Consider the following 72,089-nt stretch of genomic DNA (forward strand, 5'->3'; position numbering starts at 1 on the left):
ACCGTAACACAATAGGAGTAGGGAAGCGGCAAAGCCTGCGCATCCTGCAGATTAACCTGCGGGATGCGCAGCCAATCCATGGAGATAGATTGGCCACACCTTAAGACAAATTTGCATAGCATAACCAGAATCCTTTGGCTAGTCTATGGAAGACTCCCTTCATCTCGTCTATGAAAGACTCCCTTCAGCTCGTCTATGAAAGACGTCCCTTCAGCTCGTCTATGAAAGACTCCCTTCAGCTCGTCTATGAAAGACTCCCTTCAGCTCGTCTATAAAAGACTCCCTTCAGCTCGTCTATGAAAGACTCCCTTCAGCTCGTCTATGAAAGACTCCCTTCAGCTCGTCTATGAAAGACTCCCTTCAGCACGTATATGAAAGACTCCCTTCAGCTCGTCTATGAAAGACTCCCTTCAGCTCGTCTATGAAAGACTCCCTTCAGCTCGTCTATGTAAGACTCCCTTTAACTCGTCTATAACGATTTCCTTCAGTTGTTAGTCTATAACTGTGCCTTCGCTTCGAGTGGAAAAGTTTTACCATTAAGAAATGTAAACGTTGCTGTATTATTTTAATCGCCCAGACGTTTGTATTGTGTTTCTGAAACCCTTCAACGACTTCACAAACGCTGGCGTACAACGCAACGCCACATTCCATTTGTCATACGTCGCACAATTTTGACATTACTCACAGAAAAAAATCAAGAAGAATTGACAGCTGGCAAACAAGTAGAAAAAAAACGCCACAAGCTTGAGTTTTTATCGTACTGCATTCCAACAAACAAAAAGTTACTCCGTTCCGGAAAATTCGATTGCACGCAAAAAATACGGGTGAAGGTTTTTGCAAACAAAAAAACATAACGAAAACAACAACTAATAAAATAAACAAACAAAAAATCGTGCACGACGCTTGGTGGTGAAGCTAATCAAAAGGAAAAAATCGTAAATCTGTGCAAAACACCAAATTAGGCAAAAGTCTTGAGCAAAGAACACACACAACACCGCGACATGGATGAATCACGCGAAGAAAACCAATTCATTGTAGATGATGTAAGCAAAATCATCAAGGAAGCTATCGAAAGTACCATCGGTGGCAACGCCTACCAGCACGACAAGGTAAACCACTGGACCGGCCAGGTGGTGGAGAATTGTCTCAGTATGCTGACCAAGGAGCAAAAGCCCTACAAATACATAGTCACCTCCATGATAATGCAGAAAAATGGTGCCGGCCTACATACAGCCAGTTCATGTTATTGGAACAATGACACCGATGGCAGCTGCACAGTGCGTTGGGAAAACAAGACCATGTACTGTATTGTGTCGGTGTTTGGTTTGGCTGTATAAGCTGAATGGATGGATAGTATGTTAAAATTTCCCTTTAAATTGTAAGCTATGTTTGTTTTTCTTTTCTATGAATAGAAAATGAAACATTTTGAAAAAAATTACGGTTCTGTTTTTTTATAGTTGAGAAGAAAATCAATTAATCGATAACAACAACAACTAGTATGCATTAATGTATGAAAATGGTATTCAATATCTTTTTGGCAGCTGCAAATGCAAGAGCACCTATTATTGATTTTCAACAACCATATGATGTTTCGTTAAATTTTTAAGGGGAGGGATGGAGAGACTCTTTGTAGAATTCCAAAATTTAATTTCCAACAACAAACCCTAACTTTTTTTTTAAAGGGTTATAAACGATCAAATTTTGTAATGTGAAAGAAAGAATACTAAATACCAAAACTATTTTGGCGAATTTACATTTAGCAACAAATTTTTAGCTAAAATTAGCACCACAGCAAAATCACCTAAAAATATCAACAAACTAAAAACCCAAGCCATCATCACTCAATGCTGTTACAGCAGCAATAAAACACAAAAAAAGAAAACACCACAAGACAACAACTTACAAAGTAGTGGCTTTGTTTTTTCTCTCTTATGCAAAAAATAAAAAAAAAATCCATAAATATTGGAAATTTAAATTATCTCTAATTATAGTAGTTTATAAATAATTAAAACAATAAACAAACAAAATCATAAAAAGGCGAATATGTGAGAAATGGAAAAAATGTATTTTTGTAACCTAACAAAATGAGAAAAAAAGAATATAAAACGAATAAAAAACTAAATCTATAAATATAAAATAGAGTTTTTAAAACATAATTGCGTATACAAATTATAAATCACCTATAATAACAATTACTCTTCTAAACTCACACACACTCACATTTTGTTAGCGTTTTCAAAATTTCTTATTCTTATTTTTTCATTTATTCGATTTTTATAAAACACAGTTGATATTTTATTTAATTTTTTTATTTTCTTATGTCTAGTAATCCTAATTCTTAACTAATCTTATACATATATAAATAATTATAAAAAAAAACAAAGAAAATAATAAAAATAAATTATCAATAAAAAATAAAAAACAACGCAATTCTAATTGTCTATTTTTTACATTATTATGCGGAATTGAATAATAATCATAGCAACGCATAAATATTGTGGGTTTTGGAATTCTCCTCCACCTCATTCATATTTTATGCACACTGTATCATGTCACGTAAGTTGTTATTTTTAACGTGGGTGATGTATTTGTTTATTATTTATATTGACACAGTACCTAACTACCATGTAGTAGGTACCATGATGGGCAAATGAAATAATTCATTCTACCGCACCACAACAAAATGTATTGTTGAACGAATTGAAAAATATTTGTGCCATAGTGGAAAGATTGTAAATTTTAAAATATGTAATTGTTTAATAGTCACTTCCGATTTTTTTACATTTACAAAAATTTGAACAGATTAAAATAAGCGACTCGACTTCTGTGCCGAATGCCCCGCTGACGACAGAACCCCGCAGCTTAGCGCTGAAATAGATGCTCTAGTCCTTGAACACAGGCGATCTAAATGGTTAGAACACCTTAACAATTAAGAGTCTATCTGATTCTAAATAAAAATCTACCTGCTTTTTCCTTCAATAACCTCCAACATTCTGATGCCCAAAAATGTGCACTGCAGTTCTGCCGCCAATACATTGATCATCCAAGACCAAGCGAGCAGTTATCCGCAGATCTAAGAATCTTAAAAGAGACTTGCATCCACTATCATTTACATCCATCGAAGTAGAGACAATTATCTCCAAATCCAAGTCGTTCAAAGCTCTTGGTCCAGACGGCATATCCATGTTCATGTTAAAGCAGTTTGGAGCAATAGGGCTGGGCTATCTGACCAATGTTCTCGAGTTATCGATGCAAAGTTGGTAATTCCTGACATTTGGAAAGTTGTCCGGATTATTCCAATCCTAAAACCAGATAAATCCGCTACTAATGGGGAATCCTACAGCCCGATTTTTCTTCTGTTAACAGTAGCCAAGGTTTTAGAGTCTCTATTGCCTATGTCCCTGAAAGAGCATTTCGTTCTTGCTTCCCACCAACACGCTTTCAAGGAATCATATAGCACAACGATGGCTTTGCAAGAAATTACTTCCAAGATTGCGAATGGCCTCAATCAGCGACGACCACCTGAACGGACCATTGTGGTCGATCATTCCGAGCTGATATCCGACATCACAAATTCCACCCTTACGAGTGATATCAAGCGTAATATCAAACCTTAATGTGTGGCAGGCCTTCGTTGAGTTCCGTAGCCAAAAATCCAAATATCGCAAGATTAAAATAGTGGTACCGCAAGGCGGTGTCCTATCTCCCATTTTGTTCAACATGTATCTTGCGAAACTCCCCGTTTCTCCGGAATAAAGTTCTGAAAGCTTTGGCTGGCATCTCCTGGTGCAAAGATAAAGAAACGTTAATTACGACTTATAAGGCCATAGGTCGTTCCAATTATTTGCTGGACTTCTTTCCTTAGTGACACACAATGGAGATCCTTGCAAACAACTCAAAATAATGCACTCCGAATTGCAACCAGCAGTGTACAGATGACGGCGTCGATCACCTCCATGAGGAGACCTGGATGCTGTCAGTCAAGCAACATAATGTGTTGCTTGACTAGACAGTTCCTGCTGGCATGCATATCCGCCTCCGCGACGCAACGGCCAGGATTTCAGGCGCTATCGTGATGGCATCCAAGACGTCATTCCATCGGACGTCAACAGATTATCGAAAGCGATGAAATCCGTGCATCTACTGGCGGTCTCCGAAGCCATAAATGGCAACAGATGCAAGTCCTACAACAAAAGAAGACCAGAAAGTCTTCCTGTCAAAGACAATTATATAGAATACCAGAAGGTGTTCCTATAGAAGAAGGTCTTATAGAAGACCAGAAGGTGTTCTAATAGCAGAATAGGTCTCCTTATAGAAGATCAAAAGGTCTTCTTAAAGAAGCGCAAAAGTCTTCTTAAAGAAATCCAAAAGGGATTCTTATAGATATAAGATAGACCTTATATACGGCATCTCAATGAGGTAGATCTGGAGTGTAAAAACTCCGGTCAGATAGGTTTTAAGGTTATAAACCCAAGTTCCTCAAACTATTATAGAGAAGACCACAAGGTGTCTTAATAGAAGACCAGAAAGCCTTCCTCTTGAATACCAGAAACTCTCGTATAGAAGATCTTCTTATAAAAAAACAGAAGGTCTTCTTATTATTGAAGACCACTGGACCAGAAGGTTTCCTTATAGAAGACCAGAAGGTATTTTTAGAGCACCAGAAAGTCTGCTTATAGAAAAAAGAAAGGTACATATTCTTATTGAAGACTAGAAGAGCAGAAGGTTTCCTTATAAAAGACCTTAAGGTTTCCTTACGGAAGACAGGAAGGTATTCCCATAGAAGACAAATAGTTCTTGCGAAGATTTTCTTATGGAAAATCATATACATATGTTATAGAATTTTAAGACCGGAAAACTTCTTTTAGCTGTTTTGTTGTGTCCGAAGAAAACATTGGTTTCCTGAAATTCTATAGAATATCTAAAGATTCTCCAGCAGACAAAAGACTTTGTTGAATTATCAATAAATAAAAATGAAGTAAATTCAAAAAATATTTTGTTTAAAATAAAACTTTTATTAGTAAAATTAAACAAATTAACTACACCATTTTTTATATACCCCCGTTATTCCTTCTTTCTTCGGGAAAATTTAGTTGGCAGCGGTGGAACATTCTTTGGTGCTTTTAAAGTTAATATTGATGAACGTGATTTGGGCAATGCATATACGATGTGAGCGTATTTCATTATTTTGGCACGTGGGGCATTAAGTTCCTGGGACAAAATAGCAGCATCTGTTTGATAGTTACCACTAACTAATAGTGCCATAACTATGAAATGACACAGGGCCTTTTCCGTAGAGAAAACAGTACGGGAACCACTAAAAAAGAACGAAATTATATAGAAATGAAATCTGTTTTAAAAATGTTTTTAAAAGTACATTTACCTAACACTAGAATTAGGATCAGCAAAACGATCGCGTACATTATTCTCGATTTTCTCGGATATTTTTGAAAGCTCTGCTTTCTTCAATGATCGTACACGTGATTTGATCAAATTCAGCAAACAATCCATATATAAAATAATTTTGATACGTTGCAAATTTTCAACACTGCTCGTACTTTGTTGTATATCAGCAATTAGTTGTTTCAAATATTCCGAAGTCATTCTAAAAATATAAGAAATATTAATTTGGAAGTTATTTAATTTTTCTGAAAAATTTCTTTATTTCTTAACTTACGGTATTTGATCTATACTGGTTTGATAAACCGTTTTCGCCTCCTCTTCCAAACGATCCATAAGTTCGCTGGGGATAACATCGGACATTTCATAAATATCACTAACTTTATCGGCATCCTTATTGCATGGTGGACGTATACTATCGAAATATTTAGTATTATCAACTTCATCTTCTTCGTTATCCAGCAGCATTGATTCATTCACTGTTTGATTCAAACTATCCTCAACGACAGCAATATCCATTCGCATTTGTTCTTGATCGTTAACGTAACGTGATGCTTTTCGACCACCGAATTTCTTTAATAGTGTCATTTTTGTAACCTGTTCCGACAGATCGCTCTTCTTGATTTGATCCAATTCTCCGTAGATGGTATTTTTGAAGTTAACCTGATCGATGGGTATGATAGTCATCTGGAAAAAATAAATCGAGGAAAAAACTAAAATTATCACAAGTTCTGCAGAAGAGAATACATGAATTTGTCTATGCAGTAGTTTAAATTGCCGGCAGGTTTCCGACTAAACACAAATCTATGGTTAAACAATATATACGAATCCTGTTGGATTTTCAAAACTTTTTATATCCTCCAGCATCAGGACTATGCCGTCATAAATTTTTTGTAGGAAGATTCGACAACCAATAAGAACCTAAAATATCAAATTAGTGTCAGTTCGGTTCAATGAGTCTGAATATGGGGGGATACCCATATATGGAACCTATCCCGAAACTTAAGGCAATATTGATATGTATTGGTAGGGAGATTTTCTAATTAATGAGGAACAAAAATACTGAACTATGGCCAATTTGATTGGAAAACGTGTCATATTATCGCAAATATCGAAATTTTGAGTTACAGTTATTTAAGGGGGACCCATGGTACAATAATACAAGGTAGGGCAGCGTGAGTTGAATAACAAAAAATCAACTATGTAGGTGGTGGCTTCTTCTTCTAAAATATAAAATAAATATACGACACGGCAGATAGCATGCCAGCAGGAACTGTCTAGTCAACAACACATTATGTTGCTTGACTTACAGCATCCTGGTCTCCTCATAGAGGTGATCGACGCTCGTCATCTGAACGCAACAGGTTGCAATTCGGAGTGCGTTGTTTTGGTTGTGTGTCACTAAGGAAAGAAGTCCAGACTGGGACAGCATAATTCAGGATGGACTGGGACAGCATAATTCAGGATGGAACGACCTATAGCCTTATAAGTCGTTACCAACGTTTCTTTATCCTTGCCCCAGGAGGTGCCAGCCAAAGCTTTCAGAACTTTACAGTGGATAATTTTAGATTGCGCTCCCGGAAGAAGTTGGTGATGGTGGCTAAATAGTTCGAAATTCTTGCACTTACGCCTTCAATGTTAAGGCCGGACAAAATAATCTTACAGTCATCGGCGTACGACACCACTGAAACATCTGGTGGAGAAATGGGGAGTTTCGCAAAATACATTTTGAACAAAATGGGAGATAGGACACAGCCTTGTGGTATTCCCTTTTTTATCTTGCGAGAATTGGATTTATGGCCACGGTAGGTGGCAAGCCAAGGCTTGATATCACTCGGAAGTATTTGTATCAAACGCCTTTACTGCCACAATGGTCCGTTGAGGTCGTCGTGGCTGATTGAGGCCATTCGCAATCTTGGAAGTAATTTCTTGCAAAGCCGTCATTGTGCTATATGATTCCCTGAAACCGTGTTGGTGGTAGCAAGAACGATATGCTGTTTCAGGGACGGAAGAAATAGAGACTCTAAAAACTTGGCTACTGGTGACAGAAGGGAAATCGGACGGTAGGATTCCCCATTAGTAGTGGATTTATCAGGTTTTAGAATTGGAATAATGCGGGCTCCATTCCAAATGGCAGGAATTACTAACTGTGACATCGATAACTTGAGAACTTTGGTCAGATAGCAAGGGCTATTGATCCAAGCTTCTTTAACATGAACATGAATATGACGTCTGGACCAAGGGCTTTGGATGGATTGGATTTGGAAATAATTGCCTATACCTCGCTGGATGTAAATTATAGTGGCTGAACATTAACATTGCTTGAATATAAATATTAAGGCGTCCTCAGTTTTTTCACATAGGATATCTAATTTGAGATCTAAATTTTTCCATGTTTGGATCCAATACGTTACTCCCTTCGAGGGATATCCAGCTCATCAACTAGACATTTCTAAATTAATGTTAAACTATTTTAAATGTATTTTGTCCAAAGACATTAACTCGACATTTCGATGATGGCTATAACCATTGAACCTCATAACGACTATCTGGCCTTCGGTTTTACATTAGCTTGTTCCTAAGGATCCCTCTGAAAATCATTATTTTTTAGAAGCAAGCATACCTTATTCGTTTTCTTATTCCGAACACAAATATACGTATCGGTCAGTTCATTAGCTTCGCTATTGTTAATTATTCCATGATATAGATTACCATTGGCCGCCAATAAAGCACCAAACTTGGCACTATCTTCATTACACCTTAAACGTGTAAAATTTGTATTTTCCTTTGTGAAGGCGGATAATTTTCCATTTTGGAATTTCACTAAAAACAAAAACAATAATAAAATATTAACACATTTTCAAATAACATGTCTCTATGAAGACTTACTCAATGTGGGTACAACTCCATTTTTCTTACGACTATATACCTTTTCGATTTCTACCTTTTCCTTCATTATTATATTTAATTAAAATATTAAAAATAATTGTTTTAGTTAAAAATAAAGTAAATAAATTGTGTGCCACCACGTGAAGTTGTATTGTCAACAAAATCAAAACATTACCATTCAAACGGTAATCGGTACAGATTTATTGTCACTAATCGATGTTCACATTGTACGATTTATTGTACAACAAATTGTGTGTCATCAAATTTGTCAATTGTAACAACACTATTATAAAAACTGATAGTAAATAGTATATCGTTTTTCGGTCTGGAGATCTGGAGTTGTTCCCAAATAGAATACATTTGAAAATGGTTCGGAATCGGGTATATACAAAAAGGACTTATATCGACAATATTTGCCAATGAAATATATTATAACCAACTGCAAAAAATTATCCATCAACTGATGGACAATTGATGGTGACGAGTTCTTAATGGAAAGTGTTTAATCCCATGGGTGAAGTTTTTGAGCAACTTCCTCATGGAATTGTAATATTTACCACCTTGGGACATACTAACTTCTATGGAGGAGGCTGAAGAATTTTGGTATGTTTTAAATTACTATAAGTTGACAAGCGGTACAAGACTTCATGATTAAAGCTAATTTGTTGAGCATGTTTGATCATACATAACTGTGCATTATTAACGCTAATTTGTTGAGCTTGTTTGATTGTGCGATCGAGCATGTTTTTTCAATCATCAGGCATTCTCGAAAATGTTCATTACTGTTGGCAATTCAGTGATCGTAAAAAAAGTGGACCAGTCCAAACTTTAAGTAAACCTCGAAAGTTAAGGTTGAATAGAGAGATCACCGGTTCCATTTTCCTAGCCGTATTCAGGTGAGTCTAATTAACATCCACCGATGGGAGGTAAGAATCCATTCAATCTTGAAGTCTCTCATATATAAATCGGATATATTCTTGTAAACTTCTGAAAGAATTTGACATTCTTCTTGATTAAAACGAATCCCTTATCCGCGATTATCTCTGTATAACTTTCGACGGACCTAGGAATTACTACACATTATTCCTTTTATATAAGGTATATGTGTTTTTTTTTATCAAATTGTTGCACATCTGTTGAGATGTACTAGAAGGGGTTGCAGAAATAGTGAACTAGAGTGTAAAAACTCCGGTCAGATAGGTTTAAAGCTTATGAACCCAGGTTCCTCAAACTAACTTATAGTAGACCAGAAGGTGTTCTTATAAAAGACCAGAAGGCCATATTCTAGAATACCGAAAGCTCTCGTATTAAAGATATTTTTCTTTTTATATAAGGTATATGTTTCTTATCAAATTGTTGAACATCTATGGAGATGTACTAGAAGGGGTTGCTTTAAAGAAATATATGTTAGGAATGTTTGTGAGGGAGGTACCAGAAATAGTGAACTGATAGGTCTTTGGCATCAAACTAATGTAAAACCGAAGAATGAGGTGAACCTCTGAGAGTCTTTATGACGATTAATGGTTATAGTCCTAATATAAACTTGGGTACGACCAAAATGAGCCTCATCGAAATATCGAGTTAAGGTCTTTGGACAAAATCCATGTAAAATAGTTTGAAATTGATTTAGAAATGTCTGGTTGATGAGTTGGATATCCCTCGAAGAGAGTAACGTACTGGATCCAAATAAAATTCTATGTAAATTTATAATGTCCGTCCGTTGAAATCGTGATAGTGCTCGCAATATGTTACATACTTGGTATTTTCCTAGGAAGTTTGGTGTTAAAAATGGAATTTATCGGTACAAGTTTTTAAATAGTTCCCACACAAAGGTACCTCCCATTTTTCGAAATTTTGAGAATATTGTGCACGCCTTTCATGTCAATTGGATATAATTTGGTTTTTGAGTTCTCATTGGGGAGAAAATCATTCTACCAAAAATTATCAATAATGGGATCCACTTTTTAGCATATTCAAACGAATTGGATGTATGTTGGTATTAGGGGTTCTCATAGCGTAAAAAATGTATCCACCAAAAATTATAAGTATTTCTTCACTTTTTAGTGTAGCTCCTCATATAACGCAACCTTCCAAACTCGTTTCTTAATTTATTATGCTTTAATTAAGTGTTCTAATTGGGTTGCAAAGAGTCGCCTCGATTCTACGCGGAGCACACCACAAGCAGCTCTGAACGCAATGCTGAACTTAAGGCCTCCTGGCCTCAGCATTAAGTGTCAGGTCGCTCGTAGTGCCCTAAGGCTGCATGAACAAAATCTATGGCGAAGTTGTACCTTTGGATATGGTTGTATCTTAAACGAACCAGTTATGACATTGGACCAACGCAACTATATTTCACCAATCCTAAGATTTGACAATTTAGATGTCGTTATTCCTAGAAGAGACGACTGGAATCGAAGTAACCCTCCTCTGGACGGTCTGGATTTATATACAGACGGATCCAAGATGGAAGAAGATACAGGGTCAAGGCTAGGCCTTGAATTTACCTACAAGTGGGATAGCAACTGTAGTGTTTTCCAAGCTGAAGGCAGCCGAATTGATAAAAAGTCTGGATACAGAGGTCGTTGAACCGGTGACTATCATTGTGGATAGTCAATCAGCTATTAAAGCCATCAAATCCTGTAACAACAAATCTGAGCCCGTCCTCAAGTGTAGAACAATTTTGGAAGGCCTTACTTACAGCTGTCGGCTGTGTTGGCTACCAGGACACCATGACATCATGGGTAATGAAAGAGCAGACGAAACAAACCAACCATATGTCATCTTTATCGGAACGTTGTGGCACTCTTCGACGAAAGAGCCTATAAACTTTGGCACAATGGACCTAGGTGCAATGTGTCAAGATCTATTTGGCCGACTCTGTCTACCAAAAGGATACACTCACTGTTGAACCTGAGCAAAGCTGAAATAAGAGTAATGAAAGGATTCACTACTGGTCATTGCAATATCAGGGCCTTTACCAGTAAATGGGACCATGATGCTACTGATTACTGTAGACTCTGCATTGACGAGGAGAAGACGGAGACAACTGAGTATTTCCTAGTGGGTGCTCACTTTCCACCGAGTCTTCTCAACAACGAAGCCTGCTCTAATCTACATCATCATTAGAAACCTAAGGTGGTTAGGAAAGTGCAACCTAGACACGAAAGGAAGAAAATTCGCGGCGAATTAAAATTCAGAATAAGGCTGGATATATATTTACAAAATGGATAGAAGGGCATCGACGAAATTTTCAATAAGTTTACTGGTTACTTTTTGTCTTTCCATTGTTCGTTAATAGAGTTTGAGATGAATATTTCAAGGATTTTCAAAATAACCTTTTTACTATAATAGAGTAAATAAAAAAACACAAACTAACTTAATTTTATATTTTCTTTTTATTATTATACGCCTTCAGTTCTTCTTTGACATAATGTTAGAAAAATAATGAAATATTTTTTTGTTTGTTTTATAATTATTTTATATATAATAAACTCAAAATAAAAATTTTGCAATTTGTTATCTCACACTAAGGGTAAATAATTATATATTTATCATTTAAAAAAAATATACACAACAAATGACAAAGAATATTAGTAGTTGTTCTTTGTTGCATTGTAGTTTATAACTCCAGGGCCGTTCCTTTATATTCAAATTAAGATCGAGAACTAAACTAAAAGGGAATAACTAACAGTATGGGGTTTATATTGCAAAACGAAGTAGTTTCGGAAAGTCACAAAATATATATATGTACATACATAACATCAGACAGTAATTATCTTCTTGTTCCAAATTAAGGTAAAACAAAGGAGGTTTCAATTTCTGTTTCGAAATTTTTAATTTAAGCAGAGTTACAGGATGATGTCATTTTGACTGACTGACTATTTAACACGAGGCGACATGTTGTTGGGTTGTTTGTTATTTATTTGCAATCTAAACAATTTGTAGTATTTGTTTTGTCTTCATGTTATGAGAAAATTATAAAACAAAAAAGAAATTAAAACATAAATTATCACTATTACTCCGTGGGATCAGCGGTGGAGTTCGAAGCAGCTGAGGGTAATGTTGATGCTGGTTTTGGAGATGTGTTGTTAGTTGTCGTTGTGCTCGTCGTTGAAGACGACGCCGCTGTGGATATGGATGTCGAATTTGTTGTTGTCGTCGTATTCAATGTTGGAGAACTTGTCGCTGATGTTGTTGAGCTGCTGACTGTACCCGTTGCTGTTGCAGTCGTTGTTGTTGTTGAGGATGGTGCAGTAGCTGCGATGTCATTGCTGTCATTTGCACCACCACTACCATTTGGCACAACATTATCATTATTAATTGGATTAACATTATCTGGCGCTTGAACTTGATTATTGTCGCCCTGATTTTGTTGACGTTGTTCATGGGTTCGCCGTGTATACATTATGAAACCAAGCAACAGCGTTAATATCGTAATCATATACAAATCCCAATTGGCAGCAATATTTTCGTCCAAGTAAAAGATGAATTTATAGGGTGACTAAAATGGGGAGAAAATGATATGGCGAACATTTTATTTAAAAATCAGGTAAAAAATCTGAATGTTTGTTGTATATAGGAGAGATGGTCAAGTTATTTTATCAATGGGTTTCTGAATGTCGTCTTTATATAAATGCTCTAAAAGCTTCTATCTATAGAAGTAGTTTAAAATTCGATTATCAATAAAGAGCTTTAAAAGCTTCTAAGTAAAGAAGGACTTTAAAAGCTACTATGTATAGCAAAGCTTCTACCTACATAACAGCTTTAAAAGTTTCCATCTACAGAAGAGCTTTAAAAGTTTCTATCTATAGAAGATCTTTAAAAGCTTATATCGATTGAAGGGTCTTAATGCTTCTGTTGATTGAAGAGCTTTCAAATATTATACAGATCAAGGAGCTTTTAACGCTTCTATCGATAGAAGAGCTTAAAAGCTTTTATGGATAAAGTAGCTTCTGAAGGTATTTTAAATAAAGAAGGGCTACGGAAGGTCTTCCATATTTAAGCTGTTATAGCTCCTATGGAAGACTTTATGAAAACATTTTATTTATAGAGCACCTTACTAGCTTCGGAATGAAGCTTTTTCTTTTACATTTAAAGTTTTCTATCTATTGAAGCTGCAAAATCTCCTATAGAGTTCATGAAAGTCTTTTATCTTTAGAAAATATTTAGGAGATCCTCTATCTATATACCAGCTTTGGAAGGTCATGGCTTTTGAGGCCATTTTTATTATATGAGTGCTCATAAAGCTCCTTCGCTTATGAAGCTCTTTCGTTTATATTTGAAGGTTTTCCACCTAGAGAAGAGCTTCTAAAGCTATAAACAAAATCATATATAGAAGAGCTTTTGACGGTATAAAATAGGAGTTTAGTCTATATAAGAACTTCTGAAAATCTTCAATATTAGTGCTTATAAAGCTCTGTCTTATATGAGAGCTTATGAAGTTCTTGATTATATTTAAAGGTCTTCCACCTAGAGAAGAGCTTCTAAAGGTATAAACAAAATCATGCAATCGATTTTCTAACTATAGAAGAGCTTTTGAAGGTATAAAATAGGACTTTAATCTATATGAGTGCTCATAAAGCTCATTCGGTTATATGGGAGCTTATGAAGCTTTTTCGTTTATATTTGAAGGTTCTAAAGTTTAGTCTATATAAGAACTTCTGAAGGTCTTCCATATTAGTATTTATAAAGCTCTGTTTTATACACTTAGAGAAAAGCTTCTAAAGGTTATACTTTTAGCTTCCAAAAGTTATACCTACCAAAATCAGCCAAATGATTTCTAAATATAGATGAGGTATAAAAAAGGGGTCGTTAGTCTATATAATAACTTCTGTAGGTCTTCTATTTAAAGGAGAGCTTCTCTACGTATCATGCCCATTCCAGAGCTTCTAAAGGCCATATGTCTTTAGAAGAGCATCTGAATGCCTAATATCTATAGAAGAACGCCTAAGGGTATTCTGTCTATAGAAGAGCTCCCAAAGGGATTCTATCAATAGAATAGCTTTTGAAGGTTTTTAATCAATGGAAGAACGTTTGGAAGTCTTGAAAGGTTTTGAAGGTCATTTATTTTAGAAAAGCTTATGTTAATAGACTTCTATTAAGATATTGTGAAGGTCTTTTGTCTATAGAAGGGATTCTGCCTACACAAGATTTTCATTTATAGAACAGTCTCTAAAGTTCTGCCATCTATAGCTTCAGAAGATCTAGTATCGTTATCAGGACCCTTAAGGGATTTTTATATATAGAAGAGTTCCTAAAAAACGTATATTACCGTTAGAACTTCTGAAGGTATTTTATCTAAAGAATCAAATCTTAATACATTGTATTTTAGAGCTTTTGTAGGCCTCTGTATCTACAAAAAAGCTTTTAAAGGTCTTGTATTTATGACAGTGATTTAAAAAGTCATCTATTTGTACGACAGCTTCTGAAGTTCGTCTTTCTATTCTGAATGTCTTCGATCTATAAAAGAGCTTCTTAAGGTTTACTATATACAGAAGAATTGCCTCAATCTTCTATACCAGAGCTCGTGGGCTTCTACCAATACAAGAGCTTCTGCAGGGAATCTCTAAATATTTTTAAGTGTCTGGAGGTGTACTATATACAGAGGAAGAGCTCAATGGCTTCTACCAATACAAGAGTTTTTATAATATTTTTGAGCTTCTGAAGGTGTACAATATACAGAAGAATTGTAACAATCTCCTATAGAAGAGTTCAGGGGACATATATAAATATTTTATATTTCAATGGGTAACAAATCGAAACATACCTCTTTTATCGATTCAATTTTGGCCAACAGCTGCAACTTCAACAGCGCTATTGCCACTGGAACTTTAGCATCAGCATTTGTTACGGCAGCCAAGTCATACAAACGTTTTGCCAAATGCCAATCCTTTTTCATGCCCAGACCTTTTTCGTGCATATAACCTAAATTAAACATTGCTTGTGCGTTATATTGTTGTTCCGATGCCTTGCGATATAAAGCGGCCGCTGTTTCGAAATCAACATTTGTGCCCCAGCCATAATAGTAATAATCGCCCAATTTAACTTGTGCCGCCGAATAGCCCTGTGATGCCGCACGCTTCCAATAGTAAAATGCTCTAATTAACTCTTCATTGCGATCATGGAATATGGAAACATCACCACGATCCAAAAGGAAGGCAGCATTTGATTGAGCAACTTCATAACCTAATTCTGCCAATAGGGCATATTGCATATAGGCTTCATTGATGCGATAATTTTTATAATCCGAATAGGCATGCATCAGATTTGTGCTCCAACGGCCGCGCTCAGCAACATTTTTGAAGAACTGAAAGATACAGGGCGATAAAATAAAGAAGAAAATAATGAGATGGTTTAAATAACTTTGATCGAACATTTAAATTACCTCTACAGCAGCTGGACAAGAACGCAGCATACCAATACCATAAGCATGCATAAAACCTAAGTTGTAATACGCCAAAACATGGCCGGATTGAGAGGCCAAATTGAAATACTTAAGGGCCAGTTTGAAGTCAGCCTTAACACCATTACCAGCTAAAAAAAATAAAACACATGAATAGTTTTTTAAGAAATAATTAATTTTCAAAACTTACTGAAATACATATTTCCCAACATCAATTGACCATCGACCCAGCCTTGATCAGCTGCCATGGTGAAATAGTTTAAAGCCTTTAATGGATCTTTAGGTACACCCAAACCTTTAAGATACATTAAACCCAAGCCGCTTTGGCCCACTGGGTCACCTAAATTGGCAGCCTTGGAGAAATACTGTAACACAAAAAATTAAATTTTTAAAATAATATTTAAAAACTAATTCTAATTATTTTCCTTACCTTAAATGCAGTTTCATTGTCCGCTTTGATATGTTCGCTGCCTTCCAAATAGAGTTTACCCAAAAAGGCGTAACCAATGGCATTACCGGCATTGGCAGCCAGCGTAAAATATTCCAATGCCTTTTGATGATCTTGCTGTATGGCTTTGCCACCCTGATAGTACAATTGACCCAAACCAACTTGTGACTGGACATCTCCCTTATCGGCCAATAATTGATAATAGTCAACAATTTCTGTTTCTTGACTGCCTGGATTTTCCAATTCATCCAATAGTCGGACACGATGTACCAAAGGACCACTGGAAAATGTTACTTTTTGTGCCACCTTTTTAGCGACTTTTTTGTAGTAGGTTAGTGACTTTTCACAGCTAGCTGGTACATTAATGCCAAATGAATAACGATAGCCTAATGCCATTTGAGCATATGTATGATCACCCAATGCCGCCAAGGTTAGATGAATCAGGGCCAATGGTTGACTGACATTTTTGCCACCCACACCAACGGAATAAAGGAAAGCAAGGCCCTGGAAACAAAAATGAAAAATGTTATTGAGCATTATATTTTTTGTAGAAGTTAGAATCAGGAAAATAAACGCATTAGAAAAAAGCATTAACAATTCTTTAACATGGGGATAACTCGAAAAACACAAAATATAAGGAGATGGGCCAAAATTCTTTCCTTTTCCAGCGGGATGTTAAAAAGATCCCACGACAAACTGTCACCTTGTCCTTATCCTCGTTCGATATTTATGGGCTCCAAGAGGTCCTTTCCGATATTAACTGCTGATCTTGCGCCATTTAAAGATATCTTGCATAGCCTTATTAATTTTGCTGGAATGCCGAACGCAGTATCGGAGCAAATGAGAGGAGGTAGGACCAAAACGAAAAATATCAATTTAAATTCCATATAGTCGACTGACTTTAAATGATTTTTTAAAAAACCTATGCAGATAATTCGTTCGAGAATTTCAATTTCTAAATCAAGAATAATGGGATCGTGTTTAATTACATTTGAAATCACATATAACCGGCGTCGTTATAACCGATATGTCGTTATAAACAATTTCGAATGTATATGGAGAATGATTTTAAATAACAAATATTGGACATATTGTACGTAGGTCATTGCAGAATGCAGTCTGTCATATAATAAATTATGGAATGTATGAAACACATTTTTGAAAGCAAAATTGGTTAGTGGTTGGTATATATAAATCTGCATAAGACTGAATCTAAGAACATATTTTTGAATGCAAAATCGGTTAGTGGTTGGTATATATAAATCTGCATAAGACTGAATCTAAGAACAGAATTGTTATCAGTAATTTATTGCATAAATAATCCCATGAGCGTTTATGACACGTAATCATTTAAATTTAGATCATGCAGCTTAAGCACCTAAAACAGAACTATGAATTATACCGAAACTTTAGCGGGTTATAAAGAGCAAATAATTGCGATTTTTGGGGAAGTGAGCGGAATTTAGAAACAATGTCTGGAATAAATATATAAGATTTTGCGATGCACGAAGTGATACTAAGCAAAATTTTATACAATAACCAGAGCGCAGTTTAAAATTTAGTAAATATTTTTCATCAATGATTTTAATATGTATTCTTGTCTTACCATATTTGCTTCGGGCAAACCTTCCTTAGCCAATTCATCAAACTCGTTTGCTGCATATTCAAAATCAAAATCCATATAGTGGCCCAACACTTTGGCCCATGCTAATTCGGCGCGAGCTTTACTATGTTTCATTTCGGCAGCTTTGCGTATCAGTGTAAAGGCAACACGTTTATCCGAATTGGGTTTGGATAACATTTCCATGGCATTTTCATACATACTTTCAGCTAAAAAAAAGATGATTAACATTAAAAATGTCCCCCTTCTTTTTAAAAATAATTTACATACCCTCAACTTGTTCCGGTGTTGGATCAATAATTTCTTGTGGTTGTTGCTTTGCCTCGAGCAACTCAATTTCCTCTTGTAATTTCTTGCGGACAACCTCCTCACTCCACAGGCGTTCGAATATAGCAAATTTAAGCAACTTATTCTTGCCATCTGCCTCGGTGCCTTGAATATTGGCAGCAATTTGAGCTGCCGTTTTGGCGGCCTCCATTTGATCATCTATATACTTGGCGGCTTTCCGCAAGTTACTGGGAATTTCATTTGTTGTTTCATCGTTGTCCGATGTTTCCCGATCCGATTTACTCGCTGAACTACTATCGCCACCACTCTCATCTTTATCACCGCCATTCGATGTTGCTTTCTCTGTGGCAATAGAACCACCATCAGCAGCGGCGGATGGTGAAACCACCTCCGGCCCTTGTAATTCAGCTGTTGCCGTTTCCCATTGTGTTGTCTGTACGATCAACAAAATACCAATGGCAATTAAGCCCAATTTCATTGTGGTGGTGCTGCACTTATCTGTCGCTCTGCAAAATAGAAAGGGATAATTTTATGTTAAATTGTGAAAGCCCCCATATAATTTTATTCAATAAAATAGATAAACTGTAGGGGATTTTCGCACTTTTGTTTTCCTTTTTTGTTGGTTTTTGGTGCTGTTTTTTTCGTTTATTTCGTCGTTTTCTTTATGTCTGACGTGGATATCAGTTCAGCTGGGGTCTGCCCAACGATAATGACCACTTACCTGATGTTTTGTTATCAAATCTTTGGAAATGTGAAAAGTACTAACAGAACATCTTCCATATATTTACAAATATATTGGCGTATTATTTATTATCTTTAGCTCAAAAATTTACTTTTTTCCTTCTTTCACACGTAAGACTAATACACACAGTTGCTTTCATATATTACAAATAGCATACGTTTGAAGAGTAACTCTGGGTTTGTTTACAATATGCAATTGGAAAGGCTGCTTATTGGAATGAACATGTACATTAGGTACAATCGTAGACATATTTTTAATATTTTATTTTTGGAATTGGAAGACATATTTTGAATTTGAAGACATTATTCTAAAATCCATTTGTTTAGAGATGAATTGTATAGCATTGGTAAGAAGAAATTTATGATTTGTGAATGATTATATTCGATTTTGGGGTATTCCAAACTCGATTTTGAAAAGAAACTCCGACATTCCATTCATCTTTCGGTTTTTTTTTGGTAAAATGTAAAAAAAATTAAATTTCAAATTATTTTTATAAATGAAAATCTACCATGGTATAATTATTACTAGGTAGGGCAAAATCTACCGACTGATTACAATTTGTTCTCAATTGTGTATGTGTGTTTATTGTTTTGAATACTATGTCAAATAAATTGAAATATATGCACCCTGTACTGTTCCCGTACTGCAAGAATCTACTAATTTGTAATATTTGTTTCCGATATTATACCGGAAAATTGTTATCGCAGTAAAAAATTGGGAATTCTTGCAGTTTCTGGAATAGATCATATGTTTTTAACTAGTCGTCTGGAAGTAATTACTTTATAAAACTACATGTACATTCATGGTACAATTATAAAAGGTAACAGCAAAACCCAGCTGATTTGATTCCAACGTAATAATAGTGTCAATATGAATATGCCAAATAAGGTTTTTAAAAATCACCTAACAGGAAAATTAAGAATGGATACAATTTGAAATTGTTCATTATTAAATAATATCCCGCATTCAATTTACTCAATCTGCCTGCTGGGAAAGTTCGAGGAAGCAAATCTTTCTTCATGGAATAACTCGAAATTCTAATGGTGTTTTTACACGATATGTATTTTACATATGTGCTGTCACTTTTTTGCATATGGAAATCGAACTCGTCATGTGAAACATACGGAAATTTCAATGTGTCAAAACGATATGCAATTACATATGTATTTTTTTCCGAATAGGACGCGCTCTATTTTCGTATGTGAAACATAAGTAAATCAGCTGTTTGAATGAAACACATTGTTGGAAGAAAATATTTCAATTGCAAGTCAAAGAAAAGGATGAAAAGGCAACAATTACAAATTATTATTTCGTTTGTAGGTGTTTAATAAAAAAAGATGTTGATTTAAGAAAAAATAAAAGTGATTTTTTTGTTTATAGGTTGTCATATGTAAAATACATATGCCGATTTGAACACAAAAATAAATGTTTTGTGTACGCCGCTAATTTTGACACACATAAGGAATTACATATGGATGAAATAAGTGACAGCACATATGTAAAATACATATCGTGTAAAAACACCATAAGCATTTTCATATGAGTTACACATATAAGTGGCAATGGCTCAATTATGAGCGATAGAAATATAAATTTTATAGACTTTCATTCATGTTTTTCAATTTTATTTTGAGGATTCAAAAATATCACATTTTCAAAATAAATATAAGTTCCGTTCCAGAACCTGAAAGTTTCTACTGATTTTGCAATTTTTTCTACAAAAACCGTTCCTGAACCCGCAAAACTAGTAAAATTTTCAACCAATGTTAAGAGAACACAAAACAAAATGGCGTTCTCTTTGTAAAGTTTTTACTCGAGAAATTTAACCGAGTAAAAATGGTAAACAGGAATGCCTACTTCTGATTGGCTGTTGGATTTTTCTGATTTTGAAGTAATGTCATCTAATTTTGAAATATTTACTAGATTTCCATTCCCGAACTTTTATATTTGTACTCTGAGAGTGATTTAAAAAAGAACTGGAACGAACCAATAATTTGTTGATAATTTGTTTGTTTACATTTTTATGTCAAGTGACGTTGACACTAGTATAACTTACAACAAAAAATTTTCATGTGGTTGTTGTATCGTTTGTTGTACAACAACACTTGCTGTTACCTTCTATTATTATACCATGATGTACATTAGAACTTTTTGCAGGGTTAACCTAATTTATGAGGATTTATTTGACAAATGTGTAATGGAATTGGCAATTAAAACCCACTAAGTTAACTTAATCCGGTACAATGTAAACGTACTATTATGGATGAAACAAATAATTCATGTTATTCCCTTCCGGATTTTGGAAAGAAACCATAACCTTTCATTATTTTTTCGCGTTTTTAGTTATGTGTTGAAAAAATGTCAATAAACACCACCACTTGTTGCCTATATTTATTTTAATTTGGCAGAAGAAGCCACCACATACATAGTTGCTTTTTTGTTATTAAAAAATACCATGTAATCTATCCACAAGGCCAAAATATGTCGAATGAACAGAATGACTTCTTGCATTTGTTTTTATTTATTCTGGCATTAGAGGCCATGAATCCAAGGGTCAATGACATTATTGCAGCATACCAGGCTTCAAACCTGGCAGATCCAACATAGTCCAGATTTTCACACTACGCCAAATCCCACAAAAGACCCACGAAAAACACATGGACACATTTCACCTATTCGTCGACTAAAAAGCCACATTCGACAGCCCAATCCGCTTAGGGGTGTTTAAAGCCATGTCTGCGTTTGGTATTCCTGCAAAATTAATAGGGCTATGCAGGATAACTTTAACTGGCACAAGATCAGCAGTTAAAGACGGAAAGGGCCTTACAGAACCCTCCAATACCGAACGAGGATTTAAACAATGTCATAGTTTGTCGTGTGACTTGATTAACATCCTACTGGAAAATGTCATACGAGATGCAAAGGTGAACCGAAGGGGCACTCTGTACACCAAACAGTACATTTTACTCGCCTACGCCGACGACATCGACATATGGGCTGAACATTGCGAGCGGTAACTGCCATCATTAAACGAATTGAGAATGAGTCTGAACTGTGGAACTTGAATACGACAGCTTTGAGGTAGGGAACGATTTTATATCTCGGTACCGCCATAAACAACATTAATAACATCAGCTTTGAAACCCGAAGGAGAATAGTGTTGACCAAGAGATGTTAATATGGTCTGAGTAAGCAATTAAAAAACAGGGCCACCTCTCGCCAGAATCGCCGTCGAATGAACCATGAGCTGTACCATCTATTCTCGAACATGACATAGTCAGACTATCGAGCAGCAGCGACTACGTTGGCTAGGTCATGTTATGAGAATGGATGAGGATGTCTCAGCTCAAAAAGCATATAAATTCGAAACAGATGATGGTTCAAGCAAAATAGGAAGACCACAAATCCGAAAGATCAAATGGAAGACAGCATCTCCTAACATGGTCTTTCAAATTGGGCTGACTGAGGGTCTCGTCGCCAGTAGCAGTACATCAGTATAGTGTATAGGCATCATAAGTTATTTTAACCCTTTGACGTATTTCCACGAGTCTGACTCGTGGTACAATTTCTGTGCCTAAATTGATTATCACGAGTCTAACTCGTTATTTTCAGGTAATAATGTGAACAAAAAAAATTCTTGCATTTGAGTACAAAGTCTAATGCAAGTTGTGTGCTAACAGTTGGAAGCGAACTTCGTTGCGCTAATTGATACGTCAAAGGGTTAAATAAATATTTTTGAGTTAATGATGCGTAGTTGTTCGCAATATTACACTTCATGTTGTGCTTGGCCTATAAATAAGGTCACCAAGGGAGACCAGCTGATTATCGATACCTCTCAAGTTTGCTGTCAAAATGCATTATTGTGAATTGACTTCCATTATGAAAACGTAAACAAAGTCGAAATTTTTGACATTATACTTGAGAAAAAACAGCTGTTTTCCGATTTCGATTGCTATCTTGGTGACCTTATTAATAGATCTTGATGTTGTGTAAAAAATCCAGATCAATATTCCCGTACTGCAAGAATCTACTAGATTTTACTATTTTCTTCGATATCATAAAGGAAAAAAGTGTTATCGTAGAAAAATTGTAGATTCATGATGTACGGGACCAATAGTCTGTTCTAGAACTGAAATAATCTACAATTTTTTCAGATACCAAAAAAAGTTTGCATTCTTGCATTCCAACGCAATGATTAATCGAAAACCATTTAAATCGACTTTACAATTTTTATCATGATCAAAATACAAGTCTTTAAATGTTATTATCCGATTATTCGGGAGTCGTACGAGAGTTGTATGAGTACGAACAATTCCGTATAAACAGGTTGATTCATGTACGAAATACATTTTGAACTTGGTTCAAATGACCGTGAAAACGTAGTAGTAGTTAGACATTCGAAACAACAATTGTTATCGATAGTGCTGCCATTACCGCCGATTTGCGGTATCCCTAATCGGTCATTCTCCCATGCCTCTTTCTCAACAATACGCTTCGTAAGCGGTGTCCATCGCATCACAGCTCATTCGTAAATGTTCTTTTTCCATTTTTTCTTTCTTTATCGGCCATTTTTTCTTCTTCCCCTTTTGTAGCCGTTGGAACGTTTTTAATTTTTTCAGCCATCACTCACATCGGCACCTCTCACATCGACATAATCTGCGTACCGTTTTGAATTAAACTCCCTCGAATCTAATAAATTTAACCATTTTGTATTCTTAATAAGCGTTCAATAACAAATAAAAACAACAACAAAAATGTCGGAAAATAATGGTAAGTTGGTGGCAATGCGATACCGATTGCTGAAAGTGATCTGCAGAAATGCTGTCGTAGAGAAAAATGACCGGACGCATAGGCCTGGCTGTCAATGCAATTACTACCACCATTGCAAATAAACTGTCATCTTTCATATTTTTATTTTGGCAAGTTAAACAAAATTATGATTTATCCCTTAATTCTGTGGCCTTGCAGATAATTCCAATGAATCCAGTAGTCTGGGAAGTGATTCTTTGCTACAAAGTTCTCGTTTGACTGGTGGCGGTAGCGTTGGTGGCAATCCTGTTTTGAGAGCCGGCGTTTTACGTCCATCCGTGTTGGGACCATCAAGATTGGGCTCAGCCCTTTCGTCGAGCAACAACAGCACTAGTACACAAAATGCCACATCAACGGTGACTGATGGTCAGGAGGGTGCGGCATCGGGCGGTTGTGATAGTGGTGGTCCAAAGCCGGCAGAAAAAGCAAGCGAACCTTCTAGTAGTAATCCATTTTTGAAAGAGATCAAGGACGATGAGGATGCCGGTACCTCAAGCAAGGCCGCCGATAACAATAAGGGTACAGACAATGAGGAATCATCGGAAGAGCGTGCCGATCCCTTAACACTTTTGCGTAAAAATGGTATGGAACGGGCTAATTTATTTGCGGCCGCCAAAAGCTCTATACCATTGGTGGAAAAATCCGGCTTTGTTTTTGGTCAAAATTTACACGAACGTGTTGTGGGGGTAAGTGTAGTAATTTAGCAAATATTCTTCGAATATACCTATTTGACATAAATGTATGTTAATTTTCCATAGGAACATTTGAAATCAGATAAACCAGCGGAATCGAATAATGACGATTCTTCTACCTCAGCATCGGGTGAATTACTTTTCTCAAGTGTAATACAAAATGCTGCTGCTGCAGCCAAACCAACAGAGAATCCCGATAAAGATGCTAATGCCGAAGCCAAGAGTCTGACTGATGTTGCACGCGAATATGAAGAGAGTCGTGCCCAAAAACGTAAATACGAGGAAGTTGAAACATTTACTGGTGAAGAAAATGAAGTCAATATTGTCGATGTAAGTTTGGAGTAAATATTTAAAAGCTGTTATCGGATGTAATAATGGACTATTTTATATTTCTTCTTTTTAGTTGAACTGTAAACTGTTTGCATTTGTCAATAGCAATTGGGAGGAACGTGGTCGTGGTAGTTTACGCCTTAATGATTCCAGAATTGAACATGAATGTTCACGTTTGGTATTTAGAACTGCTGGAAATCTACGTTTATTACTTAATACAAAGGTAAGTCATTATGTAGTTAAATGTTTTTTTATTTTATTTAATAAGAACCGCTTTCTAAATCCACCTGTTGTAAATAAGTTTATTTATCTCTCTCTATGTGTAGGCAAATAGGTTTCAACTGTTGATAAAATTTGTTTTCCAAATGTTAACTATATATAGAATTTAAATTTCTGTTCCAGAAACTACAAAATTGTATTTACTACGACAACAATTTTTCTTTTATGATATCTGAAAATATAGTAGAAATTTGTAGATTCTTGGATTACGAGAACATACCATAAGTTGAAAAAATTAAAAACAAAATATCGCCTGTGAAAATCTCGCCAGTTTAAGGAACATGAAAAAATATTTTTATAAATGTTTGTCTATGTATAGGTCATGAAAAACATTTTTAAATAACATGGAAGTCCTTGAAAAATATTTTTTAAATAATCTACGTCTGTGGTAGATCTTGAAACAAATATTTTTTTAAATAATCTAAACCTGAGGTAGACCTTGAAGGAAATATGTTTACAAATTCTACACATGCGGATAGACAAACCAGTGAGCGAGGCAGTATAGTCGGACAGGGCCGACCATATGATACCCTACACAACTTCCACGGAAATCTAACTTTGTGTGCTTCTTTATTCTGAGCTTGGGCAATATTTCGCAATATTTGCAACCTCTTCACCGACTAGAGGTCAGTCAAAGCGATCAACGCTATATTTCCGTCCTCTAGTGTGGTAATGGGTTACTAAATAATATCTGAGTACGTAAGCATCTGTAAATATTTAAGTGTAACTCCCATATCCGAGTACATACGGTATCCATCTGAAGTTCAACCACTACTCTTGGATATACTATCAATTTCTCATGTCTATGTCCTTCAGGAGTAAATATATACGCCAAAGAATACACATTTTTTCATTTTTCACACAAAAGTCAGGGTCCATTTGACGCGCTAAATATTGACCGATCTTTATCAAAACATGCCCGATCCCCTTTGGCCCGATCCCCTTCTCGATGTAAATTCATTCGCGATGTTTGGGCAATAATTGCGGCTTCTGGAGCGACCAGAAAATCAGACAAAAATTAAGTTTTTGGTCCATTTCATCCCCTAAATATTAATCGATCGCTACCAAAAACAATAGGGGTCTTCATTGTCCAGAACCCATCCTACGTGCAAATTGTGTTGGGTAAACATATATTTTCTATTTTAAAAAAATCCACGCCTATATCGGTGTCATAGTTCTAAGGCTTTCTGAACAACTCATATTGTTAGACTTACTGAAGCTTCCGTAGATATAAGTCTTTCTGAGCAATTCCAATTCTTACAATACTTTCTTTTGAAACTCTTCTATAAGATATTCCGAAGCTCTACTATAAATATGTCATTTTGAAACTTTTCTTCAGTTTCTTCTTTTGAGCCTCATCTACAATTAGAAGGAAATCTTAAGCTCTTCTGATAGTAATAAATTATTATTATTTATAATTATTAAATTATTAAAATTCTCCATAATTTATTCATTTTAGGTCTGGGGTGGTATGGTTGCTGAAAGACCTAGTCAAAAATCGCTAAGACTCACAGCCATGGATAATACGGGTAAAATAAAAATATTTCTAGTAATGGCTCGTCCAGCGGAAATCAAGAATTTACATAGTGCTCTTGTGGAGCGTATAGAGAAACGTAAATTATCGCATCCCGATGATATGAGCACTGCTAATTCGGGCGCGGAAAATAGCGGTGAAAGCAATGGCGAGGAGGCAAACAGCAATGACGCTGCTAAGCATGACGAAGTTGCCGCATCGGCGGTTGTTGCCGAACCAGATCATGATGATTCCACCGAACCTAGCCCTAAAAAACCTTTGCTGACACCCGAATCATCATCATCAACAAAAGTACAACAACAAGAAGAAGTGTCTGATAATTAATTACAAATAAAACAAAAGCCATGAAGAAAACCGAAAAATTCATCAATAAAATTTAACAATCGAAAATTACACAATACCACCACCACTACAACATGTGAAATTATTTGCAAAACAAAAGCAGTTCCAAATAAAATATTATGCAAAGAAGGAAGATAAACTCAATTTCATTAAAAAAAGTATAGTATTGTATTAAAAATGCAACAAATCATTCAAATAAAACGACAAGAAAACAATCATACAGGAAATTGCTGCCAATTTGAAAATTGACATCCACACATCAACAATTTGAACAAATCAAAATAAACGTGGTGAATATTATCCACACAATTATATTAAATTTCAAATATGGAGTTCAAATCCAAATATTATATTTTATTAGTGTACGATTTTGTACAATACAACAAATTTGAGATTGTGGGCACTGATTTGTCTCTCTACAGTGGCCACATATTTCCAAAATACACTCTCTTCACACATACCTATTTGTTTATTTTTAAATTTGTTTCATTTGCAATATGAAATAATTGTAATTATTTGTCCGATATGTAAGCAATGAAAACGAAGAAGCGATTCATAAAAAAAGAAATGTAATGTCTTACAAGTAACGTTTAATTTTCCATAATATGAATAAAAAAAATAATTTCTTTTTGCATAATGTGTTCCTTGAAATAATTCATATTTTTTCATAGAAATACTTCTAAATAATTAGAGGTCCACAAAAAGGTAGTAATAGGACAATAGTGTTATTAGCCGACTTTAGACTATGTTTTCAGTTAAAAATATATAGTCAAAAGGTAAGTACCGTACTTGATCGGAAGATATATGTGTATAAATATACATATAAAATGATTTACAGCGAAGATAAAATTTATAAATTACCCGATTTAAATAAAGTGCATTTGCACGTTTTTACAGGGTTTCGTTAAGTTTGCAAAAGATTTAGTTAATATTTTCAGCAGGAAAAAAACCAAATATAGATACTCGATTAAAATCAAGCCAAGTTGTATTTTAAATTCTCTTTGTACTTTTAATAAATTGAGGTTATGATTATTACATTATATTAGCTATTTAAATATTTTTAAGGGGTTTTGAGGTTTAATTCGATTCAATATAAACACGATTAGAAAAACGACCTACTTTCAATAATGTGCTTCAATAGATGGCGCTTTTCATACGTGTCATTATTTGCGCCTAAAAATATGCTTTAAATTACTATTATTTTAAATGAGAGCAGAACAAATTACCATTTTTAAACATTCATTTTTGTGTGATTTTTCATTTTCAGATAATAGGCGCCCAGCACCGAACAGTAAGTATATTTCGGAACATCGTTAAATTCAAATGCAAATAACTCAGCGACTACTTAACGGATTTTCATAAAATTTGCACAAATCGTTCGAGGAACATCGAAAGTTTTATTCCATATTGACATTACGTATATAAACATATGTCATATAAGGGAAAATTAGCATTATGCGAAAGTTCAAATATAATTTAAAAGTCGTCTACTTTTTTGTTAAATGTAAACAAAGTATAGACTATTTTTGTTCGCTTTACACGAAATGTTGTTTTAATACTCCCAGTCTAATGGCTAATTAGGGTAAATACATTGTTCTACGGCCAAAGTGTGTCTCATAGAAATATTGATTTTAGACACCATGTTTCTTTGGACCAAATCCGATTAAGACAATTTGGAGTCGATTTACAAATATCCGTCCGTCCGTATATCTGTCTGACTGGTTCGCACGACAACTTTTAGAGGTCGCAACGGATTTTATCCAAACTTTACACATTGTATTATTTTTTCCAAACTTAGTTCAAGTTTGAAGATGAGGAAAATCAATCCACTCCATCTGGAACCTACCCCAAAAATGGTCAACACATTTTTTTATAATTTCTAAAAATTATTATTGTTGTTTGCAATATTAGATGGGCTTTTTAAACAAACATAGAGTGTTAAAAAATTAAAGAAATGGATAAAAAATAGGGAAAACGAATAAAAAATAAAAATAAATTCTTTCATAAAATACTATTTAAACACGTTCTGTAGACTCGAGGATGTGTATGAATGGTAATTTATGGATTTCCAAAAACATTTTGAAGATGAGGCAGCTCTTGCAGCGTTTGAGAAAAAATTTTCCAAATGACTTACGGGCCGATCTGCGTTGACGGTGAATATCGCCGTCAAATCATGAGTTGTACTAGCTATTTTCGGACATCGGTATTTTTAGACGTACTGAGCTGCTAGGTCATGTTGTGAGAATGGATGAAGATGCCCCAGCCCAAAAGGCATATAAAAGCGAACCAACTGATGGTTCACGCAGGAGGGGAAGGCCACGAATAGGATGGAAAGATCAATTGGAAGACAACATTGCCGAATATGATCTTTAAAATTGGAAAAACTGCGCAAAAGACCGAAGCGCCAGGAAATCTTTTTTAAGCTAGGCTTATGGAACGAAAGTTCTGTCACAAGCCATCTAAGTAAGTAAGTAAGCAACTAAAAACGTTTCGAGGAAAGTGACGTTAAGTCTGAAATAACAATTCCCATTTTAATAATTAATAAAAATAAACTAAGCCTAGATGAAGTCCACAAAGTCTCAAAATTTTGAAAATTTGTTAATTCAGTAAGAAGCGAACGGAATATCCAATTTCATTCAAACTTTGCACATCGTAATATTTTTACCAAGCATAGATCAGGTCCGAATATGGATGGACCGATTGGTCACTTCTTTTAATATTTTTAAATCTAATTTATGGAATTGAATGTCCAAACTCTTACAGGTTCTTATTGGTTTCTGTTTTTGCGTGAGCAGGAGTTCATATGGACTACTCCTAGATCTAAATGCCGTAAGACAGTCTTAATTCCTGAAAACGACGAAGAATCGATACATTCGGGTCTTCGGCACCACTTTCATTTACAACGTTGATAAATAATTCCAGATCGGAATGGATAGTTTCCAGAATGGATTCCTCCATGCCGGGGAAGGTTGGTAACCTTGAATCTAGAGTAGTCCACCATAATCTTCTCAATATGTTCGACCACCTTATGCAATGTAATATCTTCTGATCGGACTATTGTATGATTCGCTGATATTTCTTAGATATTTTCATTTTTTAAAACTGGTATTATTTCAGGAAAAAAATATTCAAGTCCTCACAAATGACTCATGGCGAATTTGTGTATTAATTATACTCACCCATTTACCTCATCCTTCTCAGTTACATTTTCTTTACTTCTCATTTAAGAGATTTATCCAAATAAATAAAAAATCTTTTGTTGTTTTGTTTTCTGTTTTACTTATTTCACAAAACAAGTATACACATTGTTTCTTTTATTGTTTGTTGTTACATTAAATTAAATTTAAAATAAATGAAATGAATAATAATAAAAATTAAAAGAAAAAGATTTGTTAATAAATATTTGTCACTCGTATATTATTTTAGTTGGTTCTTATTGTTGTTGTTGTATTTTTTTTAATATGGGAAGAATAGGAAAAAATACGAATTTCCTTTTATTTATTTTTATTTAACAATGATAAATGCTTACTAATCGCACCTTTCAAAGGATTTTTTTTTTGTTATGAGAACTGAATGTCGTTAAAATAGAGAAAGTGAAAAAGAGTTTCGTTGAAAACCGAACTATACTACAAAATAATAATAATAATATTGATTAAAAAATTCACTACACACTAATTACTTTTCTACACACGAAAAAATTAAAAAGAATTTACATGGGGGATTTAAAATGTCAATAAAAAAATATATAAAAACGATAGGCTCTCTCTTCTTCTATACGTAATAAGAATGTTTATTCTTCTAGACTAATAACTAATAATCGTTTTGAATGAATGACGACTACATTTTTATTATATTTTTAAATTAATAATTAAAAAACAAAAACAATTTGTATCGCATTTTCATATACAAAAAAATTTTCTATTCTACTATACTAAGTCAAATAATGTAAGTATGTATATGAAGAATAAACAGTTATTTAAAAAAATATATATTTATGTATTTGTATTTAATGTTATATGTATTATGTAGAAAAAAGTTTTGAAACATGTTGTGCCAATTCAATGTGAGACGATATTTTTGTTACCCATTTGCCTGATCAATGGGTGCTTTCAAAATTGTTTTACAAATTCAATTTATATATGTTATTTGTCTCTTTGGTATTTTGCAACATAGGCCACATACTGGCTTCCAGGGAGGGTGGATTATTAAACCGTTATTTTATTTTTATTCAATATTTATTATTTTTTATTTGCAAATGTAAAAAAGGAATTCTAGTTTTCTTTTCTGATCATACGATTTTAATAAGATTGATTGTGCGGGCACATTTCAATTTTTTTAGTTTTATTTAAGTATTTTTTTTATTTTAATAAAAATAATATTTTAATTGTTATGTAAAATGAAATGGTTTTAAAAACCTTTGTTTTTGTTCCTTAAATAATATTATTAAGTTGTTATAGTTTTTTTTTTATAATTTCTAATAAATATTATTGTTGTTTGTAATATTAGATGGGGGTTTTTAAACAAATACACAGTGCTATAAACTTAAAGAAACGAATAAAAAATTAGGTTATGATCGCAGCACAACAATCAACAATTTTGAGAAAATAAATACTAAAATACTATTCAAACACTTTCTGTAGACTCAAAGGCGTGTTTTAATGACATTTTATGAATTTCCAAAAAACATTTCGAAAAAAGTGAGGTTAAGTCTAAAATAAAATTTCCCATAAAAAATGCCAGCCTTTTGAATACAAATAAAACATTGGGTAGTAATTGCTTGCATTGGGGGTAGTATTTTTGAAGGATATTCATTTGGTTTACAAAATTTGAGGTTATGTGTAACATATAAAATTTCCGAATTTGGTTAATTATTTTAGGGGACTTTTACGAACATTTCAAAAACAGTCCGAAATTGCAGAATTAAAAAAAATCTAAATAAAAATTGTGCATTTGTATTAAAGTCCACAAACAAGGGATATCAATTGAAATCAAAAATTTTTTTTTTCAATTTCAAATTTTTTGTCACAAAAGTGAGGTTATGACTGAAACAAAATTTAGGCAAGATCTCTTAATAAAACTGCTAGAATTTTTAAACCTTTTTTAAACCAAGTGTTCTCAATAGGAGTAATGACGGACATTTGGCAAATTTTTCAAAAAATGAGGTTATAACTGAGGTTATTAAAACTGCCAAAGTCTTTTAGAAGATATTTAAATGCAATTGTGCAGCATTTAAAACAGTTTTCCAAAAACTAAAATAAGATTATGTTCACAAAGTGAGGTTAAGTTGGAAATAAAAGTTCAAACATTTTTAATAGTGTTATGAATAAAAAAACTTGACATTTTCTAATAAACACATTCATGGAGATACTTTTGTCTAGATTCTGTTTAGATTTCCATAGAATTTTCCAAAAAGTGACGTTTCCAAAAGGTCGAAATATAATTTCAGACAATAAACAATAAATATTACAATGAATGAATAAAAATTTTGTTTTTTTTTTTAATAAAAACCAATAAATAGGTCTATCCAATTGATTAACTATCTTAGGGAATTTTTTGATTATTAAAAAAGTGAGGTTATAATTCAAATTTTATTTAGGCAAGGGTTAAATTGCACATAAAATTTCCAAAATTTTAATAGTATTATGAACAAAGGAAAAAAAAAGAAATCGACATCGGTAGCAAATTTTGTGTTTAAATACAAGTCATTTATTGATATTTTCATACACTTAAGAGTTGGAGTCAAAATCACGCAGAATAGTTGGTCTAAATTTCAACATAATACATAAAAAATAATGTATTAAGTAGTAAAATTTTTGAGGACATTCTATATGATTCTGAATCGGAGATCCAATCACCCATAATACTTCATTTTAGAGGGATGGTCTCAATGGTAAACATTTTCGATACTAAATTTCAACATTAGTTTCAGAATAAATGAAATCTGTATAAGTAACAGAAATCGATGAAATTTATATAACAAATGTGGCATATAAATAAAAATATTTTTTTGGGAATTTTTGGGCATATTTGTATATGAGTCTGAATTGGAGGCCAAAATCAGCCACAATACCTAATTTAGGAGAGATTGTCTCAATGGTGAACATTTTCTTGTTATTTCCACGTAATTTAAAAAACAAGTGAGGTTAGGTCCGAAATAAACTAAAAACGTTCAATAAATTTATGAGTACATCGATAGCCTCTTTGTCCTTAGATGTATTTTTCAGATATATTCATAAAACTAAATTATATGTTTTACTATCGGACAACATTTTATGGAAAAGAATTGAAATAATTTTTGAAAAAGTGATATTAATAAAAATATATAAATCAAATCATCCTTATTACAAACATTTCGGGAATTGAGAAATATGAATTCCCATTCTATTGGATTTCTCCATTTTTTTTTCTATAATAGGGATGATTGTTAAAAAAACTGGTATTGTATGGGAAAGTAATGAAATAAAATAAATATTTTGTAAAATTGAGGTTATAATTTAAATTAAATTTTCGACATAAATTAACGATACAGTTTTTGAATATAATAATTTATGGGAAATATTTTAAAAGTGTAAAATATTCAACATTTAACTTTATTCTAAAATTGTTTATTGACTAGATGGTATTAATGTATGCTGGTATTTTAATTCATATACATATTTATATTTTAGTGTTTTTTTAATAACAAAAAAATTGGATATAATAGATATAATTAAATAAAATATTTATGTTTTAGATTTTGTTTACTTTCTCAAAAAGATTGGTTATGACTGCAGATTGCTTGCTTTTCTATGAGTTCTGAAAATACCATACGTTTGAAGCATTAACCCAAATTTTCAATAAACGTTTTGATAACTTATAGCACTGTGTTATTTAAATAATATTATTATTTTATATGGTTTTTTTGTAAAATACCACTACTATGCAATAGGACCTGGAAATATACATACATACACACATACGAGAGATTTATCTTTTCATGGTTTGTAATTTGTTGTTGTTTGCTGTTGTCGTTTCTTTTTATTTTGACCTCTTTTTGTTCAAGAGTGGAAAACAAAAATCTTGGTTTTGGAATGAAAAAAAAGAAACCGAAAAAAACATCAGGAGGTAGTATAAATAGCATTCTGTTTTAAACTCCTTAGATTTTATTATTATAATTAACAAATTTTAGCTTATTTTACTACAACTGGATACTGTAACGTTTAAGGGATTTGTGGCTTTACCGCTTACAGCTATTGAGGATCTATAATAAACGTGAAAATAAATACAAATTAATTTCTATCAAAAGTTTTCACTTTCATTTTTTTGTTCTTACCTATTATGTCTCATATGACTTTTGACTAGATCACTATTGACCAAAGCGGCCATAAGACTTAATTCACCGGCCATTACGGTGGCACAAACAATTTGTGCCAATTTCTTGGCATTTTCACCGGGCTGGGCATTATTTGCACCGCGTACACCCAACATTTCTAAACAGGCACTTTGTCCAGGCAAACCAGTACCACCGCCAACAGTACCCACCTCCAGTGAGGGCATTGTACATGTCATATACAAATCATCACCATTTTCACCGCAACATTCCATGCCCGTCGAACAATTGCTCGAGGTAACATTTTGTGCTGGATCTTGTCCGGTTGCCAAGAAGACAGCTGTTACCATATTGGCGGCATGGGCGTTATTACCTGTAAAAAAACGAAAAATAAATAAATAAAAATTAATAGGAAATGAATATAAAAATTAAAAATATTTTTTTTAAAGTGTTTTTAAAAATTGCACAATGTCACTACAAAACCTAATTTTTTGGCCTGGGTGTCAATGGAAAAAATATTCGAAATAAAATTTCAATATAAGTCTCAGACCTAAAAAGTCTGTGTTTGTGGTAAAAAATCGGCATAAAAATTGTAGAAAATTTCGTGTATAAATAAAAATCGTTTATTGAGAGATATTTTCATACTCTTAAGAGTTGGAGTCCAAATCACCCATAATACTTCATTTTAAGAAGTTGGTCTCAATAGTAATTATTTTCTATACCAAATTTTAACATTCATTTCAGAATAAAGGAAATCTGTAGATATAGTACAAATCAATTAAATTTTTATAAAAAAATTATGTATATAAACAAAATGTTAATTATTAATATTTTTTGAGGACATTTTATATGAATCTGTATTGGTGGTCCAATCATTCATAATACTTCATTTTAGAGGGATGGTCCCAATGGTGAACATTTTCTATACCAAATTTCAACATCAGTTTCATAACAAATTAAATCTGTAGATATAACAGAAATCCATGAAATGTATATAACAAATGTGGCATATAAATAAACACATTATTTGGGAATTTTTGGGGACATTTGTATATGAGTCTAAAATGGAGGCCGAAATTATCCACAATACCTAATTTTAGAGACATAGTCTCAAAGGTAAACATTTTCTATACCAAATTTCAACATCAGTTTCAGAATAAATTAAATCTGTAGATGTAACAGAAATCCATGAAATGTCGATAACAAATTTGGAATATAAACAAAATATTAATTAGTAATATTTTTGAGTTCATTTTATATGAGTCTGAATTGGAGGTCATAATGACTCATACTTCTTCATTTTAGGAAGATGATCTTAACGGTGAACTTTTTCTATATCAAATTTCAGTATCAGTTTCAAAACAAAGGAAATCTATAATATAAATCCATAAAATTTATAATTCGATATATAAATTAGATATATATATATATATATATATATTAATTAATTTTCGCGGAAATTTACATGAGGAGGCCAAATTCATCCACAATACTTCATTTTTGGAAAATGGTGAACATTTGCTACACCAAATTACAACTTCAGTTTCGGAGTAAATGATAAAAAATTGGGATAAATAAAAAAATAAAATTTTTTGGGACATTTTTTTATTAGTCTGATGAATTGGAGGTCAAAATCACACATAATACTTCATTTTAGGAAGATGATCTTAACGGCGAACTTTTTCTATATAACATTTCAATATCAGTTTCAGAATAAACGAAATCTGTAGATAGAATAAAAATAAATCAAATTTATAAAACCAATTCGATATATAAACAAAAAAATAATTTTTGGGGACCTTTTCATGAGTCTGAATTGCAGAGGCCATAATCACCCATAATACTTCATTTTAAGAAGATGGACTCAATGGTGAACATTTTCTATACCAAATTCCAACGTCAGTTTCAGAATAAAATTTGTATATATAATAGAAACCAATTAAATTTAAATAACAAATTCCGTATATAATAAAAGAAAAAATTTACAAATTCTAGGGTCAATTTTTATATGAGTTTGAAATGGAGGTCAAAATCACCCATAATACTTAATTTTAGGGGGCACGTGCCAATGACGAAAATGTTCTAAATCACTATAGATTTCTGAAGAAAAGAAAACTGTAACATAACATATACAATTGTAATAAACCCATCTATTTCGGTCTGCACAGAATAGTATAATTATTTGGTCAATATAGATAGTGTTTTGAATTAATAATAAAAACCTCAAAAAAACACTATTTTTGGGAGCTGAACCCAAAGGAGAACATATTCTAGACCAAATTTCACTATATGTCTCCGAACATATGAAATGTGTAGGTACTTTTCGGAAATGTAGTCATATTCGGTCGAACCCTTCATTGTAGAGTGTTGGTGACAATGATGAAATTTTTCTACATCAAATTTTACTATAGGTCATAGAATAAAATAAATCTGTATATATAATACATGACATCAAAAAACCTATGATTTAATTGATTAACAAAATTTGTCTACATTTTCGAAAATGTACTGAGATTTTGTACAACACTTTATTTTAGCGAGTTAGGTGTCATTGGTGAACTTTTTCTAAACCAATGCTTACTGAAGGTCGCTGTACGAAATACTTATTTATTGTTGTTTAGGATTCCCAAGAAAAAAAATATATATATATAATTTACAGTTTTAACTCACCTCCAATACTGCCAGCCATAGCACTACCACCCATATTCTTCAATTTATTACATTCAACCAATGTTTTGGCATCAGTTTTTAAGACACTACGCAATGTGGCCGCTGGGATAATACATTCCGCCACAACTCGTTTTCCTCTACCCTTGATCCAATTAATGGCGGCCGGTTTCTTATCACAACAGAAGTTACCACTTAAGGAAATAATTTGCATATCGGGGAATTCACGTTTAATACATTTCAATGCCATTTCAGCACCCTTCGAAACCATATTCATGCCCATAGCATCACCGGTGAGGGCGACAAAACGTATATACAGCTGGGGACCATCCATGGCAATGTGACACTCCTTGAGACGACCAAAACGTGACGTGGAATCAAATTCCGCTTTAATACGTTGATAATTTTGTTCATCGGATATCCAACGTTTGGCTTCGGCAGCCCGAGTAACACTTGCGAAGCGAACACAGGGGGCACGAGTCATGCCCACATCTTCGACATACGAGGTGACACCGCGTACCGATAAAGCTTTACAACCACGATTTGTGGAGGCCACCAGAGCACCTTCTGTCGTGGCCATGGGTACAAAATATTTGGCCCCATCTAAGAGCAGGGGACCGGCATAACCTACGGGTATGGGTACATAACCTAAGACATTTTCACAGCAGGCGTTCATAACACGTTTGTAATCAAAGTGTTTATATGGAAGACATTCAAGGCGTTCGGCAGACAGATTGGCACGGCCACTAATAATTTGACGACGTATTTTAACACCCCGTTCGGGATCATCAATAATTGTTTCGATTTTGTGCAAAGGACAATATTGACCACCAGCATTGACAATGTTAATGATTTCTTCATCGGTTAAATTGGCTGCTCCAGACATACCATCTTCGCTGGAATTTAAAATTTCCAGACATTCTTCGAGAGAACGTGGTGAACGCATTTTTGACAACTGATTGCATTCGCTCAATGGTAACAACATTGCACCAGCACCATCACTTGTATCGATCAAACTTAAATTATATTCCGTTTGTGTAGAGGCATTTGCTGTGTTCTGTTCTTCAATGGTAAATAGGGGAATGCGTGGTCGGGATGTTGGTACAATTGTTGTTGTTGAATTGTTTTTATTTGTTGTGGTTTCATCCCGACACACCACCAAAGCATTGCTGGCGCTGTGATTATTTTCTGCCTTCTCAAGTGTTGCCACGTCTGATGTGCTATTTGTTGCGGGTGCTTCAAGTAGTTGCGGCTGAGTCTGGGACGATTTGGCAGCAATTGTAACAGTCGATTGGCGTATTTGATCATGCAAATCTTCACGATTTTCGAAAAATATAAATTTAATTACCAAAGCTATGAGTAGTATAAGTATCACAATTTGATCGGCACTCATAGTCAGCCATCTGTAAATAGAAATAGAAAGAAAGAAAGAAGAAGAACACAATTAGAAATGCATTTGGAAAAAATGTGTTTTCTTTTTTTTGGTAACACAAATTAATGTAATTTATTTTTGGAAAATGAAAATGGAAATTGGTGCAATACCAAATATAGTTTAATGTGATTTTTTTAATTGGCGGCTTTTAATTAAAAAATAATATTTTCTAATGTTTATTAAAGTAATATTACAATATGGATATGATGGAATAATTTTTTATATCCTTCATTTTTGTTAGTTATTAGAAATTTTTGAATGATTCAATTCAAGATTAGGCGATAAACTGCCACGACGCTAACAAATTTTCCAAGTTTATAAAGTTTACAAAATGTTATCAAACAATCGGATCGGAAATGTTGCATATTTCAATAATTACTCATAATTAAATATACCTCTTGATTAAATCGGATATTACGTTAACAAAATTTCTTTGCATAATTAATTAGTAGTAAGTAATTAGTACATTTGTTAAGTGTAGATGTAGCTACAGAAGGGACGAGTGGTACTATTGCTATTATTCAGCCATACTTAATTCTCGGAAGTTGGTTTCATACGAGTGTAAATTGCAGGTCAAAATCACCCATAATACTTCATTTTACGTAAATGTTCTCAATGGTAAACATTTTCTATATCAAATTTTAATATAGGTTTTAGAATAAAATAAATTTCTAGCTATAATAGAAATCAAAAAAAATATATATATATATATATAACTAAATTGATATACACAAAAATAAAATTTGTGAATTTTGGGGACATTTTATATGAATATGAATTTGAGGACAATACTTCATGTTACGAAAACGGTGTAAATGGTAAATGTTTTCTATATCATAGGTTTCAAAATAAAAAAAAAACTTTAGCTATAACCGAATTCAATGAAATTTTATAACCAATATAAACAAAAAATATAATTTATGTATTTAGGGAGACATTTTCCTGCGAGTCTGATGTTGAGGTCAATATTTCATTTTACGAAGATGGTCTCAATGAAAAATATTTTCTATACCAAATTTTAACATAGGTTTCAGAATAAAAGAAATTTGTAGCTATAATAGAAATCAATAATATTTAGAGACATCAATGAATATTTAGAGACATCAATGAATATTTAGAGACATTTTCATACGTGTCTGAATTGGAGGTTAAAATCATTTATAATACTAAAATAGAATATAATACTTAGTGGTAAACGTGTTCTATACAAAATGTTATCATCGATTTCAGAATATAAGAAGTCGGTATCCATAATAGAAATCAATGAAATTTAATTTTTTTTCATAACAGTCTAAATTGGAGATCCAAATGACCTATAATAATTTTAGGGGGATATTGTCAATGGCGAAAAAATCCTACACCAAATTTTACTCTAGGTCATCGAAGACAAAAAACTTGTATATATAACATATATTATTTAAATGCGGATAAGTATAGAGGAAATATAATTTTTTGGTTAATTTTAAAAATGTTTTAAATAAATAATAAAAACTTAATTTTTGGGAGGTGGAGTCAAAGGAGAACATATTGTAGACTAAATTTCACTATAGGTCCCCGAACATATGAAATCTGTATGTATAATATATAACCATAAAATAGCGGTTACGAATGTGCATATATGCACAAAACATTTTACTTTTGAAATTTAGGAGACATTTTCATAAGAGTTTGAGTTAGCGGTTAAAATCACCGATAATACTCAATTATAGAGGGGTGATACCAATGACAAAAATATTCTATACTAAATTTCACTATAGGTCATTGAAGGAAAGAAAATTGTAAATGTAACATATATAATGGAAATACGTCTAATAATTTGGGTCAGTATAAAACAAAAACATTTATTTGGTAAATATCGATTGGGTTCTGAATTAATAATATAAACCTTTAGAAAACTTATTTTCTGGGAGGTGGACCCAAAGGAGAACATATTGTAGACCAAATTTCACTATATGCCCCGAATATATGAAATCTGTAGTTATAATATATAACCTTAAAATTGCGATTACGAATTTACGATTACTTTTGAATTTGAAGAGACATTTTCCTAAGAGTCTGAGTTGGTGGTCAAAATCACCGATAATAATTAAATTTAGGGGAATGATGCCAATGACGAAAATATTCTAAACCAAATATCACTGTAAAGCTAACGTATACAATTGAAATCAGTATAAAATAATACATTTATTCGATTGTGTTCTGAATTAATAATAAATCTGTTGGTTCGTAATATTTGAACTACACTGTATTTTGTATTTGTTGTTAAAAAGTAAATTCCATATTATTTAATAATTTCAAAATAACAAAATAAATAGTAAGTAGATCGAACGTTCATTAATAAAAAATAATACTTAACCATTTTGATCCCATTAATAAATTAGGTTAGGTAGGCGATTGTTGTCAATTACAACTTTAAGTGCCAGCCAATTATTGGCATGTGTTGTAAGATTACTAGTAAAGCTATTATTCGACTAATAATGAAAATGAAATGTGTGAAAATTATAATTACAATAATGCAATCGATTGAAAGCAAAACAGTTATGAAATGGGCCGATTATATATTGTGTGTTTTTTAACCTCTTATTAGAAACTCGTTTTAATATATCGTCTATACTAAATATGCAAATCTTAGCTTTATCCCTGATTTTAAAACCACACTTTTAAAATTTAACTTATTTTTTTTGCAATACTTACTTAATTATTAAATCACTCAATTCTCCCGATTCGGTGCGATTATTGTTGACATTCATGTTGAGTTGAGGTGTTAAAGTTTTATCGACACTATCATATTCACCATTCGAGAAGACCATACGACTATAGATGTGGACAATCATAAGTCCAGTGGTCATAATAATTTTCACACGTTGCACAACGGGATTTGCCTTCTGTTCTTCTTCATTCAGGGCTTTCAATAGAATCGAATCACGTGCTCTTGCCCTTACCATCGACATATCCATACCGCTACGAGATAAATCTAATATCAGCGACAGACATGCTGGATAGAATGTCATAAACACAACATAATTGACAATGACGGACATAACGGCAAATGTACACAGCACTTCAAGTCGCTGTACACCGGATAGAGTACCAACACCTATCACCAAGGTTTCAACAATTGTATCGAGAGATATTGCTGGACCCAATAGTTCCAGACCACGTGCTATATTATGTGTTACTTCAGCTTGATTGGTACCAGCCAGAGCTAGTTGTGCCAAAGTACCCGAATTTGAGAGATCAATCAAGAGTAATAGGAAAAATAATGCATCTCTGTAAGGAAGAGAGGAGAAACGGTTGAAATATATCGGAAATATTATATTTTCTATATAATTACTTACTTTAAGTCTGTAATGTCACTGCCTAGGAACTTGATTATTGTCGTGGTAAATATAAAACTGGAGAAGACGGTAAATAGACCGGCAATACCTGAAAAGAATATATTTAAAAATTAATGTTATATTTAAAAAAATATATATATATATAAGTAACAGATATATATATATATATATATATATTTGGAAAACATTGGATAATAATTCGGAGGTATTGTATAACTTCTTAGTCAATTATTTGTTTGTAGACAATAACGTTCAATTAAACTTATTTGTTAAATAAATTTAAGGGATAACTGTCATATCAACAGATTTCTATTGCTAGGTGATTTACCGACTTCTCTTCCAAAGTGACTTATAGTGAAATTTGATCAGGAATAACTTTTCCATTAGGACAAACCTTCTAAAAGAAGAAATAAAGGTTCATATTGGCAATCTTTGAAAATAATCCAAATACTATGGATATTATTTTTGATTGTTTTTCTAACCTAACTTTTGTATAGATTTTTGAGGGACAATAAGTGTAATTATCGACTTCATCTGTTCGGAGACCTATAGTGAAATTTAATGAGGAATATATTTTCCATTGGTATAAATCCCATAAAATGAAGTGTTATGGGAGATTTTGGCCTTACAATAAAATGCTTTGGAAAAACAGCTGAAAAGTCAAATTAACTATATCCAATTTTATACCCGTTTTGTTATAGACATTTAAGGGGTAAATTGTATTCCTACCGACTTCTGTTCCAAAGTGACCTATAGTGAAATTTGATGAGGAATTCATTTTGCTTTAACACAAAAGCTCTAAAACGAGAAACAGAGCTCCATATTGACAATCGTTTGAAAATAACCCCAAGAATAAGGAATGTTTTTTTTAGGTATTAACCTAAATTTTCAAATAGATTTTAGATGGATATATATTGTCGGGGGACCTATAGTGAAATTTGATGAGGAGTATATTCTCCATTGGTATAAATCCCCTAAAATGAAGTGTTGTGTGGGGTTTTGCCCTTACCATAGAATGTTTTGGAAAAACAGCTTACAAGTCAAATTATCTAGTTTTATACCCATTTTATTATAGACTTTTAAGAGATAAATTGTTCGGAGACCTATAGTGAAATTTGATGAGGAATATATTTCCCATTAACACCAGCTCTCTAAAATGAGGTGTTATGGGCGATTTTGCCCTTAGAACGAAATACTTCGGGAAAATACCCTAATCGAATATGGTCTATACATCTTGCCCTATTTTAAGCATGTGTCTTATGACATCATTGATGCGATCAATGTAATATCTTAAATTTAAATTAAGAAATCATTAAAAGTTTTGAAATAAATCCCCCTCAACAGTTTTATGTTTATCATACATATTCATATATTCATTTCACATAAGCGTGTATCTTCTAATAATTTAGGCTCGTTTTTGATATTAGTAATATATTCCCCTTATGTGGAAATTGAATTTTTTATATGCTATAAAATTGTGACACAATGTGAATTAATTTTAAATAATCTCTCGCCGCAGCATCTAACCATCATTTTGTATATGGATTAGTTTGGCTTATATTACACCAGGTGATGGCGATATACACACCACGAGCGTTTAATGATGGCAGATAATCTGCAGATACAGACAAGATACCGTCTATGATGATAATAACATTGGCTTTAAGTACACACTTGCTGCTGCAGGTTGCCTTTGTACGGTATGTATGTTTGTATGTATGAATGAAAATCATGCCTTCCGGATTAATAGCACCGTCTAAAATGGTTAATCACCTTGACATCATTTGTCATCGGATATTATGACATATATGTGAGCGAAAATGAGTTTCATTTTGATGAAGGTTTTCGGTTTTTGCAATGCAGTTTAACTTTAAAATTATATTAAGTATTCAAGGTTTGAAGCAGGTCTAAGGTATTTTCAAGTACCTGCTACATTAGTGTTTTTAAGATTTTTTTGCTTTTTTTTATGATAATGATGAAGTGAAATCTATAGGAGCAGGGTTATGAAGACGAGGGAACTTTTGCAAGGTGACAGGCCACTCTGTCAAATGTGTAGGGAAACAAATTCCTTTATTATTAAGACTCCTCTCTGTAATAAACTGATTAAAAAAAAAAGAACTCTAAGTTATAGTTACCGATTTCTGTTGCACGGTGACCTATAGTGAAATTTGATGAGCAACTTTTTCCCATTACAACAAACCCTCTAAAATGAGAATGAGGGGGTTAGATCTACTCAAATTCGCAATCGAACGAAAAATAACCAAAAATAATGTTTTGTTTTTAATCTCATTTTTTCAATAGACTTTTTAGGGATTTACATTACATGTATCGATTTCCTCAGGCTGGAGACCCATAGTGAAATTTGATGTGGAATAAATTTTCCATTTAACCCAAACCTCTAAAAAGATGTTTTCCGTGAGATATTGGCCACAGAATAAAATGTGTATCGAATTCAGTCACAATGTTAACTAAATAAGGTATAGTTTTAATACCCATCTTGTTAGGAATATATATAGTATGTATACAGGTTCCCTATGTTCTGATTGTAAAATTTAATGAGAAATTCACATTTATGGGATATTTTTGTCAATTAATACCACTTTTTTAAAATTAAGTTTTATGGAAGATTTCAGTACATTATCAAATGCCTATTTAAAACACCGTAAATATCAACTAAGCTATATCCAGTTTTTATACAGATTATGTTATCGACATTTTTAAGGTTTAATTTTATAGTTACCGATTTCTTCTTTTCGAAGACCGACAGTTATATTTGATAAGGAATATATTTTCCATTGACTCCAAACCCCTAATATGAACTGTTATGGGCTATTTTGGCCCAAAACCAAAAACCCATTGTTAGAAGAATTTTCGGAATAAATTGTACACCTACCGATTTCTGTTGCAAGGTGACCTTTAGTCAAATTTAAAGACGAAAAGATTCGTCCTTGATACTAACCCTCTAAATTTGGTTAAATATTCAGAAGCCTTTGCCAATAACTTAAAAAAAACTCCAAAACTTCTAAAATTTCATTTTAAGGATATATTTTGCAGCTACCGATTTCTTTTGAATGGAAACCTATAGTGAAATTTGATGAGGAATAAATTTTCCAGTAGAACTAGTAGCCTAAAATGAAGTGTTATGGGAGATTTCAGTCCATTATCAACTATCTATTAATAACATTCTAAATATCAATTAAGCTATATCCAGTTTTTATACCGATTATGTTATGGAACATTTTAAGGGTTAATTTTATAGTTGCCGATTTCTTTTCTTCGAGACCTATATTGGAATTTGATAAGGAATATATTTTTCATTAACACCAACCCTATAATATGAACTGTTATGGACCCAAAACCAAGAAGCTATTGAAGACACGCATTAAGCTATACCCTGTTTTTTATAATCATTTTGTTAGGGGAATTTTCGGAATAATTTGTACACCTACCGATTTATGTTGCAAGGTGGTCTATAGTGAAATTTAATGACGAATAGATTCTCCTTTGATGCTAACCCTCTAAAATAAGGTACAATGCGAAATTTGATTAAAAATTCAGAAGCCCTAAAAACTCCATGTCCTCTAAAATTAAATTTAATGGGAGGGGTACATTTTAAGGATATATTTTGCAGCTACCGATTTCTCTTTGATGGAGGCCTATAGTGAAATTTAATGAGGAATTAATTTTCCATTAGAAATAGTTGCCTAAAATGAAGTGTTATGAGAGATTTCAGTTCACTATCAAATAAAAAATGTGAAAACATCCTAAACACCAAATGAATTATTTCCAGCTTTTCATACCAATTTGTTAGGGGAATTTTGGGTATAAATTTTATATCTACCAATTTCTTTTGCATTATGACCTTTTGTGAAATTTGATGAGGAATTTAATCTCCATTGACACTTCTTCTCTAAAATTAAGTATAATTTGAGATTTGGGCAGAAATTCAAAAGCCTTTGCAATAACCCTAAAAACTATTTTGATTAGTTTGTTTGAGTTCAAAACTCTGTATATTCTATATCTACCGATTTCTTATGGTCAATTACCTGTAGTAAAATTTCTCGTAGAATTAGTTCTACATTGCCATAATCTTTCTAAAATGAAACCTTGGGGCAGAAATTGACTCTATATTCAAAAATACGTATTAACACACGTATAGGAAATATCGAGAAAGTCAAGTCAATTTCCGTCACGTCCTATATATTTTTTCCCTTATCAATTCAATATTGCAATTAAGCTCAATCGACTTTGTACCTTTAATATTTGTAGAAAAAAAAAACAAATAAAATATTGTTATTCATAAATTTAATAAACAAAATTAAGGTCTATGACAAAAATTGACTCCATTTCGAAAAGAAAACAAAATGAAGCCACGAGCCCGAAAAATCGAGAAAATTTGGGCATTGACGTTCGATGGAATTCCTTTTCATTTACGTTCTATATATTTCCCGAATAATTCCAAGCTTAATCGACTTTCTACCTTTAATATTTGTAAGAAAAAAAAAAACAAGAACATACTCGTATTTTTCTATGTTAAATAAACAAAATGCATAAAAAAGTGAATAACAACAACAAGAATAATAATAATAAAAAATATATATAAGCGGGCTTAGACCTTCATTGTTATTAATTTTACCATCATATTTATGGGCATGATGGCAAATGTAAATTTTTTGCACAAGTTGCTGTTGTTGTTGGTGGTTAAAATGCAATGCAATTTAATTACACAAGTGGCACTCATAATTGAGTAAACATTAATTCAATATTAGCTCTAATATTTCAGAAAAACAAAATGGTCGTTGCACATGATTGATTTCGACGTAATGTTGCCACGAGCAATTTTTTTCAGGGTGATGGGGGCATATCGACCTTATTTTTTTGGGGCGATATAATGTAAATAAACAAGGCAATAGGAATACGTACACGTCACAAAAGATGTTGACAATAGACCATTTTTTTCTTTTGAAAAAAAAAACAATTTCCAGAATTATTCTTAATAATAATTTATTTTATTTTAAAAAGTTTAAAGGTTGAAATATCCCGTTCATAGTATTTCGTGTATAGGGTATGTCAACACAATAGAAACTAGGTGAACCTAGGTCAAACAGTTCCTGTCTGCTTTTCTCTGTATACCAACAATATTAACACAAAGGAAATTCAAATGAAAAAGAAAAACAATTTACAAAACAAATGAAAAAACTAAAGATGGGAGAATAAGAAGAAATAAGAAAGAAATAATAATAATAATAGGTCGGTATAAGATAAACCTGGTATACCCTTTATTCCATATTTAAAGAGGATTTATTTCACAGACTAAACATCTGGTAGAGGTATTTCAAATTCAGTTTCTGATGTATGAAAGTTTGAATTTTATTATGATATGTAAGGCATAATATACAAAAATAGGATACTTTCCAGTGATCAAAATTAAGTTAAAATATTGCATACTTTTAGGCGCCAAAAAATTAAACTGGCATTATAAACCAATAACAGGAAAAAGATGGGATATTTCAGAGATATTTGTTAGGCTAATCACTTCCCTCTGTTCAGAGATCCATAGTGAAATTTAATAAGGAATATAATTTTCATTGACACCAACCCTCTATAATTAATAATTATGGTAGATTTTGGCCCTCAACCAAAAACCTCTTTGAAACCTTCTAAAAAATCAATTAAACAATATTGAAAATATTATTATGAACATACCGGTTATAGCTACCGATTTCTATTGCAAGGTGACCTATACTGAAATTTAATTTGGAATTGGAAATTACAAAATCTCTCTAAAATGAAGATTTGAGCGGCATTTTGAACATAATTTACAAACGAAATAAATAAATAAACAAAATATTTTTTTTGTTTTTAACGCGATTTTCAATACAGATTTTAGGCATATACGTATTGTGTATACCGATTAAAGCTGTTTAGAGACCTATAGTGAGATTTAATGAGGAATATATTTCCATTGTCTCCATCCTTTTAAAATGAGAATTTGTGGGAGATTTTGGCCCTCAATCGAAAACCTATTGAAAATGCCCTAATAATCAACTAAACTATATAAAGTTTATATATTTACATTGTTGTGGACTTTTTTAGGAATAACCGTTATAGCTACCGATTTCTGTAGCTGTTCGAGGATATTATACTTTTTCAGTGGTCTAAATTAATTTGAATGATTGCATACTTTTAGGCGCCGAAAAATCTAAAATGGTATTATAAAACAATAACAGGAAAAAGAAGAGATATTTTAAAGATATATGTTATGCGCCAATCCCTTCCCTTCGTTCAGAGACCCCTAGTGAAATTTAATGAGGAATATATTTTTCATTGACACCAATCATCTAAAATGAGTAAATCAGGGAAATGTTGGCCCACAATCAAAATCCCATTGAAAACACTATAAAAATCAGTTAAAGAATACTCAGTATATTCTTATGGAGATTTTAAGAATTACGGTTATAGCTACCGATTTCTTTTGCAAGGTGACTTATGATGAAATTTAATTAGGAATAATTTGTTCATTGACACAATCCCTCTAAAATGAAGATTTGAGCGAAATTTTTAATCTAATTTACAAACGAACGAAATAAATAAATATTGTTTTTGGTTTTAATGCGATTTTCAATACGGATTTTAGAAAGATATGTATGGTGTAAACCGATTAAATTTGTTTAGAGACCTATAGTGAAATTTAATGAGGAATACATTTTCCATTGACTCCATCCTTCTAAAATGAGAAATTGTGGGAGATATTGACCCTTAATCAAAAACCTATTTAAAATCCCCTAAAAATCAACGAAACTATATCCCGTTTAATATACCCATTTTACAAGGAAAATTTTACGAATAACGGTTATAGCTACCGAAATCTTTTACTTGGAGGCCAACACTGAAAATTAATGAGAAATATATTTTCCATTGACATCAATCTTCTAAAATGAGTAGATATGGGAGATTTTTGGCTCTCAACCAAAAACCTATTGACAGCACACTAAAAATCAACTAAACTATATTTATTTTGGTATAACAACTTTCTAATGGACTTTTCAGGAATAACGTTCATAGCCACCGATTTCTCTTGCCGAGGAAAACATTTTCCATTGACACTACCCCGTCTTAAGTGAGGTATTGAGTGACATTTTTAAGCAAATATAGAATCGTACAAAAATTATACTTTTAGAGATAGTTTTAAAAGATTGCATACATTTGGGCGCCATAACATGACACAATTCAGTGTAGGGTATCGTATATATATTTATATAGAAAACAATAAGTATGATATGATGTCAAATAAAAACAACAACAATAACAAAATAACAATATGCTGACAATGTTAGAGACCACAGAGTTCAGTCAGATGTTTTCCTTCTCTCTCTAAGTAACAAAGAACAAAAATGGGGACAACATTTATAACACGACTTGGAAAAGCAATTAAAAAACAATGACCCAGTATGGTATGGCGGCCGTCATTGGAATGAAAATGTAAAGTTTATATAGAAAAAAAAAAACAAAGAATTAAAATAGAAGACAAGTAGAGGCAATAATGACGCATGAAAGATGTAATTAAAATCGAATGTTTGCTTTACAGGTTTATTTAAAATGTCTTTTATCTTTCTTATAAAGTCCTTGGATAGGAAAATGGATCTGCTAAAGATAGAAGACCTCTATAGAGGCCTTCTAGATAAAATTAGACTTTCATGAGGTCTGCTATAGATAGAAGATCTCTTATAGAGGCATCATACAGATAGAGGTATTATAAAGGTATTTTAAATATAGAACAATACTTATAGAGGTCTTCTAGAATAGGGAGACCCCTTTTAGAGGTTTTTAACCGATAGGAGAACCTTTATAAAGGTATTCTAGTCATTGGAGAACACGTATAGAGGTTTTGCAGAAATAGAAGAAGAACCCTTATAAAGATCTTCAAGAGGTAGGGGACACTTAAGGAAGCCTTCTAGAGATATCGGTAGGAAACATTTATAAAGGTCTTCTAGATATATGAGAACACGGAGAGAGGTCTTCTAGAGAAAAAGATCACCTTTATAGAGGAGTTCTGAAGATAAAAGAAGACTTATAGAGGTTTTCTACTGATAGGAGAACCTTTATAGAGGATTTTTAGAGATAAGGGAAACCTTATAGAGGCCTTCTAGAGATATAGGAGAACACTTAGAGATAGGGGAATATTTATAAAGGTCTTATCGACTATTTTTTCCGATAGAAGATTATTTAATATGTCTTCCGTCTTCTTTATAGAGGCCCTGATATCTATATATAGACAGGAGAATCCCTATAGAGGCCTTCTATTGAAAAATTGAGTTTTAAAATGTGCTTTGTGCAGATATGAGAACTTATTCTTACGATAGAAATACACTTATAGAGGTATTCTAGAGTAAGGCGACCCCTTATTGAGGTTTTCAACAGATAGGAGAGCCTTTATAGAGGTATTCTCGACATAAGAAACGCTTATAAAGGTAGGAGAATCCTTACAGAGGTCTTCTAGAGATAGGAGAACTATTATAGAGGTCTTCTAGGGATAGGAGAAGCCTTATAGAGGTCTTAAAGAGGTATGGGGCCCCTTTAAAAGGCCTTCTCCAGATTGGATAACCCGTATAGAGATCTCCAATTGATATATATCACTACCAGAGATCTTCTGCGGATAAAATTCCCCTTGAATAGTTGTTCTATAGTCTTCTATTTTTAAATTCAATTTTGTTTAATTGATTTCTTATGTCTTAATCATACGAAAAACAAACATGTTTGAGGACAAACATGACATGCCTGGCAGTCAGGCACATCGTGTCACCTCCACACTCCCTGCCCACAACACTTTATATCTATAACTACAACAAAAACCTGACACTTTCATTTCATTCTAACTACTACCACAAATTTTGTATTTAATACAAATGGATACAGTTTTGAGGGTGTGTGTGTGTGCACAGCATCACATGTATGACCTACTTACCCAGTATATATTTGGAACCCAATTTGTGTAGACTGCAAAATTGATAATAACAATAGAGGACAGCGGCACAGCGTACAATTGTCATGACAATGACATCGGCCGCATTATATTCAGCCTCTAGGCCATCACAGGATTGTGTCCAACCGTGGCAGGGTGGTCGGTAACGGCCTGATGATGAGGAGCTGCTAGGTAAACCGCTCCCACTCCCGCCACCACCATCAGCTGTCGTCGCTGAGGCACCGGTAAAATATTGCTGTTTATCCACGGTCAGCATACAGGCGGTCACTGTTAGCAATGCTACAATGACCTCCCATGGATGGGAGGCACAAAATTCGCCATGGGCGCGAAATAAGCGTCCAATCATGATGTTGACAAATTGTTGATGGTTGCAAAAGAAGACGTTGGTCGTACGATGGCGAAAATTTTGTAAAATTTTGCTACAACTATTTTCGATACGTATAAATGTAATAGCAACAACAATAACGATTGTTGTAAATTTGTTGTTGTTGTTGGTGAATGGTGTTGATGATGATGATGTTGATGCTGTTCTTGTTGTTGGATGATCAACTTGAAATGTAAAATATCGGTTTTAAGCCGGATGCCGTGTTCAATACTAGTCGTCTTTGTCGGTAGCCTAGTAGCTTCTGATGCTGATGCAAGAAACAAGAGTTTCTTTGTTTTTAAGTTGTTGTATTTTTTGTTTTTTTTTGTAAAAAATTCGATTTTAAATCCGTTTGTTGATGTTCTTATTTCCACACTCTGTTTAATAATGGGAGCAAAATTGTATTTTATTTTTGTTGCTGTTTAACTAGCTGTCAATCAATTACATCCGTTGTTGCTGTTTGGTTTTATTGGCCACTGGTTATTGTTCCACTTCGGATGTTAGATGGCGCACTTGAAATGGCAAGTTCGTGAGTGCCACAAATGTTTTTGATAGTTTTGGGAAGTATTAATTTTTCTGTTTTATGTCACTTCACTTCAGTTCACAATTGCAGGTGTTATACCGTACCGCCGTTAGATGCCAACAAAAGGTAGCTAGGATTATATTTTGTTGTGTTTTTTTGTTCACGTTAATATTATTTGCTACGGATGTGGCTTCGTTGACTGTCGGACTGTTTGTGACAGCTTGATTTCCTTGTGTCACGTTTTGTTTTGTATTAAAAAAATGTTGTTGTATTTATTCGAATGTTATTGATCTGTAAATAAAAGAAATGAAAAACGAAATTGGGGGGTTTAATAAAAACAAATAATTTTGAATTGTTGTTAATTTTTGTTTTGAAAATAATAAACAACACATGTCAATTTATTTTAGATAGACAGAAAGTCTGTGAAAGTCCAGGTTAGTAATACGGCATTTCAAGAGGTCACAAATATTATTTTTTTTTCTTATATAGGTCATGTAGAGATAGAAGAAGCCTTGTAGAGAGGTATTATAGAAATAGGAGAACAATTGTAGAGGTCTTTTCCACTAAATTTATTCCTATAGATTTTTTCCAAAAGGCCATCTATTGGAAGAAGGCCCTTATAGAGGACTGAAGGCCGACAGAAGATTATTTAAGAGGTCTTTTATATTCCTTATAGAGGTCTTGGATAGGAAAATGGTATTTCAAGAGATATGCTATAGATAGAAAACCGCTATAGAAAAATTGTCTTTCCAGAGATCAACTAAAGATAGAAGATCTCTTATATAGGCCTTGCATAGATAGGAGAACTTTAATAGAGGTTTTCCTAAGATAGACTACTATTTATAGAGGTCTTCTAGAATAAGGAGACCCCTTGTAGAGGTTTCCAACATATAGTATGACCTTTATAGAGATCTTCTAGGCATAGGAGAACACTTATATGGGTATTCTAGAATAAGGAGACCCCTTATAGAGGTTCCCAACAGATAGTAGAACCATTATATATATCTTCTAGGCATAGGAGAACACTTATAGAGGTCTTCTAGAATAAGGAGACCCCTTATAGAGGTTTCCAACAAATAGTAGAACCTTTATAGATATCTTCTGGACAAGGAGAACACTTATAGAGGTGTTCCAGAGAAATTAGAATCCCTAAAAAGATCTTCTAGAGATATGAGAACTCTTATCGATGTCTTCTATAGATAGGAGAATATTTATAGATATGCTATAGATAAAAGACCTCTATAGAGGCCTTTTATAGAAAAATGGTCTTTGAAAAGATCTCTTATAGACACTTTGTATATATAGGATAGCTTTAATAGAGGTATTCTTTAGATAGAATAACACTTATAGAGATTTTCTAGAATAAGTAGACGTTCTATAGAGGTTCCCAAAATATAGTATAACCTATATGGAGATTTTCTAGCCATAGGAGAACACTTATATGGGTCTTCTTGAATAAGAAGACCCCTTATAGAGTTTCACAACAGATAGGAGAACCTTTATAGAGATCTTCTAGGCATAGGTGAACACTTTTAGAGATGTTCCAGAGAAATTAGAAACCCTAAAAATATCTTCTAGAGATATGAGATCCCTTATCGAAGTCTTTTATAGATAGGAGAATATTTGAATACTTTTTCACTAAATTTATTCCGACAGAAGATTATTTAGGAGGTCTTTTATCCTCCTTATAAAGGCCTTGGATAGGAAAATGGTATTACAAGAGATCTGCTATATATGTGGAAGGCCCCTATAGAGGCCTTCTATAGAAAAATGATATTTTAAGAGATCTGCTATATATAGAAGATCTCTTCTAGAGACCTTGTACAGATAGTAGAACTTTTATAGAGGTATTTTTAAGATATTATAACACTTATTGAGGCGTTCTGGAATATGGAGACCATTATAGAGGTTTTCAGCCGATAGGAGAACCATTATAGGCTTTGTATGCTACGTTGCTTGAAGGAGGTCAATGGAATTACTTTCTAGTGTTCAGGTGGAGTTTTTTTTTAAATTAAATTTCTAATTAAATTATTTGTAAGGGACCAACTCTTCGAGATATAACACGTTCCGCCATCATTTTCTAGATCAATACCATTCAACTTCGACCATAAAAAATAATTAGTATATAGAACCATTCTGGACGTCTTCTGAACGTCATCTCGACAGAGACAATTGTCCCGAACTTCTATTAATTCAGAGACAATGGACATTATCTCAGAGGAAATGGTCCTGACCAGCGGCTCTTATCTTTGAGACAATGCTCCTGACCAGCCTTCATTTCCAAGTAACACCTTTTCTTGGAAAATCCATAATAATTTCCCAGAGGTCTAATATATATATCAAGGTATCTATTGAGGTATTATATAGATAGAATTTTTTTCAATAAGCCTTTCAAATCTAAAAATCTGCGAAACAGTTTTCACCAATAATCTGCGTTTGCTATTTTTTTCCTGATTTTCTGCGATTTTCAAATTAAATTTTTAAAAACCTTTTTGGTATTCAATTTTATTTGTTTATTTGAAAATAATTTGTGTGTTTATATTGAAACTGTTTTTATTTATATTATAGAAAGCAGAAAAAAATATCATGACTCTACATCTGCTAAAGAGGTACTTCAATAAAACAATAAAAACCGAACGAACGAACAAAATAATCAAAACTCCCCTCATAATGAGCGAGCACTTATAGGAGTTAAGTGTGAAACATGAGGCCATCAAACATAAAAAAGGAAAGGAAGAAAGAAACAGAACGGGAATAATGGGCAACCCCATTAGAATTTTTGGCCACCACAATTCATGGACTCGTTTTCGAGCAATGAAAAAAACTGCAACCATAGGCAAGATCATTCATGTTGTTGTTGTTGCTTTCTTGCTGATGTTGGTGGGGTGGCAAATGATTTTTGTTCTCGTTTCGATTTTTTTTATTTACCCCAAACTTTGATTACTTTATGGCCTTTAAGTGGAGTGGCAGGCACTGGGGTTGAGGGGTGATGGAACTGGCGGAAAAGTAATTAATTTTGATTTTTTGGGGAAACTGTAAACTTTTTTCTTTATAAATAAATGAAAATTGTTTTTCGATTTAATTCTGAATGTATTTTGATTTTTGGCTACAATTGTATTTATCTGCATGACTACAGATTTTCATTTTGTATTTCTTCCCACTCTTTCCCGGTGGTTGCCAATATCTGATGTTTCCTGGTTTGTTTACAAATTACCATGTATATCGTTTTTCCACTCAATAAACAAACCTTTAAATTTTTGGTAAATAAAATCATTTTATGTATGGTGCACATACACACTTTACATACACACCTGTAGTTTATAGAGAAGGGGGTAATGAGCCCTTGAGGAAATTTCATAGATTACAAGTCAGTTTTCAGACTTAAGAAAATTATTCTGATTGGGCCTTACATAAGAGACCTTAGCTAGGAAAAAATTTACCAGACCGGACCTTATATAAAAGACAAGTGTTTCAAACGGCGCCTGTCTCATATGATCCTAACTGGCCCTTATCTAAGAAACAAAGGCCTTAGCTGAGAGAAAATTGTCCCGAGTGCGCCTTATCTCAAATATGATGGTTCAAACCCTGTTTTATCTTAAGAATATTATCTAAAAGACAATGGTTTTTAACACCGGCCCTAATCTCGAAGGCAGTGCTCTTGACCCTTCCTTATCTCAAGGATATTATTAAGGAATATATTCAAAGACCAAGGTCCTGACCATCGGCCCTTATCTCAGCTACAATGGTCCTCACCACAGGCCCTAATATCAGAGATAATGGTCCTGATCATAGGCCCTTACATCAGAGATAATGGTCCTGACGACATGTCTTTATCTCGGAGACAATAGTCCTTACCACAGGCCCTAATCTCAGGGATAATTGTCCTGACCACAGGCCCAACAATAGCTACAATGGTCCCAACCGGCCCTTACCTCAGAGACTATGGTCCTGACCGGCCCTTATCTCAGAGACAATTGTCCCGACTAGCCCTTATCTCAAAGATGGTGGTCCAAACCGGGCCTTATCTCAAAGACAATGTTCCTGATACGTCATTATCTAAGACCCTTACCTCAGAGACAATGGTTCTTATCGGCCCTTATCTCAGAAACAATGGTCCTGACCGATCCTTACATCAAAGGCAATGGTTCTGACCGACCCTTATCTCAACGAAGATGGATCAAACCGGGCTTTATCTCAAAGAACCGTCATTATCTCAGAGGCAGTTGTTCTGGTCGGAACGAAAACCTTCTTCTTAAATATTAAGAATGCCTTATTGATAACTTCTTTTGGGGTCTGCATAGAACTTCTACAAGGGCTATCAGTTGTTCTTCTAGAGATCATCTGTATGTATAGAAGGTATTGCAGAGGTCTTATAAACATAGAAGATCGTCTTCGGCAATTTTAGAATGTGCTATTGGGATATTCTATAGGGGTAAGACCTGATATATATTGTCTTGCGTATATAGACGGCCCTTCATAGATATTCCATACTCGTATATAGAAGGATGTCTTTTTCTTTTTTGAGGTTTTTAATGGAGAAGTTAGCTCTTTAGACAACACAACTTCAACCGGTTTGCGGTAGAGGCTCTCAGATGATCTCAAGGGGCTCTCAGATGATCTTCTAGGGACGCGTCACTGGAGTCTTTTTTCTATATAAAGGAATTCAAAAGGACCTTTTAGTGATTTGCTAAACCAGCCTTCTTATAGAGAATCTCGATGGAAAGATTACCTTTTGTTGGTAGAAGAACTTCAAAACGGTTGCAGTACATAGTACTTCTGGAAGTACTATCAAATGACTTTCTAAAGGTCCTTAAAAATATAGGATCCCTTTAACCAATCTTCTATATATAGAAGACATTCTTCTTCTAGAGGTCTTCAATGCAGATATTACATTCTTAGGACGTAGATTTTCGATAGGTTTGCGGTAGATAAAACTTTTGGAGAGGATATGCAGTTGATCTTCCGGATATACCTGTTTTCTATATATAGAAGGTCTTCAAGATATCGTATATGTAGAAGACTTTAGACAGGTCTTCTCTATATTTATGATGATGTCAGCCTTTTACAGAACATTGAACTTCTGGAATTGCTTTCAAATGAGATAGAGGTATTGTTAATATAATATCTTTTAGAGGTATACTAAAGACATTCAGAGGTATAAATAACGTTTCAGAGGTATTCTATATATATAGAAGGTCATCTTCTTTGAGAGGTCTTCGATGCAGAGAGTAACTTTTATTTATATAAAGTTTATATTTATATAAAGTTTTGGAAGGACTATCAGATGACCTTCTAGGCATTCCATTTGAAGAGTTCTTCTGTCAGCCTTCGTGGAGAAAGTAAATTTTATAGATAGGAGAACTTCAAGAGGTTTACAGCCGTTCTAGAGGTCTTCGGTATGTAGAAATTCTTCTTGGGGGTTTTTATATATAGAAGGTCTTCACGTCAGCTTCGATCATAAAATATTTCCATAATTTAATTTCTCTCCGTGTATTACCACCACCACATCCCCCAACTTCCATCTCTGCATCCCACAAGGCCTGAGAATTATTTTTTTTCATTGATTCATTATTTATTTTATTGTTATAATTGTTGTTGTTGTTGCCGGGTTGTTAGGACAATCTTTGGGATACAACAATGGCGGCCAACTATTGAGAGAATCAAATTCTTTGTTTATTTAAGAACACTAAGTGGATTCACTTAACTATCAAATTGTTTTTTTTTTTTTTCTAAATAATTTTTTGTTTTGTTTTGGGCAATTCTAGCCATTGGGGGCCAGAAGAACAGCATTCCTGGGCGTAGTGCAATGGAGCGAATATATTTTTTGATTGGGACCACTTGAAAATGTCCAAAACTGAAAGAAAGACTACTTAACTGCAGATGATGGTGGTGATCAATTACTCTATTGCTTGCACTCTCTCTGAAATGGAGGTGAAAGAGAGGAGAGATAGGTAGTTGTTATGATTTATTATGGAAATTAAGTCAAGTATTTTTCTCCCACTTCTCTCTCACTCCTGTCATAATGATTTATGTGCCAGATTATGAGAAGGTATTTAAAGTATTTTTGGGGGGATTTTTTTCATAACTTCCTCAAGATCTGAATACGTTTAATATTCAAGAGTTTAATTGCCAGGCATATTATTTGGAATTTCGAATTCACAGGGGAAATATTGAATATTTTAGTCACGTTCCTTTTTTTAATGCCTTATGTTAATGAAGATATTTAGATAAAAAACTAAAAGACCAGACACATAAATCACTTCAATATCTAAATATTGTGGGAGAGAAACATTGCATTTACTCTCCCTCTCTCTTGGTAGATTTTAATGGGGTTTTGATAACTTCAAAAAAAAAAATTGTTGACAAATATTTATTTTCGAAAACAATTATCCTTATTCTCTCATATTCTTCTTCTCTCTTTCTCTCCCTCCTTAGTTATAGTCATTGATAAGGATTTTTTCTCAGAAAACAAATCGATGTCCTCATCGACTTGTTGATGCTGAGGGACGGATGGATGCTCCCACATGAAAAACAAACACCTATCACACAGTGTCTTGGGAAAAAAGACGAAGGGACATGTAATAAATATTATTTAAGTGATGACAAATGTGTGCCATTTAATTTGTTGAGACAAACCTACATACATACATAGATGCAGACAATAATATTTCAGCATATCTGTACGTATCTGATAAATGAAAATAAACGACCGCAGACACACAATTGTTTGTTTGTTCAAATGGCACCTCATAAATAAATCAATGGGCTCAATGATGAACTAACTAATTTGGTGGGTAAAGGGGCAGGGCAAATATTTTTTATGACAATGTAATAGGCTGAGAAAATAGAGAAGGTATTACAAGAGGTCTTCTGGGGGCTTTCAATTGTAAGGATATAAAAACGGTATTAAGGAGATCGATCGAGTTTTGGAGGCTTCGATGGAAATAACTTCCAGAGGTTTATTGAATAACGAACTTAGGTCTTTCAGAAGGCCCACTAGAGGTCTTCGATGAACAGGTGGACCATTTATAGACAGAAAAACTTCAACAGGTTCATTGTATAGAACTTATATACGGACCTTCTAGAAATCCTCAAAATGTATAGAAGGGGCCTAGTGGTCATGTTTACATGAAAGATTTTCTAGAATTTCTGGAAGGTCATCTTCTTTCAGAGGCCTTCGATGGAAAGAATAACTTCAAGAAGTTTTATGTAGATAGAATTACTAGAGGGTCTATCAGAAGACCAACGTTCTAGATGTCAAGACCTGAGGAGGTCACTTAAATAGAAATCATCGATCTTCAAGAGGTCTTATGTATATAGAGTGCCTTTTAGAGGTCTTCTGTATGAAGAATTTGATCTTCTAGAGGTTTTCGATGGAAAGATTAACTTTAGCGTGCAAAAAAACTTCAACAGGTTTACAGTAGATAGAACTTTTGGAAGGCCTATCATATGGCTTTCTAGAGGGCTTTCAAAATATAGGAGTCCTCGAATAGATCTTTTACATATATAGAAGACTTTCTTTTTTCGAGAGGCGTTTAATGAAGATATTGCCTCTTTAGGAAGCCGAACTTCAAATGTTTTGCGGTAATAACTTCCCGAGGTTTATTGAATAACGAACTTACAAGATCTATCAGAAGGCCCACTAGAGGTCTGCGATGTACAGATGGATCATTTATAGACAAAGAACTTCAACAGGTTCATTCTATAGAACTTCTATACGGGCCTTCTAGAAATCCTCAAAATGTATAGCGGTCATGTATACAAAAAAATACTTTCTAGAGGTCTACAATATTTAGAAGAGGTCTTCGACAAAAAGCGAACCTTCAATAGAAAGAAGAACTTCAAGAAGTTTTATGTAGATAGAATTACTAGAAGGTCTATCAGAAGCCAACGTTCTAGAGGTCTAGAAGACCTGAGGAAGTCACATAAATAGATGTCTTCGATTAACAGATGAACCATCATCTATTGGCAGTACAACTTCAACAGGTTCATTTTATAGAACTTCTATAGGTCTATCAGAAGGCCTTCTAAAGATCCTCAAAATGTATAAAAGGCAGCCCAGTGATCATGTATATGTAAACGACTATCTAAAGGTCAACAATATTTAGAAGGATTTCTATAAGGAAGGTAATCTCCTTCCAGAGGTCTACGATGGACAGCGAACCTTCTATGAGCAGAAGAATTTCAAGAGGAGTTCTAGAGAACTTTATCTTTTGAGGTCTTCAATATATAAAAGATTCATTGTCTTTTAGGGGTATTCGATAAACAGAAGGAATATCTATAGACAGAAGAATTGTAACAATTCTATTGTATAGAACTTCTAGAAGATCTTTCAGAAGACATTCTAAAGAATCGGAAAATGTAGTAATTTTTAGAAGACCATATTGGATTATTATGTATATCCACGGCCATTCAGAGGTCTTTTATACGTAGTCGGCCTTCTTCAGCTTCTGCTGAAGGTCTTTGACGGATGGAGCACCATCCATACCATAAAATAGTCTCGAAGGACTGACAATTTTCTTCTAGAGGTCTTCTATAAGTATCTGAATTAACGTCTACTATTGTCTCTGAGATAAGGTTCGTTATTTTTGAAATAAGGGCCGACAGTCAGGATCATTGTCTATGAGATAATTACCTGTGGTCGGGACCTTTGTCTCTGCGATAGGGGCCGGTTAATACCTTTGTCTCTGACATAAGGGTCTGTGGTCAAGGACCATTGTATCTGTGATAATGGCATGTGGTCAGGACCATTGCCTCTGAGATAAGTGTCGGTGGTCAGCATCTTTGTCTCTCAGATAAGGGCCTGTGGTCAGGACTATTGTTTCTCAGATAAGGGCCTGTGGTCGGGACCATTGTCTCTAAGATAAGTCTGGTTCTTTCTACTACCTCCTATTTAAGAGCCGATTATATTCATTATATATAAGATAACGGCCAGTTTGGGGCATTGTTTTGCGATACAATATCCCGTCAGAGTCATTGTGACTGTGAGGGCGGCTATAAAGAAGTGGCTGTATATACCACATTAAAGGAGACTGTTAAGTAGTGTTAATAGCGAAAGTTAATTAGGCTGTATTGACGACTGTTGGCGACGCTGTGTAGACCACTGTTATGGTTCCTGGTATATATTTTTTAGGAGACTTAGGAGTGCACTCTACTCTATAGATGGTTTTATTAAGGTGGTTTTATAGACCACTGTCATGAAGGCTGTTAAGAAAATTCATATCTTCCGAAAATTATTTGTCTTCCCTATTCACAGAGATTTCGAATATGGTTTTCTATGAAATGACGTTCACGGTTTCATTGGAAATCGAAAATTCCGCAACGCAATGAATATGGCTTCGTGGGGCCACCACCACCAGCCGAATACCCAAAATAATACAACAACATAGCATTGCCATCGTCATGATTACGCATTACATTTTACACACTGTGCCATCTGCCAGTCTATCCATCCATCCATTTGGACCTTGCAATGGAGCAAAGGCTGATGATGACGATGATGATGTTGAGATGTTGGTGGGCAAGATGTTGCGTTCGTTAGTCTAATGAATGAAATTGAAATTAAATTAGTTGTTGTTGTTGCGGCTGTTATTAATATTACATGTTATGACGACAGCATCATGTTTATTTTCTTAAGGTTTCAGTTGGCCGGTCTAGGTTAGCCATGGCGTAGAGAAACTGTTCAAAATTTAAGGGGTGGGGGACAAAGAAAATAGTCAGACTGCAGCAACAGTAGATGATGCTGCTGCCAATGATGATCATCGTCGTGTTTCTGCTGATAGGCCATTATGCGAATTATCAATGAATGGTGTGGGCAAAGCCAAGTGAAGGAGTCGGGAAAGATATATATACGTGAATGTGGGTGGCTGTGTGAGTGCGTGTGTCGGTGTATGAGGTCTTCCCTGTGATGATAATATGCAATTGGAAATTTAGTATTTATTGGAAATTCTGTTCCGCAAATTGATTTTTATTGGAAATGCGCTCATTCGTAGAAAATAAAAAACGTGGAATGACAGGGAAACGATAATTTTAAATGAAATAAGAATAATAATTAAAAATGGTAAATATTGGCCACACTCGAGAAAATATGTTAGTTGCAAAAGGTTTTTAGTTCCATAACTTCCTTTCAACAAGAAAATATGAAATAAAGGTCGGTTAGGACCATTGTCTCTGAGATAAGGACTGGTTAGGACCATAATCTCTAAGATACGGACCGGTTATGACCATTGTCTCTGAGATAATGACAGGTTAGAATAATTTTCTCTGAGATAAGAGCCGGTTAGGACCATTGTGTCTGAGATAAGGCCGGCTAGGACCATTGTGTCTGAGATAAGGGCCGGTTAGGACCATTGCCTCTCGTTTAGGACCTTTGTCTCAGAGATATGGACCTTTTAGGACCTTTAACTTTGAAAAAAATACCCTTTGGTCTGGACCATCATCAGCCAAGAATAATGTCGGAGTCATAATAAAAAAAAAATAAGACACACAATAAAAGAGATTTGTCTGTGGATTATGGTATGGATATTTACAGAATAATTTTGAAATTCCCCCCAATACCTGCTACTTAAATAATACACCATCCAAAGGGATATATAGAGCCTTACGCGACACCCTGATGGTTTACAGATTTCAATAGCTGTGACTTTTAAATATTTCACCTATACCCTCCAAACCAACCTACCTTCCGATCTCTTTATAAAGACTAATGCTGATTCATAAGATTGTAAATAAATGTTATGTGTTTTTTTCTAATTTCCATTTATTCCAGGAAATGTATTGTATTCGCACATCACTTTTAACAAAAAAATAGGCATTCAATAATGAGATTGAGAGAAAATATAAAATAAATGCGAACAAACAAATGAGGTACGAAACAACAAATCGATTTCATTGTTGTTACCATTTCACATCTAACACCTTGTTTAAGGTCAGGCACCAAACATCCGTTTGAGTTTTTTTTCAGTTTTTTCATTGTTTGCTAAAGACGAACAATAAAATGTTTGAAAAATAAATATTTCAATTCATTTCAAAACGAAAAAAAAACAAATTGTTCGGAAAATTTGTCACCATATAAAAATAAATCAATAACAGAAAATTTAACATTAAGTTAGGTAACTGTTAAGGGGTTGTATGCATGAATGTTAAAGAAACGCCTGTACAGAAAAATGTTAACGATATTTCTGTTAAATACTGTACGGAAGACTGTCAAGGGGGTTGTGCATACTCTGTTAAGTGACCTAAAATATGCTGTTGTAGAAAGTAACTGTAAAATATGTTGTGTAAATGACTGTAAAGACGTCTTTATAGACGACTGTTAAAATAGACTGAGTATACGAATGTTAAGGAGGCTGTATAGACGACTGTTAAGGAGGCTGTATAGACGACTGTTAAGGAGGCTGTATAGACGACTGTTAAGGAGGCTGTATAGACGACTGTTTACCAGGCTGTATAGACGACTGTTAAGGAGGCTGTATAGACGACTGTTGAGGAGGCTGTAGAGACGACTGTAAAGAGGCTGTATAAACGACTGTTAAAAATACTGTATAGACAACTGTAAAAGCGGGCTGTATAGACGACTGTTAAAGATTCTGTATGGACGGCTGTAAAGACGACTGTTACGGAGGCTGCATAGACGACTGTTAAGGAGGCTGTATAGACGACTGTTAACTAGGCTGTATAGACGACTGTTAAAGATTCTGTATGGACGGCTGTTAAGAAGGCTGTAAAGACGACTGTTAAGAGGCTGTATAGACGACTGTTAAGGAGGCTGTATAGACGACTGTTAAGGAGGTTGTATAGACGACTGTTAAAGAGGCTGTATAGACGACTGTTAAAGAGACTGTATAGACGACTGTTAAAGAGGCTGTATAGACGACTGTAAAGAGGCTGTATAGAGTACAGTTAAGGCGACTTTTAAGGAGGCTGTATAGATGACTGTTAAAGACACTGTACAGACGACACTTAAGAGGCTATGTAGACTATAGGCTGTATAGGCGACTGTTAAAGAGGCTGTATAGACGACTGACTGTTAAGGAGGCCATTTAGACGACTTGTTTGAGAAGTTTTCTGATTTGATGTTCAATCGCTTCCCCAGCACGCTCCCACGCTGCCTTATAATTTGCGTCAGTTACTTGTAGATGCTTGTAGAAGGCTGCTCCTTTCAAGTTGGTTTACAGATAATACAACTTTTGCACGTCCGACAGTTGAATATTAGCATCTATCATTTTTTAAACAGATCGTAAAAGGAACTCCATTCCTCCACATTCCATTAAAACTTGGAATCTCTATTCTTTTTAATTCTACCGCATGAGCTTCTTATTTTAAGCCACTTATATTCTCAATTATTATTTGTGTTTTCTTGCTCATCATTTCTTCTATTTCTTCCAATTCTTCATCCACTTCTTTCATTGCATGTTCCGTGGTTAATTCCAAATGCAGCCGAATTGTTTTTCCCTCAAGAGCATATCTAGAGAATCCAGCAATATCTGCTTCCATGGAATCGGAAAGCTTTACTACTGCTAAAGAGGCTGTAAAGACGATAGTTAAGGAGACTGTAAAGACTGCTGTTAAGGAGGCTGTATGGACACCTTTAAGGCGGCTGTTGAGGAAGCTGTTAGACAGACGACTGTTAGGAGGCTGTAATAACAACTGTTATGGAGGCATTAAAGATTACTGTTAAGGCAGTTATATAGACGACGAATGTTATGCAAGCTGTATAGAGAACTCTTAAGAAAGCAGGAGACTTTATAGACGGCAGTTTAGATGACTGTTAATGATGCTTCTCTAAAAGGGAATAATTCTGCCAATAGAAACAAACATTTTCACTGAATTAAAGTCTTGATATTGCCAATAGAAAAAAAAACGTTTTCTCTGAATTATAGTCTTAATATTGTCTCCCTAACCAATTCCGCTGGTCAGGTTCAGTGTCTGTCGATATTAGGGCCGGTGGCCGGGACCATTGTCTGTCGAAAGAAGTGCTGACGGTCAAGCAAATTCTCTCTGAAATAATGGCCGATTATCAGGATCACTGGCTCTTAAAATCAGGTACATTCTCTCATTAAATAAAGGTAGGCATTGCCCTTCGATATAGGCGCCGGTGAGGACTGTTAGGGAGCCATTCTGTTATCCATAAACCTTGTATGTGTATGTTTGAACTTTATCAAGGACATTTATACATTTAAACAAGAAAGCAAACATATCCTCTAAAGCATCATGTTCACCTTGCGTACACCCATACATACACATACAAATAATAATGCATTACCCTAGGCATAGCAATTAGTGTCATATCGATTTCGTTTTTTATTCATTTAAATGGATTTGGACAAGTTGCATTCGCACAAGATTGCTACGGCAAAACCAAAAAGAGAACTTGGGTACAACAATGAAAGAAAATCATAATAAGAAGCAGAGGCGTTCAATGAAAATCGGGGGGAATAGGGTTTCTCCGTGTGTGGAATTAAGAATTAACGTTTGGATTAGGAAAATTACCAGTTTAGAAGATTAGAAGCGAAAGAGGGATGGAGAGAGAGAGAGAAAAAGGGGTGAGGGGATAACAGGCAGGAAGCTGTAGTAATCTTAACTCAAATTGAGGCTAGTCAAACGCTTGTTCTGTATTTCATCACAGTATGACATTTCATCGTGACGGCTGGACTTTCTATATAGGAGATTATCTATAGAAACAAATGAACCCTCAGTCTTTGGTCTGAGGATTTATTTTTTCCTCTTTAGAAAGCTGTTATAACCCCTTTTTGCATATAAACCTAGCTAAGTCTCTGCCACATACATTGAAATCGATTGAAATCAAAGGACCAACAGTTGGTTGGGGTTTTTGTTAACTTGTTGAAACTAGTTAAGCTCTCATGGATTTTCTTTGTTTGCTAATTTTTTCAACTTTTTCTTCCTACACCAGAAGAGGAAGGGGTAGACTTTCAATCTATAGGCGTAGCTAAATAATTCATATTTAATATATACGCATTACCGAATTGAACCTTAAATCCTTTTTAGAGACAAAATAAAAAAACGCTCTACTGTCATATTCGATATATTTATTGTACGCCTTGTTGTTCCCGATATTTAAAAATAAATGTAAATGCATCATTTAAACCTGAAGTGCGTACCACAAAACCAACAATCCCACCGACCAACCGGCAGACCCACAACATCGGTAACGCATTCATGGTTCATTGTTGGAACAACAAATAAAATTCAAGATTTTAGTAGTGTTACCCTGCAATCATAGTCCGTCTTCACAATCATCAGAACAAACAACTTGAGCGAGAACATGTTTTGCATTTCAAGAGCATCTTCAGAACAGTGCACAAATGTACAAACAAAACTTTTTTTTTTTTTTTGAAATCCTTAACAGAAAAATAAAAGAAGTCATGAAGGAAGGACAATGAAATAAATTCGAAATTTTATATATAGATGACTTCAAATAGGAATAACGTAAAGGCAACTGCGGGTGAATAGACGAGTTTTTTTTAGGGCGGTTATATAGAAGACTGCTAAGGCGGCTGTTTAGACAGACGACTGTTAAGGTGGTCGTAAAGGGGTATGTTAAGGTGGCTGCACAAAATACTGTTAAGGCATCTCTTAGATAGACGACTGTTAATACGGCTACATGGGTCGCTGTAAAAATTGTTGACTGTTAAGGAGACTCTCTATACCACTATTAAGTCGACTCATAATTCGGCTGTGGAGGCTTTACAGACGACAGTTAAGAGGTTGTGTAGACAACAGTTATGGAGGGTGTGTAAACTGTATAGATGACTGTAGGGGTATGTTAAGGTGGCTGTAAAAAATACTGTTAAGGCGTCTCTAGAGATAGACGACTGTTAATACGGCTACATGGGTCTCTGTAAAAACTGCTGACTGTTAAGGAGGCTCTGTAGACCACTGTTTAGTCGACTCATAGTTCGGCTGTATACAGAGCCTGTTAAGGTGTCTGTGTATACCACTGTTATGTATAGACGACTGTTAAAGAGGCTGTATAGACGATTGTTAAGGAGGCTGTACAGAAGACTGTTAAGGAGGCTGTATAGACGATTGTTAAGGAGGCTGCATAGACGACTGTTAAGGCGGCTGTACAGACGACTGTTAATCCGGCTGCATGGGTCTCCGTAAAAACTGCTGACTTAAGGATGCTCTTTTGACCACTATTAATTCGGCTGTATTCAGAACCTGTTATGGAGGCTGTATAGACGACTATTAAGAAGCTTTGTAGACGACTGTTAGGCTGTGTAGACAACTGTTAAGGTGGCGGGACAAAATACTGTTAAGGCATCTCTATAGATAGACGACTGTTAATACGGCTGCATGGGTCTCTGTAAAAACTGTTGACTGTTAAGAAGGCTCTGTAGACCACTGTTAATCCGACTCACAATTCGGCTTTATATGTGACTTCTAAGAAGGCTGCTATTAGGGCTGCCGGTTCTTACGTAGGTTCTTTAAAGGTGGAAGGAGTTAAGACTGCTGTATAGACAAACGCTGTTGGGTCGGCTGTACAGACAGACAACTGTGAAGCCGGGTGTATCGATTGAAAACTGTGTAGACAGATGACTGTTAAGGAGTCTGTGACTGTTCAGGGGATGACTGTATAGACAACAGTATAGGAGACGGTTGTATAGACAGCTATGAAGGAGACATTTAAGGGGATGGTAGAGATCACTTTTAGAGCGGCTCTATAGACATACGAGCTGTGTTTAGACCACTGTTAAGGCGACTGTATGGAGAATTTTAAGGAGACTTTAATGGAGGCTGTTAAGGCGACGGTAAATGAGGCGGCATATAGGAAAGGATGCAACTTTTAACGAGACTCTAAGAGCGTTTGTTAAGGGATTTTTTGGAGAACAAAAACAAAACAAAAGTTCCGAGGACTACTTTTTTGTTGATTTGGTGGCTAGGTCATGTTGTACGAATGAATGAGAATGCCCCAGCTCAAAAGGCATATAAAAGCGAACCTATGGTTCACGCAGAAGGGGAAGGTCACGAATTAGTAGAGTCTTCAGTGACTGAGGCATTTTTCTCTATAGAATAATTCAATCATCCAAACTTAGTGACGGAAGATTTTTTCTATTCAATAAAATTGTCTATAGTTGCTAAGGATTTTTTTCTATAGAAACAAATTCCTCAGACATTTAAAAAAATCCCATAATTTGTGGGATTTTTTACTCATCATTCCCCCTAATTTGTCAACACACATAAATGCATGGATGCCGCCATCCACTTTAAAATATCACACCAGCACAAAAAAAAACATTTAATTTTTATTTGCCTGAAAAATTCACATCAAATGTGTGAATGACGTGAAATTTTAGGAATACAGAATTTAAATATTGCAAAAATCTGATTTCGATGCTTAGCTTAGACAAAAAACTAGGGTATGCCCTTAAGTGTCTATTCAGGGCCCTTTGACATACTGAATTTATGGAAGGGGATTTCCCTGTTTTAATTTTTAAATAAAAATCCAGGCTTTATCCAACAGAACACTTTATTTTTAGACCAAGGCCGAGGAGAGGGGGGCCAGCATGCTACTAAAGAAGCTCTTCTTCCACGTGATTCCCAAAAAGTCGATACAAGTTCACTTAAAAAAAAAATATTCCCACGTGAAAAAAATTCCTCCTCACGTTCTTCCAAAAAATACCCAGAAATTCGAATTTGAGGTTTTTCCCCAAAAAGTGCGACACACACCCACATGTCTATTTAATTCCCGGAATTGTTTGTGTGTATGTGTGTGTTTTTTTCTGAAACACCATATCGATCTTAGCTTACCGATAATACCGAGCTTACATTACAATTATGGCTCTCAGTGGCTGCCACGATGATGACGATAATGGTCCTGAATATTTAATTGATTCGATTTCCTTGGAAAATGAAAAAAAAAAAATAAATGTCACACAAACCCCTCAACAAAATAATTGAAATCTACATGAAATGACTTCTCGGTAATGCAAAGTGGGTGTCTCCTCCTCGACTTCTTCTTCGTCGTTTCGTGTTGTGCTTCTGTGACAATTCTACCGATAATTGTAATGCAACAGTAATGATAATTTTGATCATGATTATGATGATGATGCCTCAACTTTCCAAATCGAAAAAATAAGAAGCGCAGAGAATTTTAAAAATATGTTTTTTTAATTGTAACCCCCTCCCCCTCTCTCGCACGCATTACAAACCACAAAACAACATTGAAGATTTCTTAAATCATGTATGTAAAAATTATGTGAGCTAAAGTGGAGGTTGGTGGAGGCCTGCCTGCCGACCGGCCGGCAACATAATAAATAAATTTAAATTTCCCCTGAAACAGTGTCGTCACTTGTTTAGCGTGTGTGTACTCAACGTTGTTCCGACTTCGACTTTTTTGGCTCTTTTTCCCATGTGAAAGAAGTGTGTGTGTTGAGAATGAGTCATCATCTCATTATTGAATGAAGCAATAATTTGCAGACATTGGGGTAGACATTTTCTGACGAAAGACATGTGGGGACAGAATATTTTTTATAGAAATAAAAATCTGCCTTTTGGCCCTAAACATTTTTATACCCTACACAACTATGTTGTCAGGGTATTATAGCTTTGTGCAGCCCCAAGAGTTTGTAACGCCGCGAAATATTGGTCCTAGAACCACCTTCAAGTATACCGATCGTCATATCTTGACTAGCTGAGTCGATATAGACATGTGTGTCCGTCCGTCCGTCTGTCCATTATAATTTGTAAACACGATACAGGCCACAGTTATGGACCAATCTTCACGAAATTTTGCATGTAGGATGGGTTCGGCCCACTGAAGACCCCTATTGTTTTTGGTAAAGATCGGTTAATATTTAGGGGATGAAATGGACCAAATACTTCATATTTGTCGGTTTTTCTGGTAGCACCAGAGGCCGCAGTTATGGCCCGAAAATCGTGAAATTTTACATGGAGAAGGGGATCGGGACAAAGAATAAGCATACCTGTTTTGATAAAGATCGGTCAATATTTAGCGGGTCAAATGGACCCTGACTTTCGTGTGTGAAAAATTACAAAATTTTTATTCTGGGGCGTATATACTTGCTCCTGAAGGACATATACCCGAGAAGTTGATAGTATATCCAAGAGAAGTTGTTAACCTTCATATTGATACCAATTATATGGCTGTATGTACTCTGATGTGGGAGTTATACGTAATTAGGTAAAGGTGACTATGTGCATTGTATTACTATTACTCTATTAGAGGACGGAAATGTCGCGCTGATCACTTTGAAATTGTACATGAAGTTCCGATTATGGTCAAGGACGATGCCTATAGTTTTCTGTGAAGTCGAGATTTCATTCAGGGGGTGCAATGAACAGAAAACTTTAATTTTGTCAGGTTTTCTAGTTGCTCTAGAGGCAATTATTATATGCAGAACATCACATATTTTACAAGGATCTGATCAAATACTTAGAGCGGCTGTTTAGATGATGATCGGTCAATATTCGTAAGGGTCAAAGCAACCAAAGCCTAAAGTGACCAATTTTTTATTTTATGGCGCAAAAATTCACTTCAAGAAAAAAAAAATGTTTGGAAAATAAAAGTGGAGTTGTTGATCGGTAAAAAGGGTGCAAGTATCACGAAATATTGCCCAGGCTCAGAATATGGAACCGCAGAAAGTTTGCTTTTCGTGGTAGTTGCAGAAAAACATTTTTTATAGAACGGAAAAAATACCTCATTTACTGAGGTTGGATTCTTTTTTGAAAAGAAAATATCTCAGTAAAAGAGATTGGATTTTTTAATAAAAAACCCTCTGTTGCTGAGATCGGATTTTTTCTGAGGTTACAGCTACCGATGTATTTTTTTATAGAAAAAATTCCTTTAGAGTTACTGAGGTCGAATTTTTTTCTATAGACAAAAAAGACCACAATTACTGAGGTCTAATTTTTTTCTATAGAAAAAAAAATAACTCAGTTACTGAGTTCCAAAACCCTGGAAGCAATTTACGGCCACTTCGGGTGAGAAAATGTAGTTAAAATCTTCAAAATACCGAAATATGGACCAATATTGTAGTCATCCTCTCGGGTAATAAATGTTGACTAAAAATAAATCCCTACAAAAAAAATAAAAATAATAAAAATAAATGTATCGGCTCGTGGCAATTTGTGTACATCGATCGCTGAAATCATCGTTTCTGTACAATTTCATTTAACAACAAATTAATTTCGTTTAACGGTAAATCAAAAATGCTGGTTTTTACACAATTTCGGCAAACATTTTAAAGAGAATTTTTAAACAAAATTCGATTCGATTGCGGAAAAGCAAAACAAACATTAAAAGCATGCCGCAAACCAAACCCTCAAAAAATGGCAAAGAAACAAATTTTTGTTTCATTTGAAATATTGTTGTTGTTGTTCTTTTTTCCGAATTGCCAATCCAGCAGTACGACGATTGGGTGTTAATGGAAAAAATCTGAAAAAATGCACAATCACAATGTGGAACACATCATTCGCCTAAATGGAATTCATTTGATGTGAATCAATTGGATTTTTTTCAAATTATTTATAATAATTTTTATTTGCAATATTTTCGCTGATGATTTATGATGTAATTAATAATGGAAAAAAGTATTTTAATATTTACACAGAGTTATGCCAAGTGGGGCTATATGTAGTCGTTGTCTTACCTGAAAAGAGAGAGAGAGAAGGGAATTATTAATATATTTTCTGAGAATGTGGGATATATTTTTAAATTCTTTTATTTTTAAATTCTATTTAAAATTTGTGGAAAAAATATTGAGAAAAAAAGTTAAAAAAATAAAAGAATATTTTTTATAAATATTATATATATATATCAAGGGAACATTTTTGGGACAGTAAATAATGAATAATAGTAAGCAGATATTCCTAAAACGAAAGCAAACTCAATTATTGTATTAAATGTCCCCAAAACTGTCCCTAGATCTATATTTTATCTGGGACTGTCCCCAAAAAACGGAAATGTCCCAGAAAAAATCGCCGTATCGAAAACATGTCCCTAAAACAGCCGTGTTGAAATTTAGCACGACTATTCCTAATATTTAGGAATCATTTGTCTATGAAAGTATATCGAGGAAGGCATTCCTCGTGAGAGAATATTATAAAATTTGTTCTAAATGAGAGAATATTTAGAAACATCTTTTCAGTGGGCTAATATTTAGGAAAATTGTATTTATTTGAATTTTGACTGCAAGGGTGATTATAATGGCGGGTATATTAATTTTGTTTTTCCGTTTGTTACTCATCGAAATAATCATTTCCGACCCTATAAAGTATAAAAATATTCTTGATCAGCGTAATATTCAATGACGACCTAAGCATGTCCGTCTTTCTGTTGTAATCACTCTAGCCTAACAATTGAGATAGATCGCCAAAATATTGCATAGAATCGTCTTTCGTCTTAGGCAGGTCAAGTTCGAAGATATCGGTCAACGTTTAGGCATAGCTCCCATATAAGGGTACCGCCCAATGTTCGGTATTTTGGGGTTCTTGATGCATTGCCTGCTTATTGGGTACCAAATGTCTCCACTAAAAATTATATATATAACAGTTCCCCCAGGTTTTATGTTTTTGGGGGTTTTGACCGCATTTTTCAACCGAATTGGCGGTAATTAAGTACTTTGAGTTCTTGATAGCAATCTCTTCACTAAAAATTATAAATATAGGTCCATTTTTTTGGGTATCCCCATATAAGGGTACATCCCAATTTTC

The 72,089-nt window shown here is 34.1% G+C and overlaps 5 protein-coding genes across 5 annotated transcripts; 2 read left to right on the plus strand and 3 right to left on the minus strand.

Annotated features, from left to right (window-relative positions):
- The first annotated feature begins 1,001 nt into the window (after positions 1-1,001).
- LOC133327764 (dynein light chain Tctex-type) lies at positions 1,002-1,339 on the plus strand. The gene has a single exon (XM_061536303.1). It carries the CDS (start codon positions 1,002-1,004, stop codon positions 1,335-1,337), a length of 336 nt encoding a protein of 111 aa, XP_061392287.1. The 3' UTR covers positions 1,338-1,339.
- A 3,725-nt stretch (positions 1,340-5,064) lies between these two features.
- Positions 5,065-8,356, minus strand: LOC133327769 (uncharacterized). Its single transcript, XM_061536307.1, has 5 exons — positions 8,290-8,356; positions 8,024-8,223; positions 5,678-6,087; positions 5,384-5,605; positions 5,065-5,317 (listed from the first exon to the last, which is right to left on the minus strand). The coding sequence occupies exons 1-5, from the start codon at positions 8,354-8,356 to the stop codon at positions 5,065-5,067; spliced, it is 1,152 nt and encodes a 383-aa protein (XP_061392291.1).
- Positions 8,357-12,304: 3,948 nt separating this feature from the next.
- Positions 12,305-18,411, minus strand: LOC133327770 (protein sel-1 homolog 1). The gene is made up of 8 exons (XM_061536308.1): positions 18,406-18,411; positions 18,031-18,355; positions 17,746-17,969; positions 16,122-16,643; positions 15,882-16,056; positions 15,674-15,822; positions 15,056-15,595; positions 12,305-12,790 (listed from the first exon to the last, which is right to left on the minus strand). The coding sequence occupies exons 1-8, from the start codon at positions 18,409-18,411 to the stop codon at positions 12,305-12,307; spliced, it is 2,427 nt and encodes an 808-aa protein (XP_061392292.1).
- A 5,331-nt stretch (positions 18,412-23,742) lies between these two features.
- On the plus strand, positions 23,743-26,758 carry LOC133327772 (ran-binding protein 3; the record flags this gene model as incomplete). The annotated part of the gene is made up of 4 exons (XM_061536309.1): positions 23,743-24,285; positions 24,358-24,621; positions 24,695-24,844; positions 26,360-26,758. Coding segments are annotated over 4 exons (1,356 nt in total), but the record flags the coding sequence as incomplete, so codon positions are not given.
- A 7,171-nt stretch (positions 26,759-33,929) lies between these two features.
- Positions 33,930-50,865, minus strand: LOC133327762 (3-hydroxy-3-methylglutaryl-coenzyme A reductase). The gene is made up of 6 exons (XM_061536300.1): positions 50,488-50,865; positions 41,523-41,610; positions 40,879-41,454; positions 36,756-38,155; positions 34,089-34,458; positions 33,930-34,016 (listed from the first exon to the last, which is right to left on the minus strand). Exons 1-6 carry the CDS (start codon positions 50,849-50,851, stop codon positions 33,941-33,943), a joined length of 2,874 nt encoding a protein of 957 aa, XP_061392284.1. The 5' UTR covers positions 50,852-50,865; the 3' UTR covers positions 33,930-33,940.
- Between the last annotated feature and the right edge of the window lie 21,224 nt (positions 50,866-72,089).

This window comes from Musca vetustissima, unplaced genomic scaffold, assembly GCF_032173495.1.
Source record: "Musca vetustissima isolate MV318-11 ecotype Yass unplaced genomic scaffold, APGP_CSIRO_Mvet_v1 utg299, whole genome shotgun sequence".
In the NCBI taxonomy this organism is placed as follows: domain Eukaryota; kingdom Metazoa; phylum Arthropoda; class Insecta; order Diptera; family Muscidae; genus Musca; species Musca vetustissima.

What these genes read in the sequence shown, in the direction of transcription:
- LOC133327762 (XM_061536300.1), bottom strand. Translation starts at nt 50,851, where the DNA reads ATGATTGGACGCTTATTTCGCGCCCATGGCGAATTTTGTGCCTCCCAT. An exon ending in AGTGACATTACAGACTTAAA is followed by an intron (nt 41,455 to 41,522) that starts GTAAGTAATTAT and finishes TCTTCCTTACAG; the next exon opens with AGATGCATTATTTTTCCTAT. An exon ending in AGTCATATGAGACATAATAG is followed by an intron (nt 34,017 to 34,088) that starts GTAAGAACAAAA and finishes CGTTTATTATAG; the next exon opens with ATCCTCAATAGCTGTAAGCG.
- LOC133327769 (XM_061536307.1), bottom strand. Translation starts at nt 8,356, where the DNA reads ATGAAGGAAAAGGTAGAAATCGAAAAGGTATATAGTCGTAAGAAAAAT. An exon ending in ACCAGTATAGATCAAATACC is followed by an intron (nt 5,606 to 5,677) that starts GTAAGTTAAGAA and finishes TTATATTTTTAG; the next exon opens with AATGACTTCGGAATATTTGA. An exon ending in GATCCTAATTCTAGTGTTAG is followed by an intron (nt 5,318 to 5,383) that starts GTAAATGTACTT and finishes GTTCTTTTTTAG; the next exon opens with TGGTTCCCGTACTGTTTTCT.
- LOC133327770 (XM_061536308.1), bottom strand. An exon ending in GTTTGCCCGAAGCAAATATG is followed by an intron (nt 16,644 to 17,745) that starts GTAAGACAAGAA and finishes TTTTGTTTCCAG; the next exon opens with GGCCTTGCTTTCCTTTATTC. An exon ending in ACAATGAAACTGCATTTAAG is followed by an intron (nt 16,057 to 16,121) that starts GTAAGGAAAATA and finishes TTTGTGTTACAG; the next exon opens with TATTTCTCCAAGGCTGCCAA.
- LOC133327764 (XM_061536303.1), top strand. Translation starts at nt 1,002, where the DNA reads ATGGATGAATCACGCGAAGAAAACCAATTCATTGTAGATGATGTAAGC.